The sequence below is a fragment of the Brassica napus genome, chromosome A7 (assembly GCF_020379485.1).
Source record: "Brassica napus cultivar Da-Ae chromosome A7, Da-Ae, whole genome shotgun sequence".
Taxonomy (NCBI): Eukaryota; Viridiplantae; Streptophyta; class Magnoliopsida; order Brassicales; family Brassicaceae; genus Brassica; species Brassica napus.
Window position 1 is genome coordinate 7,258,383 of NC_063440.1, and position 60,298 is coordinate 7,318,680.

The 60,298-nt window shown below is 32.0% G+C and overlaps 5 protein-coding genes and 1 long non-coding RNA gene across 7 annotated transcripts; 4 read left to right on the forward strand and 2 right to left on the reverse strand.

Moving 5' to 3' along the window:
- Positions 1 to 2,837: 2,837 nt before the first annotated feature.
- On the forward strand, positions 2,838 to 7,306 carry LOC111199430. Its single transcript, XM_022689503.2, has 7 exons — positions 2,838 to 3,527; positions 5,103 to 5,179; positions 5,255 to 5,309; positions 5,857 to 5,926; positions 6,046 to 6,121; positions 6,201 to 6,758; positions 6,849 to 7,306. Exons 1-7 carry the CDS (start codon positions 3,233 to 3,235, stop codon positions 7,167 to 7,169), a joined length of 1,452 nt encoding a protein of 483 aa, XP_022545224.1. The 5' UTR covers positions 2,838 to 3,232; the 3' UTR covers positions 7,170 to 7,306.
- A 17,790-nt stretch (positions 7,307 to 25,096) lies between these two features.
- Positions 25,097 to 27,542, forward strand: LOC106366675 (protein DETOXIFICATION 6-like). Its single transcript, XM_013806335.3, has 7 exons — positions 25,097 to 25,404; positions 25,536 to 26,080; positions 26,163 to 26,249; positions 26,454 to 26,510; positions 26,587 to 26,825; positions 26,907 to 27,112; positions 27,194 to 27,542. The coding sequence occupies exons 1-7, from the start codon at positions 25,150 to 25,152 to the stop codon at positions 27,254 to 27,256; spliced, it is 1,452 nt and encodes a 483-aa protein (XP_013661789.3). The 5' UTR covers positions 25,097 to 25,149; the 3' UTR covers positions 27,257 to 27,542.
- A 20,054-nt stretch (positions 27,543 to 47,596) lies between these two features.
- Positions 47,597 to 49,920, forward strand: LOC106364358 (protein DETOXIFICATION 1). 2 transcript variants are annotated; one of them, XM_048737222.1, is made up of 6 exons: positions 47,600 to 47,942; positions 48,015 to 48,559; positions 48,897 to 48,983; positions 49,068 to 49,124; positions 49,203 to 49,647; positions 49,741 to 49,920. In XM_048737222.1, the coding sequence occupies exons 1-6, from the start codon at positions 47,697 to 47,699 to the stop codon at positions 49,789 to 49,791; spliced, it is 1,431 nt and encodes a 476-aa protein (XP_048593179.1). In that variant the 5' UTR covers positions 47,600 to 47,696; the 3' UTR covers positions 49,792 to 49,920. The 2 variants fall into 2 exon arrangements, with proteins under 2 accessions (XP_048593178.1, XP_048593179.1); XM_048737221.1 differs by lacking the exon at positions 49,741 to 49,920 and having other exon boundaries at positions 47,597 to 47,942; positions 49,203 to 49,704.
- On the reverse strand, positions 49,826 to 51,074 carry LOC125576666. The gene is made up of 5 exons (XM_048737223.1): positions 50,750 to 51,074; positions 50,597 to 50,663; positions 50,324 to 50,520; positions 50,167 to 50,239; positions 49,826 to 50,074 (listed from the first exon to the last, which is right to left on the reverse strand). The coding sequence occupies exons 1-5, from the start codon at positions 50,849 to 50,851 to the stop codon at positions 49,920 to 49,922; spliced, it is 594 nt and encodes a 197-aa protein (XP_048593180.1). The 5' UTR covers positions 50,852 to 51,074; the 3' UTR covers positions 49,826 to 49,919.
- A 3,813-nt stretch (positions 51,075 to 54,887) lies between these two features.
- On the reverse strand, positions 54,888 to 56,209 carry LOC106364359. Its single transcript, XR_007315100.1, has 3 exons — positions 55,792 to 56,209; positions 55,435 to 55,534; positions 54,888 to 55,320 (listed from the first exon to the last, which is right to left on the reverse strand). It is a non-coding gene; the product is annotated as an uncharacterized LOC106364359 (long non-coding RNA).
- Positions 56,210 to 57,704: 1,495 nt separating this feature from the next.
- Positions 57,705 to 59,700, forward strand: LOC106366677 (60S ribosomal protein L5-1-like). Its single transcript, XM_013806340.3, has 7 exons — positions 57,705 to 57,836; positions 58,210 to 58,279; positions 58,359 to 58,577; positions 58,660 to 58,739; positions 58,825 to 58,941; positions 59,036 to 59,340; positions 59,433 to 59,700. Exons 1-7 carry the CDS (start codon positions 57,834 to 57,836, stop codon positions 59,545 to 59,547), a joined length of 909 nt encoding a protein of 302 aa, XP_013661794.1. The 5' UTR covers positions 57,705 to 57,833; the 3' UTR covers positions 59,548 to 59,700.
- The last annotated feature ends 598 nt before the right edge of the window (positions 59,701 to 60,298 follow it).

Here is a 60,298-nt window from a genome sequence, read left to right on the forward strand (position 1 = left end):
GCAATTTTTTAAAAAAGTTTGTTTGGAAAGATAGATTGTACTTTAAAAAAAAAGTTTGTTTGGAAACATGGATTGCAGTTTTAAAAATGAGGTTTGATTGGAAACATAGATTGTAGTTTTAAAAAATAGGTTTGTTTGGAAACATGGATAGCACTATATTAAGAAGAAAAAAAAGTAATGGACTTATACTTTTAAGAAAATTTGGAAGTCCATTATATTGTGAGAAATTATCTATCTGGTACATAATCGGGTTCGGTTCAGGTCTGTTTGAGTTTCGGGTTTCCGGGGTCAAAGATTTCAGCCTCATTCTAATATTTCTAAATTTCTGTTTGGGTTCATTTAGGATTTTTGCGGGTTCGGTTCGACTTCAGATATAATTTTAAATTACTTTTAAAATTTTAAAACTCATTATATATTTATATACTTTAAATTTATCAAAAAGTATAAACAAAATAATATATTAAATATAAATTTGAATAACATATGTCAGAATACCTAAAGGTAACATATAAATTACTTTAGTTCAAATATTTGGATAGAGAATCAATAATTATTTTAAGTATTTTTTGGTGTTTTAAGTATACTTTTACTATTTTATATATTTACTATTGATTATTTGTATATGTTTTCAAGTATTTAAACAAACTTAAAAGTATCATATATATTCTAGATGTTTTATATATATATAAAATCTAAAAATAATTAATATATATATAAGTATATAAATCTATTTCGTATACATTCGGATACCCGAAATACTTCGGTTCGGATCGGATTCGGTTTTGGTTCTCTAAAAACCAAAATTTTGAATAAGTCAGATATTTACTCAATTTCGGTTTGGGTTTGGTACTACTTTTTCGGATCGAGATCGGTTCGGTTCTTCAGATTCGGATATTTTGCATAGCCCTTATATTATTGACATGAAAAACAAATAGAAACATAATTTTGAAAAATATACCCGCGCGGACGCGCGGGTCAAAGTCTAGTTTTACATTATAACATAAAGATTTTAAAAGAACTTTTAATATCTTTTTGGGTTGAGAAAAAAACTCATTCACTATTAAAGCCTTGTGTATCTTCTCTCTCAGTCTATTCAAATGTCGATACTAAACTGAGCAATGAAGATCAAACGGATAATTACCTCCTTTCCCGTTATCCTAATTCTTGTGTTCATTTGTTTCAGATCCTATCACCTTTAAATTCTCTTCCAGTGTTTGAACTAGATCTTTGGGATCACTAAGCGTAAGATCGCATTTCACATATGTATTTTTATATTGCTCATGAACGATAATAGATTAGAGCTATGTATATGCAAAGTTAAAAAATTAATGTTTTAAAATGGTAAAAATTAAAGAAAAAGAAATAGAATTTTAAACCTAATTAACATAAAATTAGATTATGAAAGCGGAGGTGTTTTACATTTTTGTTGGAAAGATCACCAAAAAACCATCTATCAATAAAAATGGATGATAAATAATTCTTCTCTATTAAAATTTTAATAATTAAAATTTAGCACATATTTTAAAATATTAAAATTTTTAACTACTCTATATTTTTTGTTGTTTATTACATTATAATCTAATCATATGGTAATCGATTAAATTTAACTACCTCCAATTATGGTAAAAAATCTTCGAGCGACAACTCCAGGACAAATCTCTCTCCGCAACATACGGATCAACGACAATAAGTTCATACACACACATTTATGACGGAAAGACTCTCCGGAACACTAAGGACCACGACAAATGGTTTTACTTGCGGTACTATATATGGAACCTTTTATAAGTTTTAAATATGTAATTCTGCAAAAAAAATGTTATTATTTATAAACACATATTATTTATCATCTCATCCGAAAAATAAACCCTCAACAAATACATCTCTGATTGATCTGAATGAAAACCCTGGAATTTTTTCTTTGACTGGATTCGAACCTCAAACCTAGTATAGAAGTCTTTAAACTTGGTCATTAGGCCAATGAAATTTATAATCCCTACTTAAAGTAGTTTTTCTTCTTTAGTTATTTATTCCTGCATAAACTAAAGACTATCTTTTAACCAACATTTCCTTTTGAAAGTATATTTTGTAATGAATTGGCATATCCTTGTTGATTATAAATTTTGAACTTTTACTTTTAATAAAATTAAACCTATTAGTTATATGTATTAATATATATATATATATATATATATTTTAATTCTTATTGACGATGTATTTAATTTTTCAAAGTCTCTTATTAAATTGATTCAGTGATTATGCTAAGTATAACTTATTAATTTATTATTTTAAATTTTTACTTCAGTTTAATCAAAATATAATGATATTGATTATTAATATGTTTAATTTATATTTTTAGTAAAAAAATTATTTTAAGTATATAAATTTTAACTATATACTTTGTATTTATTTTTGTAGAATATTACTATTAATTCTGTTATATTCTATAAACAAACCCTTTTTCTTATGTTTGTTTATATATTGGTTATGTTTTTCGCTTGTTGTTTTTGTATATTCTTGCCAACGTTTTGTTCTCAAAAAGTTAAATTATAAAAATATAAAATTTTAATTATCACCGAACATACTGTAAAGCGTTATTCATTGTTCTAGAAGATGTATAATATAATTACACTGAATACTTAAAAAAAAAACAAAATTATACTGAATTTATAGAATTATTGTGTATACATGGATCCACATATTATATACATATAATTTAGATAGTACGTACCTCAGTGTTTACTCATAATCGTATTTAGAAAATGTTCAAAGATCTTCACAAATTGTTAACTCTAATATTTTCGCAAGAAAGTAAGTTCTAAACAACCACTGCGAATATTTCTTGGCTTCTTCTAACTTTAATTTATAACAGTTTTGTCATTCTCTGAAACGAGTCCGTAACCCCCCACCCCTCCCCATTAAAATTATGGTCTCGACTTTTTTGATCTTCTTGAAGGGTACAATTAGATAACTCATCTGCGATGTCAAAGATGACAAGCCAATCATTTCTTAATGGTCACTTAATTTTGTACCATAACCCTGAGTTACAGTTCATTGAACCTTGTCTTTTTGGGATTTATAAAAGTTGCTTTAATTTTTTGTTTTCTTCTTCAATGCATGGTATAGCTTGATTTTTTATTCACTCTGACTTGAAAACAAATCAAAACCAAAGGAGAAAAAACAGAGAAGTTGATAGAGATTTATAATAGCTCGTTAATTAAAAGTTTTTGAGATGAGTTCCCAAGAGCAGAAGAAGAAAGAAAAAGGAAAGGAAATTGTCACTTCCGAAGAAAACCCTACCACTTCCGAAGTCTCCATGTATTTCAGTGAGCAGGGAATAGCAGCTCTCCTAGAAGCTAATAAGAAAGATAATGCTGAGAAAGTTGGTACACAACAAAAGAAGAGTTCATCTTCAAAAATCAAGCCTTGCATTTTCTATACTTCAGATGAAAAGGCGAGACTGCGGTGGTCAAGCGACCTTCATGCTTGCTTTGTCAAAGCTGTTGAGAAACTTGGTGGACCGGATAGTTAGTAACAAAAATTCTTCTCTATAAAACTTACATTACTGCTTGAGTTCTTCGTTCCTTCACCTGCATATTCATTTTATTGATCTAATTTAATTTTGCATGTTATAGCCATCTTTAATTTCTACCTTTTCATGGTTTCTATGTTTTCTTTGAGTTTTAAGATTTTCGTGAGTTCATGCATGGATATAATCTAGGATGAAACTGTCGTCTCTATATTTGTGATCGGCATCTCTATGTGAGTTTATTCTATTTTACAAATATTTCAATTACTAGGATTCTTCCCTGTGTAAGATATATATTTTTATAGGAGAAAAAATGAGAAAAAAAATGCTGTGTTTTCAAGATTATAAATTTCCAAGAGTTCAAGATACGTATGATTTTTTTCTAGATACTAGAAAAATATTGGCTACAATTCTTTTTTTCCTTTTCTAGAGTATAATTTTGCAAGATATACCCCGGCTTCATTTCATTGATGGTCCTGTGCTGTTCGGTTTATTAGGCCAAACTCACCGACGAATTTTTTCTGGTTCTACGATTTCTGTAGACTCCATTTTAGTTTTCATGTACTATTTGGTTTAAGATCTTTAACCAAGTTCAATTCTGGAACTTTTGGTAAAGTCACTTTAACCGAATCATAAACACACCCATAAAATTTATTTTAATGCAATTAAAAAAGACAATTTTAAATAGATTATTCAGTTCAAAAATAAAACAATTGTAAATAGATGACACTTATTCCTTCTTTAGTTTAGATTGATTAACCTTAAATCATTCTTAACGAGTAAGGAAGAAAGTAATATATGTTTTTTATATAAGTAGATATGTGATTTAAAAGGGTATATACTAATAATTAAGTTAATATTTCAAAAACGAAAAACCATTTGTACAAACATTCTGCTTCTTAGAATACTTTCATTTTTTTTTTCCAAATCTGGTTATTACTAGAATGATTCGTTCTTAAGACATGATCACACATATTAGTTGTTTAAAATATTTTAAATATGTCTACCTTCTTTGGTGTTACAAAAAAAAAAATACCTACCGTCTTATTTTTATTTTATTTATTTTGAAACTTGAACTTGTTGAGGTATAAGTTTTGTTCAAATAAAGCTTTTAATCTGTGTTTTGTTGGTAGTATTGTAGGAATTTTAATTGTTAATATTTTATCTTACCTAATTTGGTGTAGCAATAAATAGGGAATGTTTATGATTTCTCTCAAGTTTTATTTGCGGCAAATAACTTTTCAAATAGTGTTGCTAACAAAAAAAAGTTTCCAATGTATTTCTTTGATTTTTTATGGTTTTAACTGATATAAAATTGACGAATACTTACTTTTAGCATTTTAGCACCCGAGATGACTAATTAAGCTGAAGGGATAAAATTCTTTTACCATCATTGTATTTTTACCATCATCGTTCATTTACTTACGAGTCCATGAATTGTTAACCTGAAGGGATAAAAAATTTAAAAAGATTGTAGCATGGTTGGTGAGACGACTAAAGTTCATATACAAATATGTGTTGGTACATATAAAAGAACACAGAACTTATATCACATATATTGCTGTTTCTACAGAGGCAACACCAAAAGCTGTCAAAGATACAATGGAAGTTGAAGGAATTGCACTTCACCATGTTAAGAGTCATCTTCAGGTCATATTATCCTATCTTCTTCATATGAATCATTTTTGTAATCTATTTAACACTCGAATCTTGGTATCTTTCCAGAAGTTTAGACTTGGAAGATGTAACATACGGGATGAAACAGATCAATATCATAAACGTATGTTCAGCTCCATTGCCTTAAGTTTTCGCTTCTATATTTTCTTCTTTGGTACCATTCTTGTCGAAAATTCATTTTAACTATTGTTTCAAAAAAAAAGATAAAAGATGAGTAGTAACTATAATATAAAATATACCAAACATCTGTTTCTGTACAATTCTTCTTTCTGAAAATTATAATATAGATATGATCATATAAAATTATTCCTGGTCAGTTTAGAAACCATATATAATATATATTCGTAATTTATAAACTAAGTTTATTTTTTACAGATGTTTCTACTTTATGGTATTTTGTTAAGATATATAAAAATATGTTTTAAGTAAAAAAATGTATTAGAAATATTATTTTATAAAAGAAAAAAATTATATGAAAAATATAGATAAATATTGGGCATTTTCTCTTGGTCTTAATATCCTTTACTTATTGCTTCTTCTATAATATTTGTTTAAAAACTCAAATCTTGATACATATATATACATTGTATATATATACACAAAATTACACAAACAAATCAAATGGTTTGTATTCTATCTTGTTTTTTAAGGTTACAGAACTGGTCGACGCTTTTTTAAAGCACATGCTGCATCAAATTCACCTCGCCCACAAGTAAACATGTAAGATAAATAAATACCACATATATATCATAATTTAGTACAAGTTTTTATAACAAAACTGGCCATTCTCATGACATATGATATGAGATCTCTGAACATAATGATACAAAATTGAGTAGAAGACCTAAAGTTATGGGAGATGTGAAGCCAAAGAAGGCAAAAGAAGACCATGGATCACTTTACATGCGTATAGAGGTAACCTTAGTTTTATTTTTTTCATTAATTAAAAAAATATATCGAATTGTTTTCCACTAATTTCGAAAATATTTTGTAGCACGATCTAAATTTACAAAGATGTCGCGAAGCAGAAAGAATGCAAATGGCTTTTGAAATAGAACATAACCGTAAAATGTTGGAGGCGCAATATTTACAAGCAGGCAAGGCTCCATCAATAACCAGTCAACACAGAAACTATATTTCGACAACAACTCAACGGCCATCATCACAAGTATTAGATCAGTGGTTAGCAGACCACTACTCCGGAAGACAGACCAGTGATTCACAACAACCAACTACTATGATTCCACAAACTACCACTTGTCTGCCCATGTTCCCTCTGGAGACAAAGACTACATTTTCAAAGTACGATCCACAACATGTGAATACCTCAACTCAAGAAAAGCGACAATTTAACAACAGTCTCAACTACAACATGACTCAAGGTTTCATCAATCCGTATGTGACTACTGAGCCCCAATCCATGCCTGGCTCATCCACTGTCACCACTCAGCCAGAACTTCAGCTCAACGATGATTGTCTCATTCACGACTTATATCGCAATCCAAGTTTCCTACCAACCTCAGTACCACAAACAGTTGATTCTCTTCATCAGGTAATCACAATCTTTCGAAAACTGATATTTCATATATAGGAAATCACACGGTTATAAATTATTTTAGTGATGATTGTTTTACTTCTTTAGGTTATATCCAACATCACATCTCCATTATCGACGGCACCACAACCAATACAAACATATGCTCCAAACCATACTTATAATTATCCTGAATACAATACTCTTGAAAGGGTTAAAGCCCAGCTCAGTGCATTACAATACTCAAGCACAAGCCGCATTCAAGCAACGCCTTTTTGTGAAACCAACTTATCGTCTTCTGTCACAAGGGATGATGAGGAAGATCCAGTAGATATGTATATTGACTGGGGTAAATATGAAGAAGTGGATATTGATGAACTTGATCCAGTTGAAGCACTCTTGGCTTTAGGTTTTTCAGTAAGTCCTTAACCTTAATATTTAAAACTCTCAGTACGTTTCTCCCCAAAACGTTAAAAACAAAAAATAAAACTCTCAGTACTGTTGTAATTTATACGTTGATCATAATAAGCCTGTATTATAGAGTCAGAGAACTTGATTTACCTTTATCGGTTTAGTGTTCATAGTAAATACAAATCTAAGCTTGAACTGTAACACGTATTATGTGTCTGCCTTCATCAACACTACCGTCATCAACCAAATGTTTTTCTCTGTCTTCCCTTGGAAAATTTTCATGTATCTCATAATATTAAGTGGCGTATCTCTTGTCGGACCGCGAAAGTACTTATTAAAAATCACAAAAAAAAAGCGTATAAACGACAATGTAAAAAACATTTTTAGAAAATTGTCAAGGAAATAGATGAATTCACACAATTGAGATTTGATTTCTTTTCTTAACTAATAAAAACTCTCGTAATGTGTAATGTATAACAGTTATGCGATTTTTGAATTCCAAAATATACTTATATGAGACTGTTTTGCAACATTTGAAACAGAATCTACGAACTCTAATCTAGGATATACTCTCGACACTTACGCTAAGATGAAGACTAAGACTTTTTCTAGAAGTTTCTATTTGCGTTAAGGCATATGATATAATGAATAGGTTAGGCATATATCTAAAAAATTTATCAACAAGATAAATTTAAATTACAAAGAAAACAGAATATTCGAAAAATAATCTTTATTTTTGTGCGAGTTGACGGCAACGAAAATATACTGATAATTATCTGGAAGTATTCCAAAATTATCTTGAAACAGTCTAAAACGCTTACAATTTTATAATATCTTAGACACAATCTCTTAGAATTATCTAAGATATTATACAAAAATCCTAGTAAAAATTTGCTTCAAAAGACATCTTTTGTGGGCTAAAACCCATATTCAGAAAGACCCTCGTCTGGCCTGGCGGCGATAGTGCGAGCGTGTGTTGTTTACATAATGAATCATCTCGCTCCTTCTTCATAGTGTCTGTATAAAGTATTGAAACTTGTTAAGAAATTGGCATATTTATACTACAATATTTATCTTGTTGTAAGCAATATGAAAATTGTTACTCTTACATTTCATTTAAGTGAAATGCTTTCAAATACTTCAACTTCCTTTCTAATCACCCTTCCTTCCTAACTGCGGTTGAAAATGCATGGGTTCTAAGTGGAAGCACGGCTCTTGACCTCCATATGTTGGGCTTCAAACTAAAATCGATAAAGAGAGAGTTAAAAACACTAAACAGAGAGAGATTTTCAGACATTGAAAAGAGAGTTTTGGAAACTAACAGTTTGCTTAAAGATGTGCAGGTACAAGCTTTAGCAGTTCCAACCCCAGCTACCTTCAAAGAAGAAAAAGAGTTGATGGCGAAATGGACTTTCCTTCGAGGGATTGAAGAGGCTTTCTTTAAGCAAAAATCAAGAATTAACTGGCTGCGCTTGGGAGATCAGAACACAACCTTCTTCATTAGAGTAGCAGCAAGCAGGAAAGCTTTTAACTCCATCCGTTCCCTCCTCCTGGCCTCTGGGATTCTAGTATCTGATCCAGCGGAAATATGTCAAATTGCTATCGATCATTTCCAAGGCATTCTGGCCCCTCCCAATCTTCCTCAGATTGCTTCTACCCTCTATTGGCTTTCTCAACTTCAGCCATTCCGTTGCTCAGAAAACCAGAAACTCATACTCTCAAGCTACCCCTCCGCAGCAGAAATCCAGTCCACCATCTTCAAACTCAATCCTCATAAATCTCCTGGACCGGACGGCTTCACCTCAGCTTTCTTTAAGGACGCATGGGCGGTTGTCGGTTCTGAAACTACTTCTGCGATCCAGAAATTTTTTATCACTGCTTTCTTGCCAACTGCCACCAACGCCACAATTCTGACTCTCGTACCTAAAAGACCGGGCGCTTCATCCATCTCAGACTTCAGGCCAATTTCCTGCTGCAACACAACATACAAGACAATTTCAAAGATACTTGTAAAGCGCCTGAAATCTATACTACCAGAGGTCATCCTCCCAAACCAAACGGCGTTCATCCAAGGCAGGTTACTAATCGAGAACACTATTTTGGCTTCTGAAATTGTCCAAGGCTATCACAAGATTGGGGGTCCCAAAAGGATCACCTTAAAGGTGGACATAGCTAAGGCCTTTGACACAATAAGATGGGAATTCATATTCCAATGCCTAAGAAGTCTGTCTGTGCCTGAAGTATTCTTAAGATGGTTACATGCTTGTGTATGTACTACTTCTTATTCCCTAGGTTTCAATGGATCTATCTATGGTTACTTCAAGGGTACCCGAGGCCTAAGGCAAGGTGATCCACTAAGCCCTTATCTCTTTGTGCTAGCTATGAATTGTCTTTCTCTTATGCTAAATAAAGCGGCAAGGAATGGGGTTTTTGGCTACCATGCAAAATGTCAAAGAACAGCGTTAACGCACCTCTGTTTCGCTGATGATCTCCTAATATTCTGTGATGGCTCCGGCTCCTCTGTCAACGCCATATTGGACATCCTCAAAGACTTCGAGCTGCGATCTGGTCTGGCTATTAGTGTTGAGAAGACGTCTCTCTTTGCAGCAGGAATAAAACCTCATGAACTAATCCAGATAAAGACTTCCACTGGACTATCGGAAGGAACCCTGCCTGTGAGATACTTAGGAGTACCCTTATGCACCAAGAAACTCACTCTCACAAACTGCGCTCCTCTCCTTCAATGCATCAAGTCTAAGCTGCACTCATGGACCGTGCGCACACTCTCTTTCGCAGGTCGGCTCCAGCTCTTATCAACTGTCATAGCAGGGATTGTCAACTTTTGGTCTTGTGCTTACATTCTTCCTAAAGCCTGCATTGATGAAATAGACTCTTTGAGTAGCAGATTTTTATGGAAAGGCAAAACAGATGGACCTAACTCGGCAAAAGTGGCATGGGACTCAGTGACAAAACCAAAACTAGAAGGAGGTTTAGGGCTCAGAAACTTATCTTACTGGAACATGGCCGCTGCAATCAAGCTTATCTGGATCTTATTCTTCAGACCCGCTTCCATCTGGTCCTCCTGGTTCCTCTGGGAAGTCCTTGATGGGAACATAAACAACTTTTGGGTCATCAACACTAAACAGAAACATTCGTGGATGACAAACAAGTTGATCTTACTTGGCGCTACCGCTTACCCATGGATCAAGGTGAAACTAGGCAATGGGGAAACGACTTATTTCTGGTCATCAAACTGGTCCCCCTATGGACGCATCAGAGATTACACGCACAGTGAGTCCTCAACCTCTCTTGGAATAGCATCTAACTCAACTCTGGCAGAGCTTTGGGAGATGGATCATTGGATTCTTCCTGCAGCAAGGTCAGAAAAACAAGTCAGAATCTTCTCGCATCTCACCACCCTTACTATCTCGGATCAACCAGATCATTTCGAATGGTGCCCAAACGATCTGCCCTCGGAGAAATACTCAACCAATCTCATATACAATTTAGTCAGAGAAGCAGCTCCGGTTGTTACCTGGCACAAGGAGGTTTGGTTCTCAGGTGGGATTCCTAAGCATAAATTTCTGACTTGGTTAATGATCTTAAACCGTTGCCCAACAAAGGACAGGATGCTCCAATGGGGCCTTCAGACTGATGGTTCATGTATCTTATGTGGCGGCAACAATGAATCAAGAGATCACCTTTTTTTCCAGTGCATTTATTCCTCTGAAGTCTGGTCTGTTTTCGCTCTCCGTTGTTCGGTTGCTTCTTCTCCAAGTTGGGAATCAACGCTACTATCTCTCAAGAGTTTCTCAGGCTCTCGACTGTGGAGGAAGCTACTTCTTCTCTCTTGGCAGGCCACAATCTACTCTCTTTGGACGGAACGCAATCATAGGCTCCATCGAAATCACTTTCGGTCCCCGGCTTCTCTCGTTGCTGAAATAGACAAGATCATCCGACTCCGGATTGCTAGTTACCGCTTCTCTAATCCAGGTGAATCATCCGACCTTCTCCAACTTTGGTTCGCTGCTTCGTGATCGTCGACGACACCAAAGCTCGACCAATCTTCTTACTCTTCCATCCAAGTTGGGCTTTTCTCTACACTATATTTTGGGTTTTAACAAGTTTCGTATTGGGCTCTTTAATATGTTAACTAGCTTAAGCCACTTGGCTAACTATGCTTAATGCATTGTAACATTTTATTTCTCATGCTTTTTAATAGAAAATCTTTTAGCAAAAAAAAAAAACTTTTTCACATTTCTCTTTACATTTAATCTAATAGTTTACACATCCCAAAGGCTTATAAATTTGGGTTCCAACAATCCACCAAATAAATATAAATTACTCTAAACATATGCAGACTCTACTTAAACAATAAACTAGACAAACAAATTTTTCGAGATCATTCTGCATATGAGGTAGCAGCATATTCCAGCCTTGAACCACGGATTGTTAGTACTTGTCGGATTTTTTTGGAGGTGAATATGATATCTTGAACTACCCAAAATTTGTGTAAACTGAGAAAACATATATAGCTAGCCCATATTTGTCTTCTCGTAGAGTTAAGTTTCTATTATGTTCATTTGGGCTGTGAACTTTCTTGGTTCTTTATAAGTGAGCTGAGATTAAAGTTTGAACGTCATCCTCCTAAAAACGGCCACATTTAAAACTCACCAAGTGATTGTCACTAGAACCTATCATACACAAAAGAATCATGTAATAATATATATATATATATATATGAAGGTTTATGGTCTTATCTCACTGAAAAACATTGTTATATCTTAAATATTTACAAGAAGCATTGTTTGTCATCGTGAAAACTAAGTAATTCTCAATGATTTAATCAGATTATGTTTGACTTGTTATCCTTTTGAACCGACATCTTAGATCTCCAATCACATTGGTGGAGTTCCATCAAACATATTCTAAGTCATAGACAATAAACTCATTTCGATTCGTTTAATGATTTCAATACTTGGTCTCTTGATAAATCTTTGGTAAATGGGTATGCAAGGTTGTCAGTTGACTTGATCTAATCCACATATATAACACCGCTTAATATTAAGGCTCTGAATGAGAACTGCGGTTTGAGCGGTGCGGGACAAGCGATTTAACTGTGGTGCGGTTTTAACAGTTATAAAAACGTATAGATATATGGTATATGTAGAGATTTTTGTTACAGTTAACTGCGGGGCGGGACGGAGCGGTTCGTAACATTCGAAGCCTAAGTGTCTAATGGCTTTATGTCATCGTCTGATGTAACGTTATTTGCCATTATATAGAGTATTACGTTCTCGAGCTATAGTCGACTGACAGTTGTAGTGTATGCATAGAGGTAGGACTGGTTTTTTTTCCACAATGGAATATCTTCCCAAAATTTACGAAGTCACTTTACTTCATAGCTGCTTTGTCTAACGTAATGAACTTAGGCTCCATGGTTGATCTGGAAAAAACTAAAGAAGAGTTTTATGAATTACCATTATCAGTAGTCTGCATCTTAGCACTCGAGACATGGTCATCTATCTTAACATATCTTAAAGAAAGTTGTTCCCAATTTGATTTACCAGTTTTTTTTTCTTTTTTTGTAAACATTTGCTTTGATTTGACGCAGTAAGATTTTCTTTCCTTCCTTCAAGATTCGACATATACCATGAGCAACTAATCTAGTGGCGGACAAGCTTGTACGAGGTGCTTGGAGTTCCCTACAGTTGTGTTCTATGTTGATTCAATACCACCGGTTTAGTTTTCTGAACCGGTGGGTCTTTTATTATAGTTTAGTTATTGTTGTTAAAAAAAACATTTGCTTCGATTTGATTAGCAGATTAATAAAAATAACAAACTTCTCTTTGCTCATTTTATAATTATCTCTTTCATTAAAATCTACATTATAATGAGGTACTTTGCTCACTCCTAAGCGTGCCACACCAGCGTTTTGTGGGTTCCACTTTAAAAAAATGTGAAAAAGTGTCAAGCCCAAGGCTCGAACCTGGGTTGTGTGAAAAAAAGTGTCAAGCCCATGGTTCGAACCCGGGTTATTGAGATATAAACACCATCATTTATACCACTAAACTAAAGATACTTTGTACATTGATGGCCGAAACTAATATATATTTATGAAGGTCGGAAGGCCTTGTTTTTTTCGGCTTCCTCTGAGGGTCGGGCCTACATGTGTATTATGGGTTTCATTTTTAAATGGGATTTATCACGTAATATGAAAAAAGCTCAAGTTTGCAACAATTATAGTTTTCCCATATTGTAAATTGTCGTCGTTTAACATGAGTTAGGGTTCTTTTACAGAGTTGTGCCGTATGTCTGTTCGTAAACTATATTTTCACCAGTGAACTCTTCATCTCTCCATCTTAAATTGCTTGATCATAAATGTTCCTGATTTCTAGCCCCTCTGTAAACCTATATACATATGATTCTCATCTTTGATGAACTCAATCTTTATCTCCACAAAACTCATTAATTCCTCTTAACTTTAACTACTGTCTAGAAAATGTCTCTCTCTGCCTCTCCAGTTCCTCACACCGACATCCGTCACTCAATCTTCGAGTCTCTCCGTCTTGGTCGTAGTAGTCAAAGCATAGCCTCTGGCCTCCTCCGCTTCTGAGATTCCCTGAACTTCAAGAAAGACAGTGAGTTTATGGGAATCACGATTCTCTTTCTTGATGAAAATGTAAGTTAATTTTCGATCTATCACACTTATTTAACATAATTATTTTTAATTGATTTCCTGATTCTTTGTTGAATAATATTATTTGCAGATTTCGTGATTCATGGGTTTATTCCCGTCGGATGTGCTAATCATTACATGCCATCTTTGAAAGCCGGTTCCACTGTGAAAGTCGATCGTTTTGAGGTTGCTAGGTTCTCAAGCATGTACAAGATAACTGATCATCCATTCCTCATTCGTTTCATCTCACCAACTATTATTGATGAAGTCAACACAGGTGCTCCTGAGATCAATCTACAGTCATGATTAGACTGTTCGAAAATTTCCAAGTGATTACAAACACAAACCTAAAACTCCTAGGTATATTATCATATTGCATTTGAGTTTATATTATGTTTTGATATCATAACTGATATTTAAACTCGCAGATGTGGTTGGGCAAATCTGTTCTGTCCAGGGCTCTAGCCTTGCCAAAGAAACAACTCGAGTCGTTGTCCGTCTTCTAATTGATCCATAAGAAACAATCAACACACAATTCTCTTTACAATACTGTTTATATTGTGCTAACATAAATAATCAAAAATATTTCCTACCCAAGATATGTGGTCGTCTATTTATCTCCCTTACTTATCAAATTAATTTTACACAAACATTTATTTTACAGTTTAAAAGAAACCACAATAACCCAAACAATCAAAACACCAAAAACTAGAATCCAAAAAAAAGACTAATCATTAATGATCACCTCTCTTTTTTGTCTAATCTTACAAATAAACTTCAAAACAAATATACCAAACCAATCAGCTCAACCAAAACTCAACGACGCATACATTGAGTCAGCTAAACAAATACAAACTACACGGTCAACTATTTAATAATTTACAAATTTACTTTCACAAATGCTTACAAGAAGACGAAGACGAAAACCAAGATCAGTGAAATTGCCTAAACAAAAAAAGCAGAGTAAGTTACGAACACTGATAAATACAACTAACAATGATTTTTATTTACATATTACCCATCAAATAAAAGAGAAACAAACATAGCCACACCAGGAGAAATAAGAGACAATCTCGACAGACACAAAGGCGGCAAAAACATCTCCACCTGCTTACTCCTCTTGTCTTATGAAAATAGCTTACATGCTCAATGTCAACATGCCAATGTTATTGTCTTCTTATAAGAAATACATAAATTCGTTTAAAACTCATTAAAACTCAAATACTCAAAATTGTCACTCATTTTATAGTTATTTCTACAAATCTTCATGTATTTGTTTTAAAGGTTCGGTAAAAGCAACAAATTTAAAAAAAAAACATATAACAAACATAATAAGGATAATAAAAATTATTACTTAATACACACAACTTACACAACTAAACTGGAGAAAAAAATATTCAGAAACAAAAAGTACTATCAACAACTTTAATATAATTTATGTAGTCTCAATAGTACAAGAAACAAATTAAAAAGACAAACAAACAGTAATTCTCAGTGACACAACAAGCAACACCACAAACAATACCAAACACATTACTAACATAGTTTAGTCATTCATAAGTGGAGAACAATGTATACACAGTTCATCATCACAACTCTAATCCTATAACAATAAAAAACTTGAAAAACAATGATCAACCCAAAACGCAAAATTCATAAATACAATAACCCTAGAAAATATTGAGATGAAATAAGAATTATGTCCACAATCCCGCGCTAGCACGGAGAAATGCCCATAGTCTGAAGAATGACTTACTTTTGCAATATACGTGAAAGAAATACAAAACCTGGAAGAGAGTTTCAGAATTTTGAGATAAAACACATTCCCATGATTCAAAATATGATGGCAAATAATTTTGCGCATAGTGCTAAGAGTCAGTAGCAAATCTAGACAGAAGAAACACATCTGCCTCTGACCACTAACAATATATATATATATATAACTTTTGGCTATTGTGTAAACGTTATAATTAGCTTCAGATTGTTAAACAAGATGGTATACTGGTTATAGGTGGTAGATTCCAAAAGACAGTCGTTATTTTTGTTTTGTTTTCAGTCCATATTTGTTTTGGGTTTTTCAGACCGGGCAGGAGAAGAGTCAACTACCTTAATTTATCCATATATATACCAAATCTCTTTTCTAGGTAGAATCTATCTATCTATAATAATAAAGGAGATTTCTCCCCTTTATTAGGCCGCCACGTTAGCATGGAAAGGTGGGCGAATTTGGATACATGGCGTACTTTTTTAAACCATATTGCTTTTTCGGTGGCTTTAGTTTTTTTTCTTCCGTCAAGAGTTAAATTGATTAAAGGCCCAAGCCCAGAACATTACAAAGCCCAAACAAGGCCCAAAACCCACCTAGAGAAACCCTAGAAAAAAAACAAGCGCGGCGCCGCCGCTTCGATCCACGGCCTCACCCTCGCTTCAAGCCACCACCAGTGATCCAAACGACGATCCACCAGGGCACACCAGCACTCACTAGCTCCACAACCTCTTCACCGCAAACGCTTTCAACCCATGTATTCCCAATATCGGAGAGAATCAATCAGCATACCGAGATCTCATCCGCCTCCATTCATCACCGGAACTGAGAAGAAAGCTTCGCCGAGACATCAATACCGGAGAGCTTCGATCGTCCTCCAACGAGAGCTCCTCTAACGAAACCAAAACAAAACCGCAAAAACAAAGATAAAAACGAAACCCTAAAACGGAACTAGGGAACCAAGAGCCGGCGACGCAAGCAAGGAACGCCTTCACCCCCCAGACACTAAAGTCGACGATAGCAGAGCTGAAGAAGCCTCCACCTCCCGGAAACAAGGCAGGCGGCGATGGAGCTGTAGAAGCCTCCACCTCCCAGAAACAAACCCTAATCTGACAAGCCAACTTCACCACACAAAACCCTCCACACGATCGCATCGTTACTCCAACCGTAGCGCCACCCAGGATGTTGGTTCACTCCTCGAGTTGACGACAGCGGATGGGGACTGGACCAGAGCTCCGACAAGCAGGTCAGGGAGAGGAGGCGAAGGAGAAGCAGGAGAAACCTTTTGAACGGAAGAAGATGGGCTCCGACGACGGCACGGCAGATCTACTTCTCTCTCACTTTTTTCGGTGGCTTTAGTTTTAATTTATCCATTTATTTATTATTCATTCACATTTCCATGCTGACGTGACTTCTCCTTCGTGACAAAAAAAAATTATTCATTCACATTTCACATTTCTCATTAGCTCAACCACTTTAGCCTCTCATATGTCTGAAATCTAAAACTCTATGCAATCTAATTGTGTTGTCTTCCTCAAACTGAACAGTTACTTTCGGTTCCGATTCTTCTCTTCAACGTTTGCTTCCCACTTTTACTCTAGTAAAGCTCCACTCTTTACTGCAAGAAACCAAAATGCATAAATCTATTCACATGCCCTCTGCTCAACACTTTATATATCCCTCTTCTTCATGGATTTCTCTTTCACCCAAATCACGCAAACCTTTTTTTTTCAGAGCAATCGATGGGTATCCAGAATGGCGAAATCTACCGGCCAATCCCTTTAGCTTTTCATTTGTGTGTGTGTAGGTGGAGCAAACAGCAGGTGAGATCATGACCCTGAATTGTAAAATCTCTCTCACCAATTTAGTTTAGTAGCGAATCATTTATCGTTCCTCTAATTGACTCCTTTGATAACTTACTAATAAATGGTTTTGACAGCTTCAAAATCTTAGACGAAAGGCACAGCTTCAAGATGTTGAACTAGAAGAACAACCAAACAACTAAAGGAGACACTAGAAATTTCTAGCGAGATGCAAGGAAGCAAAAGAAGTTATTAAATAAAACCACCGCTCAGGTAAAGTTGTCCCCTCTGCTATATGAGTGCGTGCAAAAAAAGAAAGAAATCATGTATGCAACTTACTGATGTTTCAATGAAACCATGCAGTTGAAAAACATGGCTGAAAGACACATTTTAAATCAGCTCCGGCCATCAAGTGTACTTGTCATAACTCATTTGGTTTCAGCCATGATTACTTTGCCCCTTCTTCTACCACATTAAACCGTACTTACAGTCGAGAAACAGAGCCTTCTGTCTCAAAACTGTCCCAGCGTTTTCTGAGGGACCAGCACACCTGTTTTTGGTGGTGAAATTTACCTTCATCAAGCGAATCAGGCTGCTGAATCGATATATAGGATCAGCACTCTCACAACCTTAGCAGGAGGGGCAAGTGATCTCAGATTTTCAAACGCGTCCGTTTCAGGTACATGATATTCTTTTTCTTATTTTGAGGGATTAGGTTGAAGATGAAATGAACTTAACTTGATGATAGTGATGGCAGCCTAAAGCGGTTTATCGAGAAACAAGCAGAAGAGTTGTGGGCGGAGAACAAAGGACGAGTTTATGAACAATACAAAGTATGGATAATCATTGACAAATCAAGTGTCAGTTTAGGAAGTGGAGACTTGTCTCATCAATATTATTATCCAGTTGAGCGCATGGTCGCATTCAACATCTTCTGGGTGGCATTGCATAACCGAAGAATCTTCAGATTTTCTTGGTTTGGTTACACTTTGTTTACTGCATTTTATGCAGTTATAATAAAAAAAAATTTATGACGCAGGACAGAAGAAACCGGTTCCAAATAAGATCAAAGCTTTAAACGGGTAAAGGCAAAGCTCCTAGAAAGATTTCACTCACAACTCGGTCCTGTCCGAGCTTGAAGCGAACATTTTGGTAATTGAGTTAAGACAGGTTTAGGTTCCATACATTCAAAACGAATTGTGGTCTCAAAGGTCATCTCTATGGTAAGTTATATACTGTTATCTACTACAATTAAACCTGGAAATAGTTTGTGTTTGATGGAAGTTCAAACCACCCTCGCGGTTGCAATGTTTCTCCTCTCCTGCGGTCTACCAAATCTATTGCCCTTAAGTTTTCTGATTCTTCTTCTGGAGTCCCAGTAAGATCACTTTGTTGTTTCGTCTTCAAGCCTTTTGACTTTTGTATGCAAGTTTGGTTTAAAATGTTGTTTGAATGAAAAGATCAATCATAATAACCGGGAAGCCTTAAAACGTTATCTTTTTGTTCATTTCACTGATGCACACAGTATAATGCAAATATATTATTACTTTCGAAACCCCTGGAGTGAAGTCAATGTTGATGTCGTATTTTCTCTTCTTCACAGACGCTGGACGAGAGGTAGAGTGTAAGCAGCTACCTGGTCATGGTTGTCCTTCAATATGGTTCTGCTGTTCTTATCAATGTGCCAATGCCGTTGTCTCTTATCTCAACATGGTTCGTGGACGTGCTGCTGGGCTGTTTATAGAAATGAGAAAAGATGATCATTGTCCTATAACCTTTCTGTTAAAAATTAGTCTTACTTCAGTATTTGTCAAGTTTTACGATGAACAACCCTTCTGTTGATGTTGTGTTAGATTATGCTGTAAGTAGAAGCCTCTATTGACTGAAGAAATGCAGGTGGCCCTGACTACATTGTTCTAAAAACAATTCTTTTAATATATAAAAATATTAAGTTTAGCTTTCTTGTCAACAATTGTTGATCTAACTCCTCTATCTAGTTCAAATTAACATAACATATACACTCCATTTTTATAGTGGTTAGACAAAAATGATGTCCAATAAATATATTTTTCTTTTATCTCAAATAAGAAATTAAAATTGTAAATTAGTCAAACTCACAAATTAAATAACCACAAATTTCTCTTATATTTTACAAATATAAAGATCATATAAATATGGTAAACGACATTTTTTCCCTGGCTATAATGTGTTTTTTATACATAGAACTTTGCATACGTAAATCGTTTACATATAAATTTTGTCCCTGGCTTTAATTGAATTTTAAGAAGTCAATTGTCAAAGAAAAAAATGTAGTAACCACCAAACATATACAGCCTACGTTTCCATCACATTTTTATATGTTATATTCATTTCAAAAGAACCTATTTAAGTTAACTATATAATTTATGTGTCTTAATATCAAATATTAGTATGATACTGATATTTATAATTAGTCTACTTTTAAGAAAATATAAAATTTTAGTCCTGAAAATATTAAATATTAAAATATAACTTTTATTAATTTTATTAACTTAATATTTATCAAGAAGTTATGTTAAAAATTATTTCTTATTTAAAAGTGTATCTAATTTGGATTTAAAATATACTGTTACATATAAATGTGGATTATTAGGTATATATCTGATTCAAATAATAAGAGGATATGAATGATGTAGGATTTTATTCAAAAAAGTGTTGATATGTTGTTTTTAGTTTAATATTTATTGATGTAACAATTAATAAATAATAATAATACAAAATAAAACAAATGAAATTAAACAAAGTACAAATTATTTCAACTTCAGTATTTATGTAGAAAGTGGTCAATTTTATTTATTTATTAAAATAAATTTAAATAAAAATATATATTATGATAACTAAAATAAGAAAATTTTAGGATAAAAGTGACAAAAGATAAATTTAAACCATTTAAATATAAAATCAAATTATTAAATGATATATTTTTAGTAGAGTAAAACTTTGCGCGAAGCGCAGAAAAACCACTAGTAGTCTTAATAAAATCTGTTTAAGATGATAACAAAAGAAATGTATAGATGTGGCCAAATTAATATATGGCTCCGAATGGTGACTGCGGTTTGAGTGGTGCGGGACAAGCGGTTCAACTGCGGTGCGGTTTTAACAGTTATAAAAACATATAGATATATGATATATGTAGAGATTTTTGTTACTGTTAATTGTGGTGCGGAGCGGGACGGTTGTAAACATTCGAAGCCTATATCTATACGGATAAATGTTTATTATTTAGGTAACAATGAAATAAATATGTTGAATGAGAAATTGTAAAATACGACTGAGTTGGAAAATATGAACAAATTTTTTGCTGACAAATGATTCGAGAATACTGAGAGTTCGAATGGGAGATGGAACAAAAGTGGTTCCTACACCATTGTCAAGCATCCATCTAATATTTGCCATTCAAGAAAAATAATAACAAAAGTGTATGTTCCACTTTTTAAAAAATCTGATCCACAAATGGTTCATTTTGTAAAGAAAACCTAAGAACCACTAGTAACCAATGACAAATGATTCGAGAATACTGAGAGTTCGAATGGGAGATGGAACAAAAGTGGTTCCTACACCATTGTCAAGCATCCATCTAATATTTGCCATTCAAGAAAAATAATAACAAAAGTGTATGTTCCACTTTTTAAAAAATCTGATCCACAAATGGTTCATTTTGTAAAGAAAACCTAAGAACCACTAGTAACCAATGGCGGACCTAGGATTATATTTTAGAGGTGTCACTAATTGGGTTTGGCCCAGTTTGAAATTAGTATGAGACAAATTTTTTAAAAGAGGTGCCAAAATGAAGGGTCGAACTCAGGTTGCACAACTAAAGGTGGGTCAAATGGGGAAGAAACATACCAACTGAGCTACGGGATTTTCCATGATACTTATCAAACTTGCTAAAATATATTTTTAACCTGTGTCAGCTGAACCACATTTGTTCAAAGTGGGTCCGCCTCTGCTAGTAACAGTAAACACCCTTCGTATTTGGAGTGGTACAAGTGGTTCTTTTTTCTTAACATGTAATATATTATTATAATTTATAATAAAGTAATATTATATAATTCATTATTATTTATTATAGTTAAAATATATTTTAAATTCATCATTCTACTAATATATACTTTAAATTTATTTATGTATAAGTTTATCATTGTTAAAAATATATATTAAGATTTATTAAATATATATTAAGATTTATTAAATATATATTAAGATTTATTAAATATATATTAAGATTTATTATATTTATGTTGACTATTATTATTTTTAAATAATCGTAACTTAAATAAATAAACATAAATAAAATTTTTAAATCATCCAAAATAAGATAAATATTTCATTTTAAAAATAAAAAGAATAATAAATATGTTTAAAATATTTTTTATATTATATTGTGAATAAATTTTATTTATTTATAAAGTACTTTTAAGAATATTTTTTCTTAATTATCAAAATAAATAGTATAATAAATATTTATATATATTAATTTAAATTTGTACAGTACTTTGAACCACTTTTTATCCACTTTCACCATTCAAATATATGTTTTGAACCGCTAGATCCGATTGATCCACACTTGTACCACTTGATACGCTTGATCCACTCTTGTTGTACTCGATCCGCTAGAACCACAACGCTTGATCCGCTTTCTCCATTCGGAGCCTGAATACATTAAGCATATAAATTACGGCTTTTTGCAGAATTGACCTACAACTTAAAGTTAAATACAAAACTAACTTTTTTTTTTGAAATTAGTTTTGCCCTATTCACCCCACAAGTTCATATAATTCACGAAAATGCCATCAATTTTTTTTCCGAAAATGACATTTTTACTCTCTCACCCTCATCATCTGGAAGACTTCCTGGAAGTCGTCTAGTGCATTATATTTTAGACGACTAACATGTAAGTCGTCCTAGAAGTCTTCTAGATCTGAAAAACCTGCATATCAAAAAACGTTCAAATGACTTAAAAACAGAGAAAATGAGTGGAAAATTAGATAAATCTACATTTATAAAACACACAAAAATACATATCTAAAATTAATAGATCTACCTTTAAATTACTGGAAGATGAGTACCATCTGATTAAAAACCTGCAAAAGAGATAGATTAGTAAGAAATACATGAGACAAAACTGTAAAATTCATATAAAGTTTGGTGTTTTCAAGTCAAAAAGATTATAGAGAGGTTGAAGAGTTTTAAAATGATGAAAATTACATTTTTGTTGCAGCCATTTGAGAGGAGAAGAGAGAATGTGTAAATTTTTCTTTATATAGGGAGACAAAAAATTCAATTAGGTTAAATATTTTTGATTCAGACGACTTCCTAGACGACTTACTACTAAGTCGTCCAGAAGAGTTTACTATTTTTAGCGGAAAACTAAAATAGAAGACTTCCCAGATGACTTACAAGTAAGTTGTCTGGTTTAAATTATTTAAGCGGGAAAATAATTTTTAAAAAAATTTTAGGCGGGAATATTTGGACGACTTACATGTAAGTCGTCTATTTTAATTTTTTCACCAGACGACTGAAATATAAGTCGTCTAGACTCTAAACATAACCCCTAAACTTAATTAACTAACTAAATACTTCATAAAATCAAATTAAACTTCAAAAATGTTTACAATACACAAAAATAAACACGTATAGGTAAAAAATTAATTTTTCAAAAAAAGATTCAAGCTTTCCAAAATCTAACCCTAAGAATACATACAATACTACAACATATGTTGCCAAATTCTAGACCAAAGAATACCATGATTCACTACCTACACTCATCTATGTTGAAAAACAATTCAATTTTGTTATATTTTAATTTATATCATTTAAAACTATTTATAATTACATTATTTTAATTTTTCGCTTATCAAAATATTTTTTTTTTAAATTTATAAATTATTTTTAAGATCAGCTACACCAGAAGACTTACTTTGAAGTTGTCCAGGCGACTTCAAACATCTCAGACGACTTACTAGGACTATATTCGTCAAAACAGCTTCTGTTTTTTTGTTTGGTCACAAGGGATTGGGCTGTAATTTCACAAGGCTTTTAGGTTAATTTTGCATTTGATTCAAGTTTGGGTATAGGTTTGGGGTTAAAATCAAGTTATGGGTTAGTTTTGGTAAAATCCCCTATAAATTACTAATTAAAATAGATAAAGATTTATTCTAGAAACATAATGATGAATTATAGTCGGACTAACTTAGAGCTTGACTGGTTTTTCGTTACCATCCGCAAACGCAACTTTTGATGTTGGTAGCAGTTGACAGCATTTCAAAACAATCATACAAACCGCTACAAATTGCTTTAAACCACTCCAAACCTATTAAAATCAAAAGCTAGTTCGAGTTAGGATTTGTGGTTGTGGATGATTGCGGGTGGATAAATAAATATAATATTTTTTTCAAAAATATTTTAAATTTTTAAATTAAAAATTAAAAATACAAATATTATAAATCAAAATATATATATATTCACTAACATTATCATATTTTTTTTATAAAAACTTTAAACTAAACATATATAAAATGAAACAAAATATTCTTTTAAAGTTTTAATATATATCTTCAAAAAAACAATTATTAAAGTTATAACCTTCAGCTAATTTAAAAAATTAAATAAATAAACATTAAATTATTATTAATCATATTATATTGATAAGTATTATATTTTTTCACAATAGTATGTTCTTCTAGTGTTATAATATGATAATATTGGTAATTTCTTATTAAACCGCTGCAATAACTTATAATACTAGTCACAAATATCCCGCAAACGTTGTGCCAGTCATACAAAACGCTTTATAACATTTGAAACCGCAACCACCCGCATCTGCATCCGCATCCGCAACCACAACCGCTGTGTTTGAACCAGTCCAACTCTTAATATAGTCTCCTTTAAATTGTTAAATTGACTGAGCAAGATGCTTATTTATTCGTCTGATTAGTACCTAAGAGAACCTCTAATGGTAGTATTAAGAGGATTTCTTAGCATTTAAAGAAAATAAATGAAATCAAAAGAGAGATTGAGCAAAAGTTCTTAGTTATTAGTTATGAATTTTTCAGAAATTATATGATATACTAAAAAGATACATGTCATTCAAATAGATGATTAAATAGTTTTAAAAAATAAAATATAAATAAGTAACTTTTTAATGTCTGATTAATTATGCTATTACAACGATGAGAAATATTACATAGACGATTCTACAGCCGATAATTCTACCATCATATGAGAATGCATGTCTTACTGCATCGCCCGAGTCGTCCTATGAAATTCATATTCGATGATACATTCTTGCACCATGCCGAAGACTTTTTATAACATTTTTTCTTCATGATTTGTATAATTTGCAAATCCTAGACCTGGTGGTGTAGAAACATTAATAAATTAGTCAAACCACGGATTCCACATAAATAAATAATTTTAATACTAATATATATATATATATATATATATATATATATATATATATTTTAGAAACCTGCTCTTAGAAATTTCAAACATCGATAACAACACTTACAAATTGTTTAGTCCCACCATTTAAATGTATTCACCTAGCGTTATTGACTTTTGTTCCTTTTTTTAAAATACAACTAATTTTGTCAGTCTCTGTTAATTTGAGTTTTTTTTTTCTTTTCTTTTTCATGCATTTATATCTTTCACAAGTCCCAACGACACAGAAACGGTCGACGACACGAACTAAACAATTCCAAGAAGTTAATGGAAGATCCTCTTTTGCCGGAAGACGCGCAGTGTACCACCGGGAATCCAAAGCCAACGCAGACATGGCGGATGGATTTTACGGCGGAGCTGAAGAACGTCAGCCGCATGGCCGCACCTATGGCCACCGTGACCGTTGCTCAGTTTCTATTGCCTCTTATATCGGTCATGGTAGCCGGCCACCGTGGCGAGCTCCAGCTCTCGGGCGTTGCTCTTGCCACCTCCTTCGCTAACGTCTCCGGCTTCAGCATCATGGTAATTTCATAACCTCCTCTTATTACAAGAGCCGTCGTAAGTGCTTTGTTTCGGCTTTGGACCATAGGTTGTACTTGTGTCTTTTTAGTCGACGTTCAAAATCTTGAAACGCTAAACTTGTCTTTGTGCAGTTTGGATTAGTGGGTGCACTTGAGACTCTGTGTGGCCAAGCTTATGGAGCCAAACAATACTCCAAACTCGGAACCTTCACGTACTCTGCAATCGCCTCCAACGTACCCATTTGCGTTCTCATTTCGATTCTCTGGATTTACATGGACAAATTATTGATTTCCATCGGACAAGACCATGACATCTCCAAAGTAGCTGGCTCCTATGCGGTTTGGCTTATACCGGGTTTGTTCGCTCAAGCGGTGCAACAACCTGTAACTCGGTTTCTCCAGACTCAGGGTTTAGTTCTACCTCTTCTCTACTGTGCTTTAAGCACACTGTTGTTCCATATACCTGTTTGCTGGATTCTGGTCTACACTTTTGGTCTCGGAAGCAATGGAGCAGCCTTGGCTATTAGCCTGTCTTACTGGTTTAACGTATTGAGTCTCGCTTGTTATGTGAGATTCTCCAGTTCTTGCGAGAAGACTCGTGGCTTCGTGTCCGATGATTTCGTATCTGGCGTCAAACAGTTTTTCCAGTATGGAATACCATCAGCAGCAATGACTTGGTAAAGACAATTCATCATCTTTATCTTTGGTACATGTTGCTTTCATCTTGCTTTATTCGTCTGTTTCTTTTCCTGTGTGCAGCTTAGAGTGGTGGTTGTTCGAGCTCCTTATATTGTCCTCAGGACTCCTCCCTAATCCGAAACTCGAGACCTCTGTTCTTTCGGTTTGGTAATCTACGATACTCTTTTAATCTGCCTCTCCCCTTTTACATATCTCAGGATTAATTAACGTACTAGTCAAGTAAATGTTTTTAACTTAAACTAAATTCGTTTTCAGTTAGAATGTATATATATAACCAAAATTTTGTTGTACATTTCATTAATGAGAGAAGGAATTAAAATCTAACCTGTTTTCCAATCATATTGGTGACAGTCTTTCAACAGGATCTTTACACTATGTCATACCAATGGGTATCGCGGCTGCTGTGAGGTATGATTTCGATAAGCCATCTCAAAGTTTCGTTTGAGAATTTTGCAACTGATTGGGCCCTGTTTTACTTTGGCAGCACAAGGATTGCAAACGAATTGGGTGCTGGGAATCCGGAGGTTGCTAGGCTTGCAGTGTTTGCTGGTATTTGCCTTTGGCTCCTAGAGGCTGCCATTTGTAGCACAATTCTCTTCATTTCCAGGAATATTTTCGGCTACGCCTTTAGCAACAGCAAAGAAGTTGTGGACTATGTGACAGAGCTAGCTCCTTTACTCTGTCTCTCGTTTATTGTAGACGGGTTTTCAGCAGTTCTTGGGGGTAATAAGATACCCATATCAACCTGTAGACGGTAGAAAAGAACTCCCAGCTCACACAATCTTGTTTTATATACTTGGCTAGGTGTTGCTAGGGGAAGTGGGTGGCAACATATTGGAGCTTGGGCAAATGTGGTGGCTTATTATCTCATTGGAGCTCCGGTTGGACTTTTCTTAGCGTTTTGGTGTCACATGAATGGTAAAGGGCTATGGATCGGTGTGATCTTTGGTTCTTCATCGCAAGGCATCATACTTGCTATAGTCACTGCTTGCATGAGTTGGAACGAACAGGTCAATTCCAATCTATTTGTTTTCTTTACTCTTTGTTTTTTTCTCTACTGAAATTGCTTTGCTGCTATATAATAATTGCAGGCTTCCAAGGCAAGAAAACGAATAGTTGAAGGGACTTCTTCGTTTGGCAAGGGAATTGCTTGAATGGTTCTTTGTGTATTTTTGATACAATTCACGGAGATTTTGCTTTTCCTCGAATATGGGATATTATCATGGGCAGCTGTTTCGCAAGAGAAGAGAACATCGGAGGGTGATAATGTAGGAATACTATCATATTATGTCACACCCTTAGTCCCTCACACACTATACTGAAAATTGCTCTTTATTTGATGATCCACTCTTAAATTGTTGCTCATCAAACATGGTTATCTACAGAGCTCTTTCAGACACAAATTTTCGGAAATACAAATACATTCTGTGATAGATTTAATTTATTTGTAGGGAATTTGTCAAAGATGACATAAAAGTATTAGTTTAAATAGAAAACTAAAGCGCTTCAGTCCCAGCTATTTGAAGATATTATACAATCACTTTTTAGAGAAAAATAAATATATTTTGGTTGGATTTGGTTATATATATATATATATATATTGTTTATAGAAGATTTTAAATAATTTAAATCTCCTGATTTCTGTCACATTGAATATCATAATGGTTTAAATCTATTTTAATTTTAAAAATCAACTAGATCATGCGCGCCGTGCAGGTTTTTTTAATCAAATAAACCAAATTTACCAAATTAGTAAATCTATGGGTAATAGAATAAGTGTAAGAAATATGTATATGATATACTCCATAATTGAAATCGGCATTATAAATTAATTAGGTTATAGAACAATATAATTATCAAAATTAAGATACATTATTCATAAGAGAGGGATAATTAATAGATAGATCTATAAAAAAATGTTGGTTTATAAAGAAATATAATTAAAAGTGTTGGATGTTTATTTTCAAACACTTGATCATAAGGGAGGAATAATTAATAGATATATGTAGGTATAACTTTATAATCGAAAAATGTATTTAATTTAAAATTTTACAAAAAACAGTTGGGTCAGATAGAATGTTTCAGTTTTAATAAGATAGATGAATTTTAGTAACTGAAGTTTGTATTCTGGTCAGTTTCTGGTACACCGTGGATTTGATCGCTTAGATTTATTGAAGGGAATTCATATAATATTGGATGAGAATTCATATAAGTCTCGACGTATGCTCTTTGATTGAATGAGAATTCATATAAATGAACGGTGCTAGTTGAAGATCAAATCACTGATGTTATCTTTCTCAATGTGTATATATTCTATATTATCCAGATACTGGATTTTCTGACGACTATTATGCATAGCTTCAATCAAGTCAAAACAAAATTTGCTGCTCTTACATCTACTTCGGCTTCACGTTTGTCACCGTCTAGTTGTTAGCGTCTTAGTCGTTGCTTCGTTGTCGTTGGTAAGAAACGTGCTCCCCAAGTGTTATTTATTATCATGTATTTATTTATTTTTAATTCTTTTTTGAAAAAGGGTTGCAAATCATGTATTTATTTTCCATGCACTTTTACGATAATATTATGAGTTATTTTTGGGTTAACCCCCTAAAATGAACCTGTAGATTCACCAACCAATAGTATTTGAATATTTGATACTTGATATCTTTTAGAAAACAAAACAAAATTGAATTTCTAAATTAAATTATATTTTAAAAATAAAAAATATAAATTACATAAAAATAGTTACAAAAAAATAAACAAATTAATATTGTTAAGCGTCAGCAAAATACAAAACCTTGTACTATAAATCGTAAACCCTAAACATTAAATTTTAAACCTTAAACTTTGGATAAACCCTAAACCGTTAGAAAATCTTAAACCCTAAATCATACATTAAAAACTAAACTTTAATAACATTAAATCCTAATCACTAAATCCTAAACCTTTGGGTAAACTCTTAACCTTTGGATAAATAAACTTTTAACCTTGGATAAATCATAAACTCTAGGGTTTAATTTTTAATATTTTTGATTTAGAGTTTATGATTTATCCAAGGGTTCAGGGTTTATCCAAGGGTTTAGAGTTTAATGATTAGGATTTAGGGTTTAGTGTTATTAAGATTTAGTTTTGATGTATGATTTAGGGTTTAAGATTTAACCAAAGGTTTAGGGTTTATCCAAAAGTTTAAGGTTTATCCAAAGGTTTAAGGTTTAGGGTTTAGTATTTTACTGACAGCTTAACAACATTAGTAAAATTATTTTTTTGTAACTATTACTATTTTTATGTATTTTTATTTTTTATTTAAAAAATATAATCTAATTTGAAAATTCAATTTTGTTTCCTTTTTTAAAAGATATCAAATACCAAATACTCAAACACTATTAGTGGGTGAACTCACATGTTCACCTTAGGGGGTGAACCCAATAATAACTCTAATATTATTATGCGCTATACATGAAATTAAAAATTGAATTATTTAATATTGTGTGTTTATAAGTTTGTTGATAATGTGATGCTAACTAGTATTTTTCAGGTAGTTAACAAGCTTTTTAGTCTTTATTAACTCTTTCAAATTAAAAGATGGTGTTGGATGAAGTATACAAACTTTGGAGTGTAAATAAGTAAAACAAATAAAGAAACAACAAAGAACTAAGGATTTTTTCGGGAACTTGTGGTCAAGTGATAAGAAGAAGGTTTAGGATGTCAATACATTTTAGATTCGATTCATCTGTTATGCGAAACAAAATCTCATATTACTTTGATATCCTAAATGAATATGGGTTTTTTCTTCTGGCCCATTTGAATACCCAAAAAAATGATTTATCCATGGACTCCTCCACTTACGAATTAATCTGGACTCTTCCATAGATCCGGAATATCCCAAATTAATCAAAAAAAAAAAGAGCTATGGATCGGTGTGATATTTGGTTCTTCATGGCAAGGCATCAGACTTGCTATAATCACTACTTGCATGAGTTGGAGCGAACAGGTCAATTGCAATCTTTTTTTGTTTTTGTTTTTTACTCTCTTTTTTTTTCTACCGAAGTTACTTGGCTGCTATCTGAATATTCCAGGCTTCCAAAGCAAGAAAAAGAATAGTTGTAGGGACTTCTTCGTTTGGCAATGAAATTGTTTGAAGAGTTATTATTGGGTTCAGCAACCAATAGCATTTTGTTATGAGTTATTCTTGAGTTCACTTCTACAGATTTATCAACCAATAGAAATTTGTTATTTCATATTTAATGTCTTTTAAAAAAAATAAAGTATTATCAAGTTATATTATGTTTATAAAATAAAAAGGTAAAAATAAATTAAAAATAGTAATAGTTGCAATAAAAAGAACATTTTTAAAAAATATTTTTAAAACCGTCAGCAAATCACTAAACCCTAAATCCTAAACCCTTAGGTAACCCTAAACCCTTGGATAAATCTTAAACCCTTGGATAAATCTTAAACCCTAAATCAAAAATACTAAATACTAAATATTAAAAATCCTAAGCCCTTAATCCTAACCCCTAAATCCTTAGATAATAAAAAGTTGTAGTTCCTAAAGAGAATTTTTAAATATTTTTAACGGCAAAACACTAAACCTAAATACTAAATACTAAACTTTAAACTCTTGGATAAACCATAAAACCGAGTTTATGGTTTATCCAAGGGTTTAAAGGTTATGATTAAGGGTTTAATGTTTTTAAGATTTAGTGTTCAGTGTTTTTGATTTAGGATTTATGATTTATCCAAAAAATTGTAGGTTTTACCCAAGGGTTTAGGATTTAGGTTTAAGGTTTAGTATTTTGTTGATGGCGTTAAAAATATTTAAAAACAAATTCCAGTTAGTCCTATTTTTTTTATTTTTTTTTACTTTTATTTTATTTTAAAAACATAATATAAAGAAACTATTTTGTTTCTTTTTAAAAAAGATATTGAATATGAAATAATAAAAGAGTTATTCTTGGGTTTACCAATCAATAGTATTTTGTTATTTCATATTCAGTATCCTATAAAAAAGGAAACAAAATATTATCCATATATTATGTTTTTATAATAAAATAAAAAAGGAAAAAAAAATATGACTAGTTGGAAAATGTTTTTTTAAAATATTTTTAACGTCATCAACAAAACACTAAACCTTAAACCTAAATCGTAAACCCTTGGGTAAAACCTAAATCCTAAACCCTAAACTTTTTGATAAATCCTAAACCCTAAATTAAAAACAGTGAACACTAAATCTTAAAAACATTAAACCCTTAATCCTAAACCTTAAACCATTGGATAAATTCTAAACCCTAGGGTTTAGGGTTTATCGAAGGGTTTAGAGTTTAGTGTTTATTATTTAGGGTTTAGTGTTTTGCCGTTAAAAATATTTTGAAAAAGCAACTAAAACTTTTTTTTTATCTAAGGATTTAGGGGTTATGATTAAGGGTTTAGGAATTTTAAGATTTAGTCTTTAGTGTTTTCGATTTAGGATTTAAGATTTATCCAAGAGTGTAGGGTTTATCCAATGGTTTAAGATTTAGGGTTTATTTTTTGCTGACGGTTTTAAAAAATATTTTTTTTCAACTATTACTATTTTTAATTTATTTTTACCTTTTTATTTTAAATACATAATATAACTTGATAATATTTTATTTTACTTTTGAAAGATAATGAATATGAAATAACAAATTTTTATTAGTCAGTGAACCTACCAATTCACCATAAAGGTAAATCCAAGAATAACTCTTATTTGAATGGTTCTCTACGTATTTCTTGTACAATACACGGAGATTTAGCTTTTCTTCGTATATGGGATATTATCATGAACAGTTGTTTCGCTAGAGAACATCGTACTATGTTAACCCTTAGGGCATCTGTATTGGGAGTCCCTTAAGACATCCCTTAAGGGAAGGGGGTGGGAACCGAGGAAGAAAGAGAAGGGAAAAGTCCTTAATTAAGGGATGTCCCTTACACTTCAATGACTAAAAAAAAAAGCAAAACAAGGGACTCTCTCTCTCTTCATCCCACCAATAAAGATGCCCTTAGTCCCTCACATACAATACTGAGAGTTGTTCTTTACTTGACGATCCATATCATACCCATTCTTAAATTGTTGCTCATTGAAGAGCTATTTCTGACACAAAGTTTTGAAAATATAAATACATTATGTGATATATTTTAATTTTTTTTTGGAATTTTGTCAAAAATTGACGTAAGAATATTTGATTAAATAGAAAATTAGAGCGTTTCATTCCCATCTAATAGAATAGCTTTTTTTACATCAAAAAACTATTCTATTACTCAAACTTGAAGTGTTTTTGATAACTAAAACAGAATAAAATAACCAACAAAACAAAGAGCCTATAAAAACTAAATAGCTGCAGCTAAAAAGTCAGCAGTTTTATTATGTTTCCGAAGAATGTAGGATATCCTCAAATCTTTTCTTCGGTTCTTGTATCACCCTTAGCTCTGTGAAAAAATACGGTCATGCTTAAAGTTGCTTTTATTATCTCTATCAGATCTTTAAAATATGTCCCAAAATGTTGACCTTCGTTGAACTTATTGAATCCACTCCTATTGATAGGTGCATATCCTCCTATATATTAATTGAGAAGTCACTTTAGTGATTACGCTGATGTGTCGCTCATAGAAGACTCTCTAATTAATTTTTATACTTTGATTGGTTGATGGTTTTTCATTTTTATTTATTTAATTAAAGTTTTTAAAAGGAAACTATTCATAGAATTACCTAATCTAATTTATGTTTTCGAACATACAATTAATCATCTTAAATATAGATGAATTAACATAATTTGTTTATAGAAATAATTAAATATCTAGATTACATTATATAAATTGATAAGATACATATAAATACATATGATACTATAGAAAAAACTATAAAAACGATTTTTATTATGTTTATATTAGTAGTGAATAAAATAAATCATATATTTTAGAAAACTAATTAATCTAAACTTAATAATATTAATTAAATTCTCTCATTCACTATATATATAGTGTAAAAATGTGTCAAATGAATGCAAAACAGTCAAATATATAATTCTAAGAAATTCCAATCATTTTCCAATGACAATGTGATATCATATATGCGTTATCACTTTTAGAAATGATTAAAATATTTTTATATTTTAAAACATAAAAATTATATGGTAAGTTATTTAAATGTATATTAATCAAGAAAAAGTTTATTTAATTCATCTATTAATATAAAAAGATGAATTAACACTATAATATGGTAAGTCATTTATTTATATTAATCAAAGTATTTTTCACCGGATTTTTCTAGAGTTACTACTCTATTAATATAATTCATATAGCTTGGATTATAATAAAATTAGGATGCTTATTTTTATTAGAAAAAAAAGAAGAGATAAATAAAAGAACAAGAGGGAAGAATAATAAAATATGTTTGTTGTGTTCTTGGTATTTTTCTATTCTTATGTATTTATTTTTATTTGTTTGTCGAGATACATGTATTTTTTTGTGTTACTGTGAATATGAACTTATTAGTTTTATGCGTTTTTAAAATGTTAAAATAAATTTAATAAGGAAGTTCAATAAAAATGATCATCTCTACAACTGTTAAAGTCAAAGATGGAAAATATAATGTAAATTGAAAGTAAGAAAAAAATATTTAAAAATTAATGAGATGTATTTTTTTCGCTATAATAAACTTTTATAATGTACTATGATAAAACTTTAACAAAATATATACAAATAGCAACATTCTATTTCATATAATATTGGATGTCACATTAATATTAAGTATATATGCCAAAGTAGCAATATTTGGTTATTTAAAAATTGAATATTATTTTTTCTTATTAATTAATATAGGTATGTTTTAATTAAATTTTAAATAAATTAAAAAAATAATTTTAAAAGATATGTAAACTATGAGTAGCTTTAATTAAACACAGTTGGTTGAATGAATTAGTGTTTGATAAAATAGTGTGATGATTAGAGATAATTTAAGTAAAAATTTGTTTGCTTAATCCATTTGAGTTTTATGTTAAACACTATATTAAAAAAATGAGTGAGAAAGTGTGATTTGGAACAAATTAGGGCTTTTTGCAGAATTGACCTATAACTTAAAGTCAAACACAAAACTAACCTTCTTTTTTTTTTGAAAATTGGTTTTGCCCTATTCACCCCACAAGTTCATATAATTTACGAAAATGCCATCAATTTTTTTTTCCGAAAATGACATTTTTACTCTCTCACCCTCATCATCTTCAAATAATTACAAGATTGCCATTGTCATCAATACCACAACCACCATGAACAACCAATTTGAAGCTCTTAATGCTCCCAAAATCGATTTACCCTTCTTCTTTTTTCATCCTTGTGAACTAAACACAACATATCTCTCACTTTCTCTCCATAATGAGCTAAAAAAACCCAAGATTTTGATTCTAAATTTATTATGGTTCATAGAGTCATAGAAGCTAACGATTCTGGGTGGGTTACTTTCGTTTGTGATTTTGTGTGCTTGGAGAAGCCTTATATATACTAAGGAACTTATCTCACCAATTTAAGGTATGACATCGAGTTTTTTTTCCAGATCTGTTTGTCAGACGACTTACTTGGGAAGTCGTCTGGCTGTAGACGACTTACCTGGAAGTCGTCTGGTCAACGCAGAGGCTATTTTTGCAATTGACTTTGAAATCTGTAACCTGAGACGAGTGAAAGTTAAGTCGTATGTTTTTGTTTGGTTTCAAAAAAAATTTCCAAAGAACCTAGACGACTTACATTTCATTCGTCATAGGTTAGTTTTACATTTGACTGGATAATTTCAGAAGTTTGACTTCCCCACACGACTTACATTTCAGTCGTCTGGCAAAAATTAAAATAATAATATTTTTTAAAAAGTAAACGACTTACAATTAAGTAGTCATAGGTTAGTTTTGCAATTGAAAAAAAAAACTTCAAGATTTAATTATACACAGACGACTTATAATTCAGCGACGACTTACTTGTAAGTCGTCCAGGATTTTTTTCCGAGATTCTGGTCAAACCTCATAAATCCTGGACGACTTACATTTCAGTCGTCTCGTGGACGACTTACATTTCAGTCGTCTCGTGGACGACTGAATTATAAGTCGTCTGTATATAATTAAATCTTGAAATTTTTTTTTTCAATTTCAAAACTAACCTATGACGACTTAACTGTAAGTCGTCTACTTTTAAAAAAAATATTATTATTTTAATTTTCACTAGACGACTGAAATGTAAGTCGTCCAGAAAAGTCAAACTTCTGAAATAATCCAGTCAAATGCAAAACTAACCTATGACGACTGAAATGTAAGTCGTCTAGCTTTTTTGGGGGTTTTTTTTAACCAAACAATAGTAGACGGCTTATTTTTCAGTCGTCCGAAATAACAGATTTCAAAGGCAATTGCGAAAATAACCTCTGCGTTGACTAGACGACGTATAGTTTAGTCGTCTAGACAACTTAGATTGAAGTCGTCCGCGTCTTCTCCGCTAGTTTCTAAGTCTTCTACGTTAGTTTTTGAATAACTTGTATTTTTAAGAGTGATAAGTAACTTCAAGATATGTAAAACTCATATTTAGAAAATATGTTCTCTCCCTTAGTTTTACTAAATTTGACTAAGTTTTTCAACGCAAACTTATAAAAAATATGATATGCTTTGACTAGTTACTATTGTTTGTTTCCATCTCTTAAGTATTATTGTTATAGACAATAATGATGACTATTGTTATGAGTTGGAAGAAGGGTTAAAATGCTTCTTAAAATGTTGTATCAATATGAAGCTACCAACATTCTTGTTTATTAAGATGAGAAAAAGGCCATTGGAGTTTATTATTGCATATGAGAGATCCAAAGATAAGAAAAAGGCTACTGAAGTCTATTATTTCATTGATTTGTAAATGTGTAAACACATTGTTAGCACATTTAATACATCTTGGAAAACATTATTACTGATTTTACAAAAAATTCACAACTAAAAGAGTAGACATGCAATTCACAAAACAGACCACAAACAAAACTATTATAGATCATTCCTCTACAAAGACAAGCTTGGACTCCACTTGATATGGAAGAAAAATTTGTCAGAAGACTTCCAGGAAGTCCAGACGACTTTTAAGAAGTCCAGACGACTTCCAGAAAGTTCAGACAACTTTGTCAGAAGACTTTTAGGAAGTTCAGACGACTTCCAGACGACTTTACAGGAAGTCCAGACGACTTTTAGGAAGTCCAGACGACTTCCAGGAAGTCCAGACGACTTTGTCAGAAGACTTCCAAGAAGTCCAGACGACTTCCAGACGACTAACAGGTAAGTCGTCTCAGAAGTCTTCCAGATCTGAAAAACCTCCATATCCAAAAACGTTAAAATGGCTTAAAAACAGAAAAAATGAGTGGAAGATTAGATAAATCTACCTTTACAGAACACACAAAAATACATATGTAAAAATAATAGATCTACCTTTAAATTAGTGGAAGATGAGTACCATCTAATTAAAAACCTGCAAAAAAGATAGATTAGTAAGAAAGACATGAGACAAAACTGAAAAATTCATATAAAGTTTGGTGTTTTCAAGTCAAAGAGATTAGAGTGGGTTTGGAGAGTTTTAGTTTGGGAAAAAATTAAAAACTTTATACAACAAGAAGTTACCAAATGAAGAAAAATCAGACATAAGAACTTACCAAAACGCTCAGATCTATTATGAAAGGGAGACTTCGTACTTCCATGAAGTCCAGACGACTTCCTGGAAGTCCAGACGACTTTGTCAGAAGACTTCCAAGAAGTCCAGACGGCTTCCAGACGACTAACAGGTAAGTCGTCTCAGAAGTCTTCCAGATCTGAAAAACCTGCATATCAAATCCAGATCTGAAAAACCTGCATATCCAAAAACGTTCAAATGACTTAAAAATAAAGAAAATGAGTAGAAGATTAGTTAAATCTACATTTATAGAACACACAAAAATACATATCTAAAATTAATAGATCTACCTTTAAATTAGTGGAAGATGAGTACCATTTGATTAAAAACCTGCAAAAGAGATAGATTAGTAAGAAATATATGAGACAAAACTGAAAAATTCATATAAGGTTTGGTGTTTTCAAGTCAAAGAGATTAGAGAGAGGTTTGAGAGTTTTAGAATGATGAACGTTACATTTTTGTTGCAGCCATTTGAGAGGAGGAGATAGAATGTGTAAATTTTTTCTTTATATAGGGAGACAAAAAATTCAATTAGGTTAAATATTTTTGACTCAGACGACTTCCTGGACGACTTACATTTCAGTCGTCTGGTAAAGAAATTAAAACAGACGACTTACATGTAAGTCGTCCAGAAGAGTTTAATATTTTTAGCGGGAAATTAAATATTTTTAGCGGAAAACTAAAATAGAAGACATTCCAAACGACTTACATGTTTAAATTATTTAAGCGGAAAAATAATTTTTTAAAAAAATTTTAGGCGGAAAAATTTGGACGACTTACATGTAAGTCGTCTTTTTTAATTTCTTCACCAGACGACTGAAATGTAAGTCGTCTAGACCCTAAGCATAACCCCTAAACTAGCTTTTATATGTCCGGTAAATGATCCGGTTAGGTTAAAACGTACATTGATAAAATTAAAGGTTCGGTACGATGTGGACGACTGAAATATACGTCGTCCGAGTAAATTATTCAACAGACGACTAAAATATAAGTCATCCACACCCTAAACATAACCCCTAAACTTAATTATCTAATTAAACACTTCATAAAATCAAATCAAACTTGAAAAGTGTTTACTATACACAGAAATAAACACATATAGGTGAAAACTAATTTTTGAAAAAAACATTTTATTTTTCCAAAATCTAACCCTAAAAATACATACAATACTACATCATATGTTTGCCAAACTCCTAAACTAAAGAATATCATGATTCACTACTTCCACTCATCTATCTTCAAAACAAATTAATTTTATCATATCTTAATTTATATCACTTAAAACTTTTTATAATTACTTGATTTTTATTTTTCACGCATCAAAATATTTTTTTACAAGATTTATAAATTATTTTTAAAATAAACTGGTACCAGACGACTTACACTTCAGTCGTCCAGACGACTTCCAACATCTCAGACGATTTACTGGGGCTATATTCGTAAAAATGGCTTCTGTTTTTTTGTTTGGTCACAAGGGGCTGAGCTTTAATTTCACTAGGCTTTTAGGTTAGTTTTGCATTTGATTCAAGTTCGGGTATAGGTTTGGGGTTAAAATTAAGTTGTGGGTTAGTTTTGGCAAAAACCCCAACAAATTATGAGAAAGAATTGCTTAAACTACCATTTTCATAATACTTGTTTTTATGTTTACCTTCACCAAATTGATCCTTAGTATTAAAGAGATTAATCCTACTATATATTAATTGTGAAGCCACTTAACTGAATTTTTATTATGTGTCTTTAATAGGTTAAGTTTTAAAAAATAGTTATAATTTTATTGCTTGTTAACATTTATTAGTTATTATTTCAATCATATCTAAAAATAAAAGGTAACTCTAGAACTAATTAATACAAATTACCAAATAACACAAACGATATTATAAATAATGATTTATGGTAACTAATTATACAATTAGAGAAATAATATAAATGTTTTATCAATTTTTTATTTTTATCAATTAGTGATATATAATTAAATAAAATACTTTAGAATTTTCTATAGAAATACATTTAATAGTTATATATTATTATATAAGAGAATTATATTTGTAGGTAAAGAATTATTATAAATTTTATGTTTATAAAGCCCGCACAAAACCGTTTATAAAAGATGTTTCATGATAAAAGCTTCCGATCATTGTATTGGTCGCTCTCTTTATTTTTCTATTAGGATCTAGAGTATTTTCGGTTTTTCATATATTAAAATAAAATATAAAGTAATTCTACAACCAATTATGAATTAATTATAATATTCTTTTTTGTAAGAGAATGATTTTTAATAACTAAGGTTTATGTTTTTGAACTATTTTAAATCTCACATATTTTCTAAAAACATTTATTGAATTTTTTGAATAATCCAAATATTTGAAATTAAAAATTAAAATTTTAATTACTAACTATTATTCAAAAATTATAACAGTGTAAAGATAATATATATATTTTTTATATAATATAACTACTCGCAAAATTACGGACAAACACCTAGGATATAGTATTTATAGAAGAATTTAATATTTAAATCTCCTAAAAGCTGGCATATTGAATATCACAATGGTTTAAATCTGTTTTAGTTTTTGAAAATCAATGGATTTAGAGGGGCTTATTGAATTGGGAATTTGAAAGAATTTCTTTTTTTCTTGAAATCCACTCTTATTGAATTTAGTATTTATAGAAACTCTACTAAATCCAAGCTTATTGGATTGGTTTTTCATACAAATTCCATAAAATCCTCCCTTATTGGAAAATAAGAATTTCATCAATGGATTTTATCAAAAGTGATTTAACATGGTTTGAGAAGTAATTTGTAGTTAAAATACAACTGTGACAAATACCACCTAATGAGATGGTTTTTGATAAAACAGAACAGTTCTTTGATTTTTATCGTTTAGACCTTAATGGCTATAAAAAAAAGAGAGGTAATTGAATCAGTTGAGAACTGCTGGTTTGGTGATTAAAAAGCTGCTGAAATTTTGTGTGTCGGCTCCTTCTAGTGTTACCTGCTTGCACCTGGAAGAAGCTCCCGTAAACCTATAAGGAAATTGTCTTGAAAAGGAGAACAATATGATCGGAGAAGAATCCGATCGAGACGAGTTCAAGAGGTGGATCGGGAAGACCATAAAGATGAAGTTAAAATCGGAGAACTGGGTTTGTCCGCTCTAATACTGTATTGATATTTTAATTCTATCAATCATCTTCAATTTTGACCTCTTCGTTAATAGTTAATCTTTTGATTTTAGTGAATCAAGTGGTTCAAGTGGTCGTTTGTTTTGTTTTTACTGTTAAAGTCAAATTGGGTTTTGTTTTCATACAAGTTACACCAGAGAAAAGAAAAAAATTCAAGGTACATCTCACTCTGATACGTTGTGCACACGTACATGTAACATTTAAGTCTGAGCTTGCTAACCTTGAGGCCAACTTTGTTTAGAAGTTCACTGAAGATATTATATGTTTTCCATCGACTTGTCCTTGTGTGAGGGTGGTGCAGGTTGATGCTGGTGGGGTGGCACAATCAGCTGTAGAATTTTTTGAACAAGTAAACAATTTGAACCACGTCACAGAATTTGTTTGTGCAATGAAGAACGAAGGGTCTAACTGGTAACCATTAAGGAACATTAGGAATGATTAGGAAAAGAATGAATATGAATAAAATTTTGGGAACGATGAGGAACGAGGGTTCCTTATCAAAATTAACAAGAAACAAATTTGCATTATAATTCTCTACAAAAAAGGAAATGAGAAAGAATGAAGAGGGAAAAATATTCTTCACGAATGGTAACATTTTTGAGGAACATTAAAGAATGCAATATTCCTCTTCGTTCCCTTGGTTACCATTCAAACCCGAAGATGTTGCACGAGGTAAATAGAAGTAAGAGTGACGCTCGATTTTTGGAAAGCTTTTAGGTTGTTTTGTTATTTTATTTTTTTAATTCTACCAAAATCACCTATTTAAATTCCCACCAAATACTCAAAATCCCAACCAAAATCTATAAATCCCATCTAAATTCTATCAAATCTGAAATCCCATAAAACTTGTGAAACCCTCGATCCAATAACCCCCCCCCTTAGTAATTGAAGTCGGTATCTCTGGTACACAATGGATTTGATCGCTTATATTTGTGGAAGGGAATTCATATAGGATTGAATGAGAATTCATATAAGTCTTCACATATGTTCTTGATTGAGTAAGAACTAAACTTTGATCTGCGGGGCGCGTGGAAGTAAATTTTTTTTACTAAAATAAATAATTTAGATATTTAATACTATAGATATAACATTTACCATATTAAATATCATTTTTATATAACATGTCTACACATAATATTTTTCTTGTATTTGGATCATCAATATATTATATTTGGTTTATAAATCTTCTAAATTAGTATGGTTGTCTAAATAACCACAACTAGATTTTGATCCGCGCTTAAGAAGCGCGGGTATTTTTTTGGTGACCGTAAACTCAAATATTAAATGAATTTATATTTATTATTAGATATCTAAAATATTTAAAAGTTGTTCTATTATTATTATTTCATTCCGGTACAATGTTTTCATTGAGTTTTCATATCCGAATCAGACTTGTGGTCGAACCGTAAGATCTAGTAACTCATATATAGTGGGATAGAATATAATAAAGTGAATATAATAAAAGTATCTAAAAATAAAAAAGACCGTTATTAACCCACTGAGAAAAATATAATTTTTTTTTGTTTTATAAATTTTTGATATATTTATATACATTTGACTTGTATAAGAAATTTCTTTTAACAAATATTGTTAAGTTTATTTATAAATATATTAATTATCAATCTACCAAAATAGTGAAGCAAGTATTATTTTTTTCCTTTTTTAATTTTTTATCAAACTATTATCAATTTTTTTAAAAAAAAAAATCAGTTTGTGGCAGATATTTTATTATTAGAAATCCATACAATTTAAATAATATTACATTTATATGTATTTATGTATAAAATGGTCTTCATAATTTGGGATTTTGTAAAAAATGGGTCTAAAGTTAATTTGGTTAATTTTTTTTCTGTAACAAAAGTTAATTGGATTTATAATTTTCTTTTCTGAATGGGTTGTATCAGTTAAATTATCCTTTTTAAGTTAAACGCCCAAAGCCCAATTAATAATATTTATTTTGCTGATAACAAAGTGAGATTAAATAAGAATAACATATAATATATAAGGAAGACCAAAAAATAAAAAAAAGGAAATAGTCCAACAACCTTATATAAGTAGATTTTTAAAGATTGATTCCCTTTTAATAGTATAGATATACATTTTTCTTAAAGCAAGTTTATTATGGTTTGAAAATAAATATTAATTTTCAAATGTCTTTTTGTCGAATTAATAGTTCTACAAGTAATTTTTCAAAACGTGAAATATATATAACATAGTTATTGTGATTACCACAAAGTGAGAGTTATATAAATAACATAATATGTAACTCTTGAAAAGAAAAAAATGGATCCATTTGAAATCTATATTTTGGAAAAGATTGGACCTATATTTTGTGCTAATGTTAAATTAATGAATGGTTCATTTAGTAATATAACTAATTAGCTTTAGAAAATAACAGTTATATCAACGTTAATAAAAAAAAAGAGACAAAGCGATCATAATATTTGTTAGGATTTCGTTGATTACTTCAAGGTCCTTCAAATTTTTTAGTTATTTATACCTAAATAAAGATATAAAAGCTTTTAGGATTCACGAGCATGTTGAAGTACCTTTTGAAAATAACCCTATCTTCATAATAATTATAACTTGTACCACTTATTTAATAATTACTAGATCTCGACCCGCACAACCGTGCGGATTTCTTATTTCTATACTAAAATATTTTAGTTTATATAACAAAATTTACCAATAACTTAATGTAATTTAGTGTTATATATTATGTAATTCTATAATAGCTATGTTTACGTGGCTTATATATTATTACTATAAATTTTATATTTTTTTAACAAAAAATATTTTGAAAACTTTATTATGTAACAATATTACTTTACATATTTTTTATTTAAAATTTAAAATTTATATGAAAGCAAATTAAACTGGATCTATATAGTAGAGAAATTTTTTTTGAGATACTGTAAAGAATTTCTTTTAAAGAAATACTATAATACATTGTACTTCAAAATAAGTTTGTCGTAAACATCATATTTGAGATATACACTAAGTTGGATAAAATATCTTCTTTTAATTTGAAATAAAAATGAATTTTTCTAACAAAATCTTTGTAATTTTTATTTTTGAAAATTAATCAGCTGAAATTGTTATTATCATTGAATATATAATTATAATACTCTGTATAACTTTAAATTTTCATATATAAATCAAAACTAAAATAAACTTTAATTTCTAATTATAGTTTATGATAAATAATTTAAAATTAATTACTTTTATATATACAATTAAAAATAATTCTAAAAATGTTTTTCAAAGATTTAGTTTAGAACTTTGTTTAAAAAATCATTTGTATTCAATTATAAAGATAAATACTATAATATTATAATTACTTCATGTAAAATTTAATAAATTTTAGGGAATGGTCCAAATTAAAACCAGTATATGGTTGAATCCATAGAAATGTATTTTAAAATATTATATATTTATCAGTACATTTTTGTTAACACAATATCTTAATAAATATTGATACATGTATAATGTATAACATAAACAATAATAATGACATGATTTTTGATTCGATTTTATTATTTGCATGGTGTAATTTTAACATGATTTTATTTGCATAATAAATATTAATTATTATTATTATTATTACTAATTAGATCATATGCAGGTATTAACTCTAGAATAATTAAATGTTATTATTATTAAGTATATTATAAATGGTTATATGCAACTATAATTATATATTGATGGAATAAATATATTTTCGAAATTATCCATATCTAATAACATTTTGATGAAATAAAAAGAGAATTAAATATCTTGTTAGGATATTGTTATGAAAATACAAAAAATAAATAATGTGAGCAACTTTCTAGGAATGGTCCATTTAAAATATCACACATTAAAGAAGTCATGACTTCTATTTTAATAGTATAGATTAATTAATTAACTATAAATTATTTATTTTGTTAGATTACTCTCTAACCAAATATATACTATTAAAGCAGGATCATATTTTAAAAATTACCTTAGCTTGCCCTTTTCTTTACTAACATTACATATTTTATTAAGGGCAATCAAGTAATATTAATAACACATTTATATTGGGCCATATTTTCAGATTCAGCCCACATCAAATCTCTCTTTGGCCATTTGGGCCGATTAAGAAATCAAATCAAATTCTCACATTTTTTTTGGGCCATTGAGTCCAAATTCAAATAATTTTTTTTAACTATTCTTAATTATTATTATTTTTTTCTTAATATAATTTAAACATTCATAAAAAATTGAATTTTATCATTGAAAAGTATAAATCTTTATTAAAAGTATATAAGTTTTTTAATTAAAATATTAACCACATAATAAAATTAATTTATCAGAGTTATACTAACTTAATTCATTAAAGAAATAAAGTTTATTTTTTTAAATATAAATAGTCATTTAAAATGAAATACGATAAATAAAGATAAAAAGTTTAAGTCTTTTATAAAATAAAACACAAATATATAAAAATATGACATTTACTAAATACTCCCTCCGTTTCTTAATATAAGTCGTTTTAGAGATACTTTTTTGTTTCAAATTATATGTCGTTTTCGGTTTTCTATGTAATATTTATTAATAATTAATGATGTCTGGCCAATGATAATATATCTTTTATTTTTCTATTGGTTGAATTGTGGTTAGATAAATAATTAATGATGTTTTTGTTTCGAAAATATAAAAAATTAATGATTTTCTTAATCTATGTGCATAGCTGTAAAACGATTTATATTAAAAAACGGAGGGAGTATTTGTCAATTGAAAAAGAAAAAAATAAACCCCCGTTTTAAAAGCGCGGGTCAAAATCTAGTTTACCATTATTCTTTAACCAAACATACCATTATTTTTCAACCATATTATTCTAATCGATTCTTACAATAAAATTAAATAGATTTATTTAAAATGTGACATGCAAACTTTAAACATTAAATATAGAGAAGTTGAAAAGTTTAAGCAGATATTCATACCTTAGAAATAACTAAAAAAAAATTTAAAATATAACATAAAATATACAATAGTTTCCTAGAGCAACTTTGGAACACCAGCAACAGGGTATTATGGTTGAATCTCTAAAAGTGTAAAATTTTATTTTTTAATTATATAATTGTATTTATTTATTCTTTTAAATTGGTAGAACACTTGCAAGATTGACATATAGAGAAGAGTCTCTCGTAGAGAGACTTGATTCTGTTTATGAGAAACCAATTCTTTCTTTTGTATTTATTTTCTATTTATTCATTTATTTTAAAATCATGAGAAACTCATAAATTCAACACTATGCATGCTTTTATTGTTTGTATCTCAAAACATGTATCTAAGTAATTTAATACAATTACTCTAATACATTTTGTTTGTATAATTAAATTTTAAAATGTCTAAACGAATTAAATCAATATGGGTGGACAACAAATAGACATGTATCAAAGGTTCTAATTAGTTTCTTATAATTTTGAGAACCCAAACTCATACTATCTCATATTGTTTCAATTTTTGTATTTATTAAAATAGTGAGATACTCATTCAGATACTTCCATTAAACAAAATATATTAAATAACCACAAAAATTCTTACACAACATGTTAGCTTTTGAGTGGTTTGATTTTTTTTTTTTAATGTAACACATGATAAATATATATAAAATGAATATAGGGTTCAATAACAGAAATAAGTTTTCAGTACACAATATTTTTTTGGAAATTTTTCTCGAAAACTTACACTTCTTTCAATCTTTCTTATCATGAGAATTGATTTTATGGTAGTTAGTGATCCTTAGGACTGAGAAAAATGTATGTAAAATTTGATTTGATTTGTTATCCGTTTAGATTCGAATAAAAAAATTAGATATTCATAATTCTACGAAGCAAAGCAAGTACTAATATGCAATATCCGTAAGAACGAAAAAATAATTTATTTAAGAACAAATATCTGATCCAATCCATTATATACATATAAATACATATATCTAAAGAGCTCTATATATGAATTATATTATTATTATATTTTAAAATTTAAAATTTATGTACATTTAAAATATTTTATTTATTAAATTGATTATTTTAGTTATTAGAATTTTAAAAGTATGTAAACTTGTATCTTTGTAATAAAATATGAATATTTATATTATCTGTGATTTTTTTATTTATATGGATCGAATTGGGTATTCGGTTAATAATATAAATTTTGAATATCTACACTGAATACCCATATAAATACATATCGAATCAGATAGGATAATTGATTATTCGGACGAAACAAATCAGATCGAATACCTCCAAAATCCTGGATATATGACTTGTGCCCACCCAATGTTCTTCACCGTTTTGAGAAGATGTTTCATCTCTTCCATATATTCATTTTTAGTCATGTTTTAAGTTTTCTATGTCGTGTTTCCTCTAGAACAGATAATCTAGAAAGGTGTATATATTCAATATCTGAAACACTAATAGGAAGGATGGTATATTCAATAAGATCCAATGTTGAAAGCTATAAGACATTCAAAAATTACACGGTTTATTAATTTGTTTGTAGCCCTATAGAGGACAACGATTATCGCATATGACAGTGCATGAAATTTTATGTAATCGTCAAGTGGCCAGTCATTATGGCGTATATTTTAAGGTACATTTATTTTCAGACAAAGGCTTGAAGATGATGTATGCCAACATTTGTACACATAGATATAGCTAGTTTCTATGTTAAGGATATTTTTGACCACCTAATATCCAAATTTAACACTATACTGATCATTTTTTGTATAGTTAACAGAACTCATCCATGTGCAGTGATTGACTCACTTCCAAACTTTGTATCAGTAGAATATCGCCTGACACCACTAAAGCTTCCAATGTCTCATTATTCTAGTTCGTTTCGCCATAGAAGAAATCACTTACTGCCATCACTGGATTAATAACTGGCGAAATAGCTTGAGCAGGTCTAGCTGGGATCCAAAGATATTTTCAAGCTCGGATCTCATGGCTATAATGAACTTTTGCCTAATATCCATGGATAATAAAGACTTTGCTGCTGGAATACTTATTTAGACGTCTGATGAACTATAACAAGAAATATATCACAATGTTGAACTAAGTTTGTAATATTTACCTCACAATACCAGTACTAGAAAAAAAAATTGGATATTGAATTAGTCTGTACAATTGTTTAGCTTACAAGACAATATTGAATTCATGGATCGAAACAAACACTAGACCACTTTTATCTTTAATTTAAACGTTTCTCCCATTTAGCCCAGTAAACTCCTTTCTAGGTGGATTTGAAATCTACGAGAAACTATGTAATGGTATTTGCAAACTTTTATACAATTATTTAGTGGAAATAAAAAATTGGACATGACCTAGACTGGTAGAAGAGTCAATGCTATATTGGTTGGGACAACTCTAAGAGTATGAGGTTAAGAGAAATTAATAACATTAGTGAGTATAATATTCATATATTAGATTAGCCAATAACATATTAAAAAAAAAAACAGGTCAAAACGAATTTGATATCTTACTCTTCGGCGTCACGTTTGACATGATTCCAAAGTATGCTGTCTAGCTAGTTGCCTTTGTTGTCTTAGTCGTGGATAACTAGAACGTGATTCCCAAGTTCATTATCCTGTATATATTTTTCACGCATTTCCGTACAATTAGAGTGATGTTATAGTTTTATAAAGATTCAGTATCATCTGAAACCAAAGGGCAAAGGCCTTCAACACTAGGAAGACTGACAATGGAAGAGCCATTTCTTATAAGAGAGGAACAGTTAGTCCCCAGTACAAGGACATGGCACAGAGGTCAGTTCACCGTGGAGCTGAAGAAAGTATGCCGCTTGGCCGCTCCTATGGCCACCGTGACCAGTGCTCAATACCTTTTACCTGTCATCTCAGTCATGGTTGCCGGCCACAATGGGGAGCTTCAGCTCTCTGGCGTTGCTCTTGCCACCTCTTTCACAAACGTCTCCGGTTTCAGCATTATGGTAACTATGCTATGACTCTCTCCACTCCGCTTCAGTTCTAGAATCCAACTGACTCTGAAATCTTTTGCGCAGTATGGATTAGCGGGTGCTTTAGAAACTCTTTGTGGCCAAGCTTATGGAGCTAAACAATACGAGAAACTCGGAACCTACACATACTCTGCAATCGCCTCCAATATCCCAATCTGTTTCCTCATATCAACTCTTTGGATTTACATGGACAAGCTCTTGGTCTCTCTTGGACAAGACCCTGACATCTCAAGAGTCGCTGGCTCCTACGCCTTTTGGCTCATACCGGCTTTGTTCGGACAAGCCATTGTCATACCACTGACTCGGTTTCTTCTGACGCAAGGGTTGGTTCTTCCTCTTCTCTACTGTGCTGTAACCACCCTTATGTTCCACATCTCCGTTTGCTGGATTTTGGTTTTCAAGTTTGGTCTGGGAAGCAATGGAGCTGCTTTGTCTATTAGTGTGTCTTTCTGGTTCTATGCTGTGATACTCGCATGCTATGTGAGATTCTCCACCTCTTGTGAGATGACACGCACCTTTGTATCCGATGATTTTGTGTCCTGTGTCAAACAGTTCTTCCATTACGGAGTTCCATCAGCAGCAATGTTGTGGTAAGCCAAATTAAATTTCTTGTTGGTCAAGGTACATACACGAATGCTTCCTCTCAGGGCCGGGCCTGAGCACAGGCTCATCAAGCATTAGCTTAAGGGCCGATAGTGTTAAAAATAATTTAGGGGCCAATTACATCAAATGTCTGACAGTTCAGATGGCCAATAACCTAGGGGGCCGAGTTCGAAACGCATATACAACGAATTCGCAACAATTTTTTTAGAAAAAGTTGTTGTAGGGCCAAATAAATTTTAGTTGCTTCTGGACCTACATATGTGAGGCCCGGCCCTGCTTCCTCTTATCTCAATTGCATTTTTTTCTCATATTTTTGCTATATAGCCTAGAATGGTGGCTTTTTGAGCTACTCATACTCTCCTCAGGCCTACTCCCAAACCCGAAACTTGAGACCTCTGTTCTTTCAATATGGTAAGTAAAATATACACATTCTTTATAAATGTTCTTCTCTTATCTGTTTATTGAGAAAGTATTAATCATATTTGTTTCATGCAGTCTTACAACAGAAACATTGCACTATGTAATTTCAAATGGAGTTGCCGCGGCTGTGAGGTACGATCTCAATTCCTAATCCAAAACATCTTCAACCTCCTTCCTCAATATTAGTCATCATCTGTTGGTTTCTTGCAGCACACGCGTGGCAAACAATTTGGGAGCTGGGAGTCCTCAAGTTGCTAGGGTATCAATATTGGCAGGGCTTTGTCTCTGGTTGATAGAGTCAGTTTTTTTCAGTACACTTCTCTTCATATGCCGGAACATCATAGGCTACGCATTCAGCAACAGCAAAGAAGTCGTGGACTATGTCGCGGATATATCTCCTTTGCTCTGTCTTTCCTTCATCCTAGATGGGTTCACTGCAGTGCTTAATGGTGTAGCTAGGGGAAGTGGGTGGCAACACATTGGAGCATGGAACAATGTGGTGTCTTATTATCTGGTAGGAGCTCCGGTTGGACTTTACTTAGCTTTCAGTCATGGGTTTAATGGAAAAGGATTGTGGTGCGGTGTTGTGGTTGGATCCGCTGTTCAAGCGACTATTCTGGCTATCGTCACAACTTCCATGGATTGGAAAAAACAGGTTATTTCTTTGAGTATAATATTAGACATTTCAGCTTGTTACATATCTACATTTTAATAATGCTTTAAAGTAATTGGAATCTATAATTTTTAGGCTGAGAAGGCAAGGAAGAGAATAATCTCTAGGGAAAATGGATTAGCTTAAACGAAGAGTGTTTCTTAATAAATACATATTGAGAGATACGAAGGACTTTGGTTTTCTTCAGTTTTGGTATACAAATGTAATTGTTTTCTTATAAACAAGTGAATAAAAAAAACAACATCTCGGTTACATTATTGGTTCCAAACGGGAATAATCCCTTGTGCAGCAAGGCGCTTCTCCACCCAAAACACAACGTGGTTTGCAGTTGGTTTCCTCTCGTCCACTAGAAACGGCTCCACAGTGCTTGGACCTGATCCGTACGAGGAGATTGAAAAGCCCTTTGCACCTATTTTATTTTTTTTTAACTCCATTCAAATTTGCAGCAACAAAGTATTTGAACCAGATGATTATTAAAAGAAAAAATGTTTATATTATTACCTGTGAGGTTCCCACTGGGGAAGAAGGCCCAGAAGGAATATTGAATACCTTTCTTAAAGAAAAACCCCTCGAGCTATAATCAAACAAGTTACGTTAGACTAGAGATGAACTAATGATGATGATATTTTGTCTTGAATGTTGGTTAGATTCAAGAAACCTTATCGTCTTGGAAAGATAAATCAATCTCAGAGATATCATCTTGAGCTTCAAGAATGGCTTTTAGGGGAGGAATCACGTCTTCTTCCATCATTTCTCTCAGCGGTTTTGCCACGGCTGCCTTCGCAGCTGCCGGTTTTGGTTTCTTTGCTGGAACTTCAACTGTTGAGTCTTCTTTTTCTTTCTTCTCAGTAGCAACTATAAGATAACAAGAATGTAAGTTTCCTCTGTTTTCAATAGTTCCACCAACCAAACATTCTGTTACACAAATTACCAGCCGAAGTGGAAGACTCTTGCACGGCACAGCGCAACTGACTTTCCTTTTTATTACCTGACTGATGCTGCAAAAGATACAAGACAGAATCTGTGTCAACTCAATACACTCGGATGAGATACAAAAATCCATGGAAATCAAGACATTACAGACCAATGTTAGTGGTGGAAACAAAGAAGAGGATGAAAGAGTTGGGGTGACTATAGAGATACGAGAGCTGGTAGCTCCAAATGATACTCCTACTATTGCTGTCATCTTCAGGATCAACACAGAAAATTTTAACTGATCTTCACCAGCTAAAGATTCGTTACACTTAGATTCTTCTCTCCTTCTTCTGCCTCAAACTAAGTAGTAATGTTTTCCTCTCTTTTTTTTTGTGGAGCAAAGCGAAAGAAGAGAAGAGGGAATAAGACAAGACACCAATGTGAAAAAGGCTATAAGTCCAAGAGTTGTCAACCACTCATGAAAAAGAGGATATACCATATTTTAATAACAAATTTTAAGTCTGCATAAATGTTTCCAACAATCTTTTGTGGCGAGTAGAAGACCAAGATAGCAGATTGTTAGAATTTCTATGCGTAATCCGGTAGCCTCAACCACTAAATTCAAGTCATAGCTACCTCGTTGTGCAGATTTATGGATATGATTTAGCAACACTAGTTCTTAGTCTTGAGCCAGACGGAATTTTTTAAAAGATATCTAGCATTTCTTTAGGAGACTAATGTTTAACATATGTTTTTTTAATTAACACTGAGTACCTAATACATATATTTAACTGAGCATGATTTATAAGCATAAACTAGGTTTTTTTTATGCTCATGCACGAATATAAATATTTTTTAAATTTTATTTCCATAAACTTACAAAATTTATCTTATTTTATAATATATATAATTATTTATAATAATAATATGTTGTTCTTAGGTAGACATGCTTTAGTTTTAAAAATATTATTAAGTAAAAAGAAAATTTGAAATAGAAATCATAATAATAGAAATATGCATAATATTTGTAGTTCATTTAATATATCCCTGTAATTAACCATTCTAAAAATTATGATGAAGATGTCTTCTCAAATAATATTATAGAGATTGAAATATTTTGTTGTTTATTAAGTGATTCATAGGTTATGCACTTGAGAATAGGAATAAGCTACTCTTTGAGAATAAAGAGTATTCTGTGGAAGAACCTGTTTTGAAAATCCTGCAGGACTCAAGAGCTTGGAAAGGAGCAATTGATTCCAACAAAAAACAACAAGTGCCACTTATTGTGGAGCCTCGCCAAAGTCTAGCTAACTTGCAACTGGTATTGCCTTCTCCAATCACAGGTAACAACGCATGGAGTGTTCACACGGATGCTGCATGGAACTCAACCTCTGGTAACTGTGGAATGGGATGGCACTTCAAAGACACTTTGGCTACACCAGCAGGCACATACTCTTCAACACGCCGCTCAGTCTCCTCTGCCCTTGTAGCAGAGGCCTTGGCGTTATAGGCTGCAGTCTCTTCGGCAGCAATCTGTGGTATTGATTCCCTTGAAGTCTTCTCTGACTCTAAAGGCCTCATCACTCTCATCAACACCAAGAAGAACAATGTTTGGATTCAAGGAATTCTCTTTGATATTCATTCCCTATCTGACTCTTTTAGTAATATTTCCTTTAAATTCACCTCCCCCCCCCCCCCCCGTGTGGGAAATATTTTGGCTGACTCTCTTGCAAAAGCAGCATTACATTCCCTTTCTAGCTCTCCTATGTTGGATGAGTGAAGTACTATGTTGTGTTCTTTAAGTTTTAATCAAGTATGGTTTGCGCAAAAAAAAAAAGGTTATGCACTTGAAAGCTACATAACATTGTTGTTTACTCAATTTTTTTTTGTCAATATTTTACTCTCTGGTTTGAGTTTCCAATCTATAAATTTGTGAATTATGTTTAGATACATATATTTGTTTAATGTATTTCATCTTAATGTTGACAGCTTTTGAGTCAATTTTTTTTTTGTATTGTTTTGTGTTCAAATCCACTGAAACATATTACTCCATATGTTTCATATTAAGTATCGTTTTAGTTTTTCAATTTTGTTTTATTATATGTATCGTTTTTTGGGTCAAAATTATATGTATCGTTTTATATTTCTAATGCATGCTTTTAAACAAATTTTCAATTTTATCCTTATTTTTAATTCATTAATTAATAAAACCAAACAAAAAATTATATTAACTAGGGGTAAATAAAATATTTAGCAATTTTCTTAATCCGTGTGGTAAATATCTTAAAATACACTTAATATGAAACATATGGAATATAAGGGATATGAACTTTGACTTGTGGAAATTGTTAAGAAAGAAAAAAGTTATATAATTATTACTGTCAACTATTTTAAAGATGCATAAACAGCTTAAAACGGCAGATCCTAATAGCTGAAGAAGAAGCTAACAAGTTATGAACAACGAATTGCTCAAACTCGGATCTCAAGCTTGCAAGTGTACATTGACTGTTTATAAAACCAAGATCTCGCACTTGCATCGTTTATGGATTTCAAACATCCTGCCACTGCAACAACTACCTCACCAAATTTGTCATTTATCCGAAATTAAACATCTTCACACCATTTTTCTTAGAAGTTTAGTATTTATATTTAAGAAACAAATTTTTTGCTTGAACTAATTTTTTTTGGTTGTAGAATATTTAAATTTCTGTATATTTATATAGTTTAGCTTCTATAATTCAAATAATAATAACATTTATTGATGGTTCTAATAAATTGATATATTGTCACTAATTGTTTCTAAGGGGAAAAATCTATATATATATATATACTAGGGTAAAACCCGCCCTACGGGCGGGTAAGCAAATGAAAATAACTAAAATATATTAATTAGTAAAATATATATAGTTAAAATAATGTACTATTCTAATGAATATTTTTTTATTCTTGTTAAAAATAAAAATAAACTTTTAAAAATATTATGATGAAAATGTCATTATTTTACATTTTCATCGATGTTTATTCTTTGATTATAATCAATAAGTAAAATACATTTATTATATTATTTAGCTATATACCTTTTTAGTGATTTTTTTAGCCAGATTTGGTATTTGGGATTGCCCATTTATTTTAGTCGTAAAGCATTCTTGCCAAATGTGAATCAAACCCTAATGGTAGAACTTAGGCCTGGGCATTTCGAGTACTGGTTCGGTTCGGGTCGGGTATTTCGGGTTTCGGGTAGTTCGGATAGGGGGCTACAGTATCCATTTAGTACTTGATCTATTTTTGGTTCGGTTCGGATAATTTTGGGTTCGGTTCGGTTCGGATAGTAAATGTAGGAACCGAGAAATATCCGGAAAAAGTTTGGTTCTCATTTGGATCCGGTTCGGATTCGAATAGTTCGGGTAGTTCGGATAATTTGGATAAAATATCGGTTATTTAGGGTAAAATATCAAATAATTAGGATGATTTAAATAAAAATTTTGGATATTTTGGATTACTTTGGATATTTCGGATAAAACTATTCGGATAGTTTCGGATACTTTCGGGTAGTTCGGATACTTTATAATAATTTAGTTATCCTCAATAATAATATACTTTATATATTTAGCTATGTTATATGTATATATAGTTAATATTTTTATTTATTCGGGTACCCGTTTGGTTCTCGGTTTGGTTCCGGTTCGGTTTGGTTATTTCGGATATAAAAATATAGAAACCGTTCGGATATTTGAGGGTATTGGTCCGGTTCCGGTTTCAGGTATTTCAGTTCGGTTCCGGTTCAGTTCTTCGGTTCCGGTTATTTTACCCAGGCCTAGGTAGAAGTTACAACCGCAAAATTTTTACAAAATTGTAGATATAAATGTGTATAGGAAGGACTCTTATTTATTTCTTTTAATATATATAGTAAAGCAATTATGATTTTAAATGTATTTTTTTGCAACATATCTTATTAAATAATTAAATTGGTTCTTAAAAATTATAAGCTTTGATATCAAAGTTTTTGCATATAATCTCCTTTGGTCTCACCCAAAAAATATTTTTAATCATTTACTTCCTCGATATGATTGTATCAATTGGGAGGACGACCAGATTTATGAAATGTGGTTTACGTTTGTTTCCTCCCCGTTTTAGAGGTTAATTTCTTGTGTGTTTCGCCTGAGAAACCGTGAGAAATTAACTTTTTGAATTTTTTGGTAAAATAATTAACTGGACCAAGAAAGAATATCCGGTTATCAGTTCTGATAGGATCTGATCATTTCAGTACATTGGAATTTGTGTGTATGATGTTAGCCTGAGATCTGCAATGTCAGCAAATGAAAATTTTAACATTCTCATTGATTTATTAGTTCATATAAAGGCTTGATAAGTGATTCCTTGAACAACTTCTCGAAAACCCATGATCATATCTGCATGTATCTTGTACTTAACACTTTTGCATAACCTTTTATGTATAGGACAAACGAAGCATACGGTAAAGATCTGGATCGTGCTGGTCACAATCTCTGCCTTTTTGATTGGTCTTTTGCAGGCTGCAATAGTTCCTCCAAGCTATACATGGTTGGTGAGTTAAACAAAAGTCTTTCCCTTTGGTTTACTATTTGATCATCTGAAACTATGATTGTGTTGTCATTTGGTTATGTCGCCGCCTGTTTCTGTTACAGCTACACATCTACTTTGTAGTATCTCTCAGATGCGATGGTCTTTGAATGGTTGGTCTCGGTTAATACAGTTTCCTACCTGTCCCCAAGAAGCTCAGTTAGGGTAACAAAATAAAAAAAGACGAAAAACATACATTCTACAAAAAAGTTGGAGACAGAACCAAGAAAGAATAAATACGTGAGGTGATCTTACTTGAAGTAATGGCAGGATTGAGTAAAGTCTCATCCTCCCTTTTCAAATGAACTACAACTCTCCCAACTTTCATGAAATCACGCGGGTATGCTCTGTCCATCTGAGAGCAATATCATAAAAAATCAAATCATTAACCCTGAAAACTTAAATCAAATGATTCAAATCATAGACGAAAGATTTTGTATTTAAATTTAGATAGTACATGAAAAAATTGACACAAAATCAACAAACAAAATCAAAATCCAATCATTGCCCATAAACGAAATGTCCTCTGGTGTTACGTCTTAGGAAGCGATGAGATTAGTTCATGCTTCCATCCTAAATTCAGAAACCCAGAGGAAGTAATAAAAGGGATACCTTTTCATCCGTTTTTACAGCCAAGTCGGAGAGGTTCAAATGTTGAGTTGAGCAACAGAAGCACCAGAGGACATTTCGACTACTGGATGAAATCTATGCGGGTTTAAAAAATGTGACTTGATTTGAGATGCACGGCCCTGATGTATGACATGAACTATATATAGGTGAGAAGTTTGAAGCGGTTATGAAACCCAGCCATTATTGAGGGTCTGAGTAAAGATTTGGAGATCTGTGAGATGTATAGATAGAGGAAGACTAACAGTTAATGTGTTTAATTGGAGAAGTAGAAACGATAACGTATGTGAGCGTGAGAAATTTAGGATATACAGTATTCAGCCATTATCGTCGCGATCCGTTACAGGAAACCGAGCACAATCGATCGTCGTACTCGCCGCTGTAGTCAGAGAAAGAAGAAGACAATTAGGTTAGCGCCATATGATATGTTCCTGGGCCTTAAAAATTACGAAATAAAGCCCATTATTGCAGCACATGCGCACATCAAACTTAAGCCCATATGGTTCCCAAATTATTGAAGCACCGCGTTTCATTTAACAGGACAGGTGTCAGCTAGGCAGCTTATGAATTTGTGCGCTGGCAGCTGAGCTGGACACTCTAGGAGAGATACAAAGCTTACTTTATATATAAAGATATATATATATAATTGGTTTTTTCCCTTCTTCTAACAAGTGGAGAGGGTTTTTCGACACATGTCCTCATTTTTTTTTATATTTTAGATTTTTTTTCTTTTATATTCTTGTAAGAGACTTATTTTTTTTAGGTTTGACATATCTAAAAACTATAACTTCCCAAGTGATCTAGAGACAAAAGTTATACACTGATCACCTTTCTGAATACACTTTTTTGGTCAACTCGATATTATTAGCAACCAAAAAAAGGAAAATAGTAAAAATAAATAACAACATAAAGTTATTTAAAATATATTTTCACTGGATTAATTTTAAGTATATGTCCCTTGTGCGTACCGTTCAACATCAGATTCATTCGCAAATATGTCTGGATCATTTCATAGGGAGTATTGATTCATTGATTGTTCTATTTTGGTATAGTTACAAGACTCACATATATTAGAATGGTTCAACATCAAATTCATTCGCAAAGATGTCTGGATCATTTCATAGAGAGTATTGATTCATTGATTGTTCTATTCTGGTATAGTTACAAGACTCACATATATTAGAATGGAGAGACAAACCTCGATACCAGAGGATCACAAACCATAAGCATAAAACTACTAAAGGAACAAACAATGGTTTGAGGTTAACATCAGCACAAGATAACCAAACCATAAGAACCAAAACAATACCAAATGTGAGACTCAGGGGCGTCCATGGACAGAGCGTAGTGAAACCTAGGCCTAGGACCCCCACTTTTATAAGCTTCATTTTTTTTTAAGTTTTTTTTTTTTTTTTTAAGAGTTTATAGAACTAAATTTTGAAGTATTTAGAGGAAAGATGATGACAAAAACTCAAAATTATCATAGAACCTGCATTTTGATTCTAATTTATTTTTACTTTTGCTTGTACTTATGTTTTTACAGTGTAAAAATGGGCCCCCATTTTTTGTGTTGTTTATGGCCCCTGCTATTCCAGGACCGCCCCTGGTGAGACTAGAAACATCACAAACGGAAAAAAAGATGTAAAGCGTTCTTTACCACAAAGATTAAACTGGCTAAAACTGCCGTCTTTATACTGCTCAAACAAAGTAGAAAAGGTACATAATATTTAAATTTTGTGGTTTTTACAACGCCAAAGAAACTGTTATTATGAAAAACCCTCATTGAAATGAGTACAGTTCTCGACACACTCTAATAGGCTAGAAAAGACAGGTGGGTAGACAAAAAGCCCAAATATAAAGCCTAGTTGGGCCTAATAAAATTAAGACAAATCCAGGCCATTGAACATCTGGGAGCCCAAGAAGGAGTCATCTAGGGTTTCTCATTATAAGATCTCGCATTTAGGTCATTCCGCCTCTTGTCTTCTCCACTCTCATCTCTCACACCAAAATTCCGCTTCGCTTAAACAATGGTAAGCCCTTGCTATCGTCATGTTTTCTTGTTGATTTCCTCCCTTACTCTCGTCAAATAATTGAATTTTATTATTCATTTCATATAGAAATCTCTTAGCCTTTTTTTCATAATCTCTTGAGCTATGGTAACGATATTTCATGAGTCTATGGTTTTATTATTCATGGGTTTTGTAAAAATCTCATTTTATAGTTAGAGCGAAACTTTTTGTTGCATAAAGATTGTACCTTTATACCCTGTTTTATGCTCTGTTTTAGAGATCACTGATACATTTAGATGGATCTTTATTACCTTGGAATGAGCAGTTATACTGTTAGATCTTAGTATCTGATTAGGGAGATAGACTAATGAAATAGAGCGGTTTCTATTGTTAGGTGTTTGTGAAGCCATCCAAGTCGAATGCTTACTTCAAGAGGTACCAAGTCAAGTTCAGGAGAAGGAGAGGTATTGTTTCTTCATTTGTTTCTTGTTGATATTGTCTGTTTGGTCTTTGAGGTTCTGAAATTTTCATCTTTTTATGCAGATGGTAAGACTGATTACAGAGCAAGAATCCGTCTCATTAACCAGGACAAGAACAAGTACAACACACCCAAGTACCGTTTTGTTGTCAGGTTCACCAACAAAGACATTGTTGCACAGATCGTGTCTGCAAGCATAGCCGGTGACATTGTCAAGGCTTCTGCTTACGCACATGAGTTGCCTCAGTATGGACTCACTGTTGGCCTTACCAACTACGCTGCTGGTATCATATCTGCCCTATGTTTTCTGATTTTTAGATGTTTGATTCTTTGCTTATCTTTTCTTTGCTGGCTTTGTCGAACCAGCTTACTGTACCGGCCTTCTCTTGGCTCGCCGTGTTCTCAAGATGTTGGAAATGGATGAGGAGTATGAGGGCAACCTAGAGGTATGTTGTTTGTTTTAGTATCATCATTTCTCTGACGTTATGTATTTTTCACTGGTTTAACCTCAATTGTTAATAAAATGATTAGGCCACTGGAGAGGACTTCTCTGTGGAACCAACTGAGTCAAGGAGACCTTTCCGTGCTCTTCTTGATGTTGGTCTTATCAGGACCACCACAGGAAACCGTGTTTTTGGTGCCCTCAAGGTATAAAACCTGTCCTCTGTTGTAATTGTCTGCATCACTGTGTTTTCATGGCAAGCCTTTACAATGCTTTTGGTTTGTTTATGGTTTACTGTAGGGTGCCTTGGACGGAGGGCTCGATATCCCCCACAGTGACAAGAGATTTGCTGGTTTCAACAAAGAAAACAAGCAACTCGATGCTGAGATCCACAGGAACTACATCTATGGTGGCCATGTCTCCAACTACATGAAGATGTTGAACGAAGACGAGCCTGAGAAGTTTCAAACTCACTTCAGTCAGTACTTGAAGAAAGGAGTTGATGCTGAGACCATGGAGGAGCTGTACAAGAAGGTTCATGCAGCTATCCGTGCTGACCCCAACCCCAAGAAGACCGCGAAACCTGCGCCCAAGGCACACAAGAGGTATTAACGAGCACTAGTCATTCTCTTTTTTAATGTTGATTGGTCGTTTGTTCATTGGTATCTCAATTTGTGTTTTTTGATTTGACAAACAGGTACAACTTGAAGAAGTTGACCTATGAGGAAAGGAAGAACAAGTTGATCGAGAGAGTCAAGGCATTGAACGGAGCAGCAGGTGGTGATGACGATGATGAGGATGACGAAGAGTAAATCACTGCAGTTACCTCGTGATTTTACTTGTAGCTGTTTACTTTTTAAGCTTATTGTCTCAGTTTTTCTATCTTTCAGACCTAAACACTCAGTTTCTTTTACATTTCAATTGCGTTCGAAGATTTTGAATTTAAGGATACTTTTCTTTTTTAAGTTGTGGTCTTCTATTACCTTGTTTAACATCTTTTGTCATCAAGTTTATCTTTATTGTTCAAACAATCTTTCATCGACATTTGATCTTTAATTTAAGCCCCAATTTTATTGTTAAAACAATAAATTGTTGACTTTCCACCTGGAGTTAATGTGAAATATAGCATTTAGTATCTAAAATGTACTAAACTTTGCATATGAAGGTGTTTTGAATCCTTTTCGTAATTCCGTCATAATGGCTTCCACTTGCAACTGGTAGCGGTTAGATTTTCTCTTGTCGGTCCACTCATGATTTTCCTGAAATCATTTAACAAATCAATTGCCAAAAAAATAAAAATAAATTAACAAATCCTCTCTTTCATGCTTATGTTTGGTCTCGCAAGAATTCATGGATGGTGGGTGATTCAATGAGTTCTGAGGAACAACCCAACCCAATCAAACGAAAAGCTCAAACCCAAACCCCAAAAAAAGAAGATAGATAGATTTCAAGATATTTGGTGGCAAAGAATTAACCAAGATATTTCTAGACTGATTCTTTTCTCTTTTTTTTTTTATCTTTTTATAATAGTCGGCTCACTTGCAGATTAGATAGATAAAGAAG

Bases quoted from the DNA above. Each gene is read 5' to 3' on its own strand.
- LOC111199430 (XM_022689503.2), top strand. From the start codon at position 3,233: ATGAGTTCCCAAGAGCAGAAGAAGAAAGAAAAAGGAAAGGAAATTGTC. The intron at 5,180-5,254 runs GTCATATTATCC...GTATCTTTCCAG, and splicing joins ATGTTAAGAGTCATCTTCAG to AAGTTTAGACTTGGAAGATG. The intron at 5,310-5,856 runs GTATGTTCAGCT...TTGTTTTTTAAG, and splicing joins AACAGATCAATATCATAAAC to GTTACAGAACTGGTCGACGC.
- LOC106366677 (XM_013806340.3), top strand. The intron at 58,280-58,358 runs GTATTGTTTCTT...CTTTTTATGCAG, and splicing joins CAAGTTCAGGAGAAGGAGAG to ATGGTAAGACTGATTACAGA. The intron at 58,578-58,659 runs GTATCATATCTG...TTGTCGAACCAG, and splicing joins CCTTACCAACTACGCTGCTG to CTTACTGTACCGGCCTTCTC.
- LOC106364358 (XM_048737221.1), top strand. From the start codon at position 47,697: ATGGAAGAGCCATTTCTTATAAGAGAGGAACAGTTAGTCCCCAGTACA. The intron at 48,560-48,896 runs GTAAGCCAAATT...TTTGCTATATAG, and splicing joins CCATCAGCAGCAATGTTGTG to CCTAGAATGGTGGCTTTTTG. The intron at 48,984-49,067 runs GTAAGTAAAATA...TGTTTCATGCAG, and splicing joins ACCTCTGTTCTTTCAATATG to TCTTACAACAGAAACATTGC.
- LOC106366675 (XM_013806335.3), top strand. From the start codon at position 25,150: ATGGAAGATCCTCTTTTGCCGGAAGACGCGCAGTGTACCACCGGGAAT. The intron at 26,511-26,586 runs GTATGATTTCGA...TTACTTTGGCAG, and splicing joins GGTATCGCGGCTGCTGTGAG to CACAAGGATTGCAAACGAAT. The intron at 27,113-27,193 runs GTCAATTCCAAT...TAATAATTGCAG, and splicing joins GCATGAGTTGGAACGAACAG to GCTTCCAAGGCAAGAAAACG.
- LOC125576666 (XM_048737223.1), bottom strand. From the start codon at position 50,851: ATGACAGCAATAGTAGGAGTATCATTTGGAGCTACCAGCTCTCGTATC. The intron at 50,664-50,749 runs GTCTGTAATGTC...TATCTTTTGCAG, and splicing joins TGTTTCCACCACTAACATTG to CATCAGTCAGGTAATAAAAA. The intron at 50,521-50,596 runs GTAATTTGTGTA...GTTATCTTATAG, and splicing joins AGAGTCTTCCACTTCGGCTG to TTGCTACTGAGAAGAAAGAA.